Source organism: Pristiophorus japonicus, chromosome 22 (assembly GCF_044704955.1).
Source record: "Pristiophorus japonicus isolate sPriJap1 chromosome 22, sPriJap1.hap1, whole genome shotgun sequence".
NCBI lineage: Eukaryota > Metazoa > Chordata > Chondrichthyes > Pristiophoridae > Pristiophorus > Pristiophorus japonicus.
The window spans coordinates 62,618,879-62,690,967 of NC_091998.1; the positions used below are offsets into that span (position 1 = coordinate 62,618,879).

The 72,089-nt window shown below is 47.1% G+C and overlaps 1 protein-coding gene and 1 pseudogene across 1 annotated transcript; one reads left to right on the forward strand and one right to left on the reverse strand.

Moving 5' to 3' along the window:
- Positions 1-8,334: 8,334 nt before the first annotated feature.
- LOC139234650 (profilin-2 pseudogene) lies at positions 8,335-13,397 on the forward strand (annotated as a pseudogene).
- On the reverse strand, positions 11,432-35,836 carry polr3d (polymerase (RNA) III (DNA directed) polypeptide D). The gene is made up of 9 exons (XM_070866260.1): positions 35,706-35,836; positions 30,919-31,097; positions 27,064-27,107; positions 22,513-22,667; positions 20,441-20,565; positions 19,115-19,280; positions 15,613-15,881; positions 14,735-14,887; positions 11,432-13,693 (listed from the first exon to the last, which is right to left on the reverse strand). Exons 2-9 carry the CDS (start codon positions 31,081-31,083, stop codon positions 13,574-13,576), a joined length of 1,197 nt encoding a protein of 398 aa, XP_070722361.1. The 5' UTR covers positions 31,084-31,097; positions 35,706-35,836; the 3' UTR covers positions 11,432-13,573.
- Between the last annotated feature and the right edge of the window lie 36,253 nt (positions 35,837-72,089).

A 72,089-nucleotide genomic window follows, 5' to 3' on the forward strand; every position in this document is an offset into this window, starting at 1 on the left:
AAATCCTCTAGTATTAAAGATCAATGTACCATTTACTTTCTTAATTTCTTCAAATACAAGGACACCCAGGTGCCTCTGAACACCAACAATTCCCAGTTTCTCTCCATTTAAAAAATACTCTGCTTTTCTACCTTTCCAACCAAAGTGCATAACTTCAAATTTCTCCACATTATATTCCATTTACCATGTTCTTGCCCACTCATTTAGCCTGTCTATATCTCTTTGCATCCTCCTCACAACTTACATTCCCACCTAGCTTTGTATCAGCAAACTTGGATATATTACATTTGGTCCCCTCATCCAAATCATTGATATAGATAATAACATAATAGGAACAGGAGTAGGCCATATGACCCCTCGAGCCTGCTCCGCCATTCAATAAGATCATGGACTCGGCTCCACCTCCTTGCCCGCTCCCCATAACCCCTTATCATTTTAATAAATTTAAGACAGAAATAGACAGTTTCTTAATGTCCCAGCTTCCACAGCTCTGAGGCAGCGAATTCCACAGATTTACAACCCTCAAAAGAAATTTCTCAGTTTTAAATGGGCGGCCCCTTATTGTAAGATTATGCCCTCTAGTTCTAGTCTCCCCCATCAGTGGAAACATCCTCTCTGCATCCACCTTGCCAAGCCCCTCATAATCTTATATGTTTCGATAAGATCACCCCTCAATCTTCTGAATTCCAATGAGTAGAGGCCCAACCTACTCAACCTTTCCTCATAAGTCAACCCTCTCATCTCTGGAATCAACCTAGTGAACCTTCTCTGAACTACCTCCAAAGCAAGTGTATCCTTTTGTAAATATGGAAACCAAAACTGCACACAGTATTCCAGGTGTGGCCTCACCAATACCTTGCAATAACTGTAGCAAGACTTCCTTGCTTTTATACTCCATCCCCTTTGTAATAAAGGCTAAGATTCTATTGGCCTTTCTGATCACTTGCTGTACTTGCACAAGTAACCCCAGGTCTCGCTGTACTGCAGCACTTTGCAATCTTTCTCCATTTAAATAATAACTTGCTCTTTGATTTTTTTTCTGCCAAAGTGCATGACCTCACACTTTCCAACATTATACTCCATCTGCCAAATTTTTGCCCACTCACTTAGCCTGTATGTACTTATGCAGATTTTGTGTCCTCACACATTGCTTTTCCTCCCATCTTTGTATCGTCAGCAAACTTGGCTAATTGTGAATAGCTGAGGCCCAAGCACTGATCCTTGTGATACCCCACCAGTTACAGTCTGACAACTCTCAAATGATCCGTTTGTTTTCTGTCCATTAACCTATCCTCAATCCATGCTAATATATTGCTCCAATCCCATGAACCCTAATTTTGTTTAATAACCTCTAGTGTGGCACCTTATCAAATGCCTTCTGAAAATCCAAATACACCACACCCACTGGCTTCCTCTTGTTCAAATCTGCTAGTTACAGCTTCAAAAAACTTAACATTGATCAAACATGATTTCCCTTTCATGACTCTGCCCAATCCTATTATTTTCTAAGTGTCCTGTTACCATGTCCTTAATAATAGATTCTAGCATTTTCCCTACCACTGATGTCAGGCTAACTGGTCTGTAGTTCCCCATTTTCACCTTTCTTAAATAGCGGGGTTACATTTGCCACCTGCCAATCCGTGGGAACCTTTCCAGAAACTCTGGAATTTTGGAAGATGATAACCAATGCATTCACTACCTCTAGCCACCTGTTCCAAAACCCTAGGATGTAGGCCATCAGGTCCAATGGGATTTATCGGCTTTCAGTCCCATTAATGTCTCCAGTATTTTTTTTACTAATTTATTTCAGTTCCTCATTCTCCCTCGACCCTTGATTCTCCACTATTTCTGGGAGATTTTTGTGTATTCTGTGAAGACAGACACAAAGTATTTGTTTAATTATTCTGCCATTCCCTTATTCCCCATTGTAATTTCTCTTGTCTCAGCCTGTAAGGGACCCACATTTACTTTCTCTAATCGTTTCCCTTTTTACATACCTATAGAAGCTTTTATAATCTGTTTTCATGTCTCGCTAGTTTATCATTCTATTTTCCCTTTAACAATTTCTTAGTCCTTTGCTGAATTCTAAAATCCCCCTAATCCTCAGGTTTACTGCCCTTTTTGGCAACAATATAAGCCTCTTTGATCTAATACTATCTTTAACTTCTCATTAGCCACAGTTGGACCACTTTTCCTGTGGGGTTTTGTATCTTAAAAGGAATATATATTTTTTGTAAATTATGTATTCTTTAAATGCTAGCTATTGCTCATCTATTGTCATACCTTTTATACCCCAATCTACCCTAGCTATCTCGCCCCTCATACCTACGTAATTTGCTTTTAGATTTAAGACCCTGGTTTCACTTTCAAACTTTAAAATATTTTATCATATTATGGTCGCTCCTACCTAAGGGCCCCTTTACAACAAGGTTATTAATTAACCCTTTCTCATTGCACAATACTACATCTAAAATAGCCTGTTCCCTAGTTGGTTCCTCAACATACTGATCTAGAAAACTATCTTGTATACATTCCATGAATTCGTCCACATTATTACTGCAAATTTGGTTTGCCTAGTCTATAGATTAAAGTGCCCCATGATTACTGTATTACCCATGTTACAAGCTCCTCTAATTTCCTGATTTATACTCTGCCCAACATTACCACTGCTGTTTGGGGGGCCTATACACAATTCCCACCAATGTTGCTTACCCCTTGCTGTATCTTAGCTCTACCCAAACTGATTCTACTTAATTTTTGGCGCCAAGATCCTTTCTCTACTGTGTTTATCCCATCCCATATCGGGGCTACCCCTCCTCCTTTTCCAATTTGCCTATCTCTTCTAAAAGTTAAGTAGCTTGGAATATTTAGTTCCCAACCTTGGTCACTTTGCAACCACATCTCCTTAATGGCTATTAGATCACACCTATTAATTTCTATCTGCGCTATTTTGTTTTGAATGCTTCGCGCAGACATAATGCCTTTAGCTTTGACTTTTCTATTTTTCTCTGATGTCACCTTAGTCACTGATGCCCTGCTAACTTTGCTACTCTCTCTCTCTCTCTCCCCCTTCCTGACCCACTGTTTATTTTTACTCAAAACCCATTGCTCGTTCTACCTATATTGTTGGTTCCTATGTGGACTACACAAACTGAATCAATCCTCCTTTTTCCACTCCCAGTTCTTCTCCAGCCATGGGGAGATGTCTTTAACCCTGGCACCAGGCAGGCAATACAGCCTTTGGAACTCTCGGTCAGGGCTTCAGAGAACCGTATCAATCCCTTTGACTATACTGGCCCCTACCGCAACCACATTCCCTTTCACTGCCCCCACTTGAATGGCCTCCTGCACCATGGTGCCATGGTCAAATGCTCATCCACACAGGCAGCAAGAAACTCATACCTGTTGGATAAAGACAAACACACTGCCCCTGGGATCCACTTACCTGCCTGAGTTCCAGTCACCCTCCTGTCCCTGACCACTACTTAACCTAAGGGGTAGGACTGCCTCCTGTATTAAAGTGTCCAGGTAACTCTTTTCCCTGATGCCCTGCAATATCTGCACCTCAGACTCCAGCTAACCAACTCCCATCTGAAGTTCAAGAGTACTTGTCCTGCTAGCTTCAGGAATCTGTGGACATCCACTCCAAGGTCCTACACTTCAGTGTCCTACCATTTGTCTATTCCCTTTCCTTGTTAACCCTCCCCGTTAGCCTTCACACACTTCCAAATTGAATTCCATTTGCCACTGTTCTGCCCACCTGACCGTTCCACTGATACTTTCCTGCAGTTTATAGCTTTCTTCTTCATCAACTACACGGCCAATTTTTGCATCATCTACAAACTTCTTAATCATACTCCATTCAAGTCCAAATCATTGATATATACAACAAAAGCAAGGGACCTAATACAGAACCCCACTGGAAACAGCCTTCCAGTCACAAAAAACCCATCGACCATTACCCTTTGCTTCCTGCCAATTTTAGATCCAACTTGCCACTTTGTTTTGGATCCCATGGGCTTTTACTTTCGTGACCAGTTTGCCATGTGCGACCTTATCAAAAGCCTTGCTAAAGTCCATAGATACTGCATTATCCTCATCGACCCTCCTTAACTCCTCAAAAAATTCAATCAAGTTAGTCAGACACAACAGTCCCTGAACAAATCTATGCTGACTCTCCTTGATTAATAACATGTCTTTCTAAATTAAGATTTATCCTGCCTCTCAGAATTTTACCCATTAATTTTCCCACCACAGAGGTTAGGCTGACTGGCCTGTAATTACTTGGTCTATTCCTTTTTAAACAATGGTACAACATTAGCAGTCCTCCGGCACACCTGTAGCCAGAGATGATTGGAAGATGATGGTCAGAACCTTTTCTGTCTTGCTTCTCTTAACCTGAGATACATTTCACCCGGGCCTGGGAATTTATTCACTTTCAAAGATGCTAAACTGCTTAATACTTCCTCTCTGTTTATTTCACACTCCTCCTCTCCGATTGCGATATCTGCATCGTTCCTCTCTTCTGTGAAAATAGACAAAGTATTCATTAAGAACCATACCCACATCTTCTGCCTCCATACACAGGTTACCTCTGCGGTCTCTAATAGGCCCTATCATTCTTTAGTTATCCTCTTGCTCATAATGGCCCTGAAATCCCGCGTTCGCGTAAACATGAGAAAAGATGCCTTTAGCTCGGGTGCCCATCAGCGATTGCGGTTTTAGGCCCAAGAGGCGTGTGCACCTCTGAACGGACGTAGAGCTGAAGTTATGTGGGCCTGGACACCCAATCAAGGTAAAGTATTTTCTCATTCATAATGGGTACTCATTATGAATGAGAACCCCCCCCCCCCCCCCAAACACCTACAAAATAAAAAAAACACTCCACATTTAAATTAAAGTAAATAAATGTGTTACCAAAAAAAAATATTTTTCAGATTTTTTTAATTAAAAGTTTTGTAATTATCGTTTGAAATAAACAAACTTACGCGATTCCAGAGATGAGGGGGTTGACTTATGAGCGAAGGTTGAGCTTCTACTTAATGGTATTCAGAATAATGAGAGGTGATCTTATCGAAACATATAAGATTCTGAGGGAGCTTGACAAGGTGGATGCAGAGAGGATGTTTCCACTGATGGGGGAGACTAGAACTAGAGGGCATGATCTTACAATAAGGGGCCGCCCATTTAAAACTGAGATGAGAAATTTCTTCTCTGAGGGTTGTAAATCTGTGGAATTTGGGACATCGGCTAAATTTGAGAGAGAGATAGACAATTTCTTAACCGATAAGGGATTAAGGGGTTATGGGGAGCGGGCGGGGAAGTGGAGCTGAGTCCATCATCAGATCAGCCATGATCTTATTAAATGGCGGAACAGGCTCGAGAGGCCGGATGGCCTACTGCTCCTATTTTTTTGTTATGTAGCGGGCAGGATTTTTAAACAGTGTTTTAAAATTTTATTTTTTAATGTTTTTTTTTTATATATGTTTTAAACTCAGGGCTCGAGTTTCCTCTCAAATTGCCCAGTTACACAAGTTTTGTCGAAAAAAACCCTGCGGTAATGACTGGAATTTACCACCGGGCGGTATTCGATACTGTCTGCCCATATATTACCGCCCAAAATGGAAGTTTCATCACTAAGATGCATTTACCACCGGACCTTAATACCATCTTGAAAATGCAGGTCTTAAGTGGGCGGTATGGACACAGATCTGACAGGTTTGTGTGGTATTACACAGATCTTTATAGTTCTCCACAGTTTGATGTTTTTTTTAATGGATTGTAGTATTTTCTAGTGTTAGGCAACACTATAAATGGTCCAATAAAACCTTATTTACTCCTTTAGTCTCTCCTCACCCCCTCACCGCCCCAGTGATCTCTCTCCTCCTCTCTCCCCCCACATCAATCTCTCACATTCTTTCCTCCCACATATGATCTCAGGCCGGTAGGCTCTGGCCTCTCGGGGGGCAGAGCTTGACAGCCGCGCGCGCGCGTGCACTCAACTTGCGAGTAGATAGTCCCCCTCAGCCGCACTCCGCCTGCTGCGCTTTGCCTATCACTAGAAAATACTACAATCCATTAAAAAATACATTAAACTGTGGAGAATTATAAAGATCTGTAATATCACACAAACCTGTCAGATCTGTGTCCCATACAGCATGCAGCATCCAAAAACCGTGGCAGCGCGCACCAGCGACATTCTGGCAATTAAAAAAGACGCAACCGCCGGAACACCGCTAAGGATCGGGCAGGGGGGATTTAAAAGGAAAATCCAGCCTTTACACTGGTAAAAGTAGGCTATGCGCCAAGAGTTTTAAGGACATTCACTGGAGAAGAGATGGGCAAATATCACAATCTTGCCCATGCAAATGCGTTGGACAGATTGGAAAAGCCAGTTTTCAGCACAAGCGCATCACACGCCGGAAACTGGCTTTTGCGATGCCTTCTCGGATCCGTACACCCTCCGTACGGACCCGAGGAGGTCGGAATTTCAGGGCCAATGTATTTATAAAACATCTTTGGGTTTCCTTGCCAATTTTTTTCATACCCTCTTTTCTTTTCTAATTTCCTTTTTAATTTCACCCTCCCAAGTCTCCATCACTCATTGACTCCCGGTTAAGCAACACCTCGATTTCAAAATTCTCATCCTTGTTGTCAAATCCTTCCATGGCCTCGCCCCTCCCTATCTCTGCAATCTCCTCCAGCCTCACAATAGGTCTGCACTCCTCTAATTCTGCCCTCTTGAGCATCCCTGATTATAAATCGCTCCACCATTGGTGGCCGTGCCTTCTGTTGCCTGGGCCCCAAGCTCTGGAACTCTCTCCCTAAACCTCTTCACCCTCCTTCAAGATACTCCTTAAAACCTACCTCTTTGACCGAGCTTTTGGCTGCCTGCCCTAATTTCTCCTTATGCGGCTCGGTGTCAAATTTTTTATCTCATAATATTCCTGTGAAGCGCCTTGGGACATTTCACTACGTTAACGGCCTCTATAAATATAAGTTGTTATTGAAAGTGGGACAGACTAAGGAAAGATTTAGCAGCCCAAACCTAGGCAATCATGAGGCACCGTAGACCATCAACAGCAGAATTGTATACCTCTACAATCTGTAACCACAGGGCGCAGTCTAACCCACTCCTCAATCTACATCAAGCTGGAGACCAACTTTGGTTGAATACAAAGTGTAGAAGGGTGTGTCAGAAGCTGTAACACAGTGCTACGTGCACAGCAAAGTATTGCAGACCCCCACCCTTTACTTTGTCCAGTTCAGAATGCTAGTGGATAGTCAGGCAACCAACAGGAGATTCCAACATAGTGACAGGAGATTCCAACATAGTGATCCGGATGAAATGGACAGGATCCCCACTGACTACACGAGACTCTCCAACAATATAGCGCATTAACATTACTACGTCCCAAGGATCTGTAAGTCAATCTGCTACGTTGATATAATTTGCACTCTCACGGGTATTTTTAATCTACAATTGCAATAAAATCTCAGATTTGCCCTCAATCATTTACATGCCAGCATGCTGATAAAGCACCTTAATACCCTCAAGTACTTTGCAATATGTCAACATAATTTCAATTTTACTTACAAATATAGATATTCTGGTAGCTAGAGTTACCAAACAACATTTGTCACTGAGCCACATAAGATTACAACAGGTAGGTAGGTTTTAAGGAGTGTCTTAAAGGAGGAGAGAGATAGGGAGGCTTCAGGAGGGAATTCCAGAGCGTAGGGCCTAGGCGGCTGAAGCTGGTGGAACAATGATAATTGGGGATGTGCAAGAGGCCAGATATTTGAGTGCAGAGACCTTGGAGGGTTGTAGGGCTGGAGGAGGTTACAGAGATAGGGAGGGCATGGAGGGATTTCATAACAAGGATGAGAATTTTAAAATCTAAGTGTTGCTGGACCAGCAATCCACATCAAACGTAGAAGGTAACATGGTCCTTTGTATGTTCTGTCTGGTTAAGTGGGAATTATTAAATGGATCAAAAATATATTGTGATGTCACAAATAACCCTAGTTGTCACTGCTCACCGTGTTTGTGACATCCAGAGTTTGAATCAACTTGGTCTCTCTCAACTTACATTTTCTTTACTAACTTTATCCTGTGCACATGATAACCCTTATACCCATTGCAACCTTCTTCCTTAATGCAGTGTGTTGTCCACTCCAGCAGAACCAAAGAGCAAGTGCCACTTTGAGCAACTTCTAAGCAAGAAATCCAATCTGGAAACTGAAACGACCCACTAAGCTTTGGCCCTTGCTCTCAATTAAAACCTGGCTGTTTGCAAGCCTGACCTCACTAACCTCAAGCTTCAGAGCAGAATGTTGGGCTGGGAAGAATATGTGAGAAGTTTACTCGCAGACGGGTTATGCCAAGACGCGGCTGTATTTGCGTGCTCCTGTCCCAGGCTGCTGGCTGCCAAAGAGAAAGGGCTGTTTGAGCGAATGAGCCCAAAGGAAATCAAAAACATCTTGAGCAATGACCGGAAAACCTTCCTCGTCAAGGGCCTCGTCGTCGGTGGCAAGAAGTGCTTTGTCATCCGGGATAACTTCCATGTGGATGGGGACCACACCATGGACATCAGGACGAAAAGAAGGGATAGCAACAATCCATGCCACAGTATAGCCATTGCTAGGTCGAAGAAAGTCTTTATCATGATCATGGGTAAGAGAGGTGTCCATGGAGGAACTCTCAATAAAAAGGCATTTCAGATGGCTAACCACATCAGAAAATCTGGCTGTTAGTGGAGAAAAGGCATTAAACTTACTGTTGCTCCCTCTGGACAATTCCGTGGACTCAAGTTGTCTCGAAATCCTTCGACATTCCACTTCTCGCAAGCGTCCCAAACTACTCATTGCGTGACCAGAACTCCATTACCCGAGTAGGGAGCGCAGCCCTCTCAAATAAAGATTATTCACAGAAAAGAAATTTTTATATCTATACATTTTGTTCACTAAAACTGTAGAAATTATGAGTTTGCAATACCGAATGGAACAGAAATGTTAACCATGTTTCTCCAATAAACTTTAAAAAAAAGTTAGATGGCTGATTGTTTCTCTTTTGAAAGGGTGAAAAAGTGTTTGATGCTCCTCAAAAGACAAAAGAGAAAGACCTAAAATACACGATAGGAATCACCAAAATAAAATAGGCAAATAGCCAATGACAACTTGCAGTGGAAATGAGGCACAGAAAGGATCCAATTGTCCTCCAACCATATACATATGAAAATATCACACTTCACATTACAGCTATGACCAGTCAATAACCAAGAATCAAAACACACGAATGGAGGAAAAGGTCACAGCTCGGGATACTGCGTACGTCCAAATGTGAGCCGATGGATTGATCTCCAAAAGGCCGATCCCTGCCCTGCTGGCTCTTTTTCCTGAAGCAGTAAAATAATTTAACCGAGTCTACAAGGCTCGCTGGCAGGCGACCAAACAGAAAACCTCGTCCTAACTCAGCATGATCCCGGCTGGCTGAGGTTTAATATCCAGCGTGTCTAACAGAAAATCCAATGACAAAACTTTAACCACTTTTCTGTGAATGAGTTTGTTTCCCACCTGAAGTGTTTAAATTGCTGAATGATTCATTATAAATCGGCTGTGGTACCAAGATTTGTCAAGTGGCTATTTATGAATTGTTTTTCGCACTTACGTTCAAGCACATTTCTTGACATTCTGTTTCTCATTATTCCAGTATGCATCTTGGTAGGAGGAGGAAATTAAATGGTACAATTTTAAAAAGGGCTACAGGAGACACCTGGGTGTGTACATACACAAATCGTTGAAGATGGCAGGACAACTTGATCAAACTGCTGCAAAAGCATACAGGATCCATGGCTTTCTAAATAGAGGCAGAGTACAAAAGCAAGGAAGTTAATGCTAAACCTTTACCCGTCACTGGTCAGGCCCCAGCTGGAGTATTGTGTCCAATTCTGGGCACCACACTTGCGAAAGGATGTCAAGGCCTTGGCGAGGGTGCAGAGGACAGTTACTAAAAATGTTAGAGGGAGATGGAGCACAAAATTGAGGGATTTTGAAAAATGAGAAAGTGTTTCTACTGGCAGGCAGAAACACGAGGACACAGATTTAAGATCAATGGCAAAAGAGCCAGAGTGGAGAGGAGAAAGTTCTGTTTACGCAGCGAGCTGCGATCTAGAATCCACTGCCTGAAAGGAAGCAAATTAAATATAATTTCAAAAGGGAACTGGATAAATACTTTAAAAGGAAAAATTTGCAGGGCTATGGGGAAAGAGCGAGGGGAGTGGGTATAATTAGATATTTCTTTCAAAGAGCTAGCACAGGCACGGTGGGCCCAATGGCCTCTTTCTGTGCGGCAAGATTCTATCTTTCTATGCACTCCCAGTGACAAAAATGGTTAAACCCCTCCATGACATTTAAATCAGATTGCCTTGTAAAATTGTCGAACAATCTGATCCACCAATCAGATTTCTTTCCCGGTTTCACATGCAAACATGACAGAACAAAACATGAGGCATGTTGGCAGCGTCAGCTAAAAGGAAGACCTACTGCCCCTAGTTAGTTAAACTGCGTTTACTCGCCAAGAGTAAGAGGGAAACTTATATTCGACAACCACTGCCAATCTACCACTGCCTTCTGGTGGGAAGCAACAGAATCAAATCATAGCAGAGAGAAGGTTCATGGATTTATAATATAGTCCTGTGCAAGCCTATCAGACTGCAACAAGATAGGAGGATGGCAACCTTGGGTTTCTGGGTAATAGTAATAATTTTTATTTATATAGCCCCTTTAACGTAGTAAAATGTCCCACAGCGCTTCACAACAATTTTACAACACAATTGGGTAGGCCCCAACGCCAAGCCGTTCGAGATTTTACATTTGACCTCACTTGACCTGGTCTGTTGGTTGGGGGGAACAACTTCCCTTCTTACTTGGACTGGCAGAGAATGACCGCCCCCCCCACTTTGGAATATTATTCCCTTTCCCCGTAAGCCGGTGAATTTGCTTTCCAACCGTGGTGAACGTCAACAAAAATCCACCACTTAAAATCAGGTCAAATGACCCCGCGACCTCCAATCCTTCCCTGTGTTTGGACTCCATTGGTAGGAACGTGTGTGTTCATCAAGGCAAGGGATGTTAGTGGAGGGAATGGAACCCTTCCATTTCAGACACCCAGCTCGCATCCACTTGGTACGGTGCCTTTGCTCTGCTACAATTGATCCCTTGATGCCTGCTGCCTGCCAACAACCCTAGTAACCAGCACCCATCTGTACGCCAGGTTGCATCAGGAGTCATTTCCACCCATTTCAGAATGTTCTTGGTGAGTGAAAAGTTAAGTTGGGTATATTCGACAGAGTCGCTTGGTAAATATCAAGGAGCTACTTTTTCCAAGCCCAATGAACCACTGGAGACCGATTCAGCAGAACAAAATGTCTCCGAAAAAAAGGAGAATTTTTATTTACTATCATTTGCCAAACATACAGATCCAAAAATAATTACAATCCAATATAGCACAGCACTGGGAATGTCACAGTAGGAGTTTTCAAAACTCTTTCTTTATGATTTCAACATACATCATGTGCCTCCACAGGTCGCTGCCTGCCATCCTGAAAAGGACGGGGGCGGGGGATGGAGGGGAGAGTGGTGGAGGTGGGGGGGGGGGGCGGAGAAACCCAGGGCAGGGGATGGGAGCGGAGGTCTCGGTGCGGGGAGTGTTCAGAGTGGGGTGGACGGGTTGACTGCGCAGATGGCGGTTGGCGGGGGCGTGGCTCCGGGGTGGCCGGGACTGGGGGCTCGACATCCAGGGGTGTTCGGCGTTTGGGAAGGGTTCTGACGGGACAGGGGGGGGGGGGGGGGGGGGGAAAGTGTTCCCGGTGTTGGGTGGGTCTGGAGCCAGGGGGGGGGGGGAAGGGCACGGTCTTGGGATGGGGGGGGTGGGCTGTTTGGAGCTGGGATGGGGAGAGACTTCTTCACTCGGGGAGTTGTTGGCCTGTGGGGTTCCCTGCCGCGGAGAGTTGTTGATGCCAGTTCATTGGATGTGTTCGGGGGGGGGGGGGGAGTTAGATGTGGTCCTTGCGGCTGGGGTGGTCGGGGGGCGTGGGGGGTGATTGCTGGGGTGGGTGATCAGCCATGATCTTGTTGAATGGTGGTGCAGGCTCGAAGGGCCGAATGGCCTACTCCTGCACCTATTTTCTATGTTTTTAAGAACACGCCAAAGCCAGCAGAGTGAAACACCGCATTAACCAGTTTGGATCCTGTACACTTAACAGCCAATAACAATATTCATTCTCACTGCGCATTTGTCAAGTGAATTTGTGATTTACTTAATCGCTTTATAAGGACAGACTGTGTAGAGCTCAGCCCCCTCCTGCACTGCAAAATTGTTCGACACAAGCCTTGTTTGGAAAGGAGGGGAAAACATGGTATACATCAGGAGCAGAGCTTCCCTGACTAACATTGCGCATTTAAGATGCAGTATTACAGTACCGGGATTTCAGTACAATGTAAAGTTGAGTGTGTGAAACCTTCAGAACTGTGTATAACACCAAGAAGTACAGTTAGAAATTGCGTCCTGTCTGGAGAGCACATTTTGAGCTGTCTAAGGCTAGGGTGAAGTACTGAGGGGTACAATCCTGTCAGTAGGGGTGGGAGCAAGTACGATGAATTACGATCGTAACTAGTAAAATATAAAGCACACTTTAAACTCTATTGGATTAACTGTGATTTTTGCTAATATTGTAATGCCCTGGTATATAAAAATTACCTTCTAGCAAGAGGTATCTCAACGATAAAAGGATGCCCAGTTTCCAAGGAACAATACTGAAGTATATTCCAATTATACGGGAAACAAGTTACATCTTCTGTTGAAAACACATTTTAGATCATTCACACAATCCCAAAATAAAATATTCTGCAGGAAGGGTAATGTAGCACATCAGAGCAACACAGCAATGTATCTGGCGACTGTTGTGTGGTGTCAGGCACAATCCAAGCGCTTCTCCCCTCTTTCCCCCCCCCCACCCTCGGAGTGTCTGACACAGTCTGACGAGCACAGAATGCTCCTGGTCGTGGGACAGCTCAACAAGACCAAAGCCCAGAGAAAAAGAATCAAATTTAGGCTTTATTCTTCTGTCCCTGGCCGTGCAGCCTCGGAAACTGAAACAAAGTGAGAATGTAAACGCAGAGCTCAAACTCTGGGATCGCAGGAACACACAAACTCTACTCCTCCCGAAGCTGGTTTCACCCCAGCCAGGCTCCCAGCACCAGCCCACAGTGCTGTTTGCTCAGAAATTTCTGCTGATTCATGTACAGCTGCTACCACAGCCCAGTATATCACTTTCATGCACATGCCTGTGGGGATAGAAGACGTCACCTCGCTGGCAGCCAGCGAGAGTCTGTAGGGGAGCCGGGAGCAGAACAAACCCTCATCCCGGAGAGATCGTTTCACTCCGTTCATCACTCTAAGCCCTCCTGCATTCCCCAGCTCGGAGCGAGCACGTGTCGCTCGCTGCCACCAGCTTCTCTTTATGCCTCTCTTGCGTTGTGTGATCTTCGACATTCGCACCTCAAACTCCAGCTACTGCTTTTTCTCGAGGAGTGTTTCAAAGTCAGGAGAACAGACCAACTTGTGTTTGACATGCCCCAACACCGTCATTTCTCCTGTCCTGTTCTCTCCAATTCCAATAGAAATGAGCTCCTTAAAAGAAAAAGGAAACAGAAATCAATTAAATAGAACAGCCAGGATGGATGACTCACTGCTTTAAGGTCATCTCCATGGGGCAAGAAAGAAACGAGAGAACTCGCATTTATATAGCGTTGCGAAAGGCGCTATATAAATGCAAGTCTTTCTTTCACGATCTCTGGATGTCCCAAAGCGCTTTACAGCCAATGAAGTACTTTTGGAGTGTAGTCACTGTTGTAATGTGGGAAACACAGCAGCCAATTTGCACACAGCAAGCTCCCACACACAGCAATGTGATAATGACCAGATCATCTGTTTTAGTGATGTTGGTGAAGGGATAAATACTGGCCAGGATATCAGGGATAACTACCCTGCTCTTCTTCAAATAGTGCCATGGGATCTTTTATGCCCACTCAAGGAGAGCAGACGGGGCCTCGGTTTAACGCCTCACCCGGAGGACGGCAGTGCAGCACTCCCTCAGTTCTGCACTGAGTGTCAGCCTGGATTATGTACTCAAGTGTCTGGAGTGGGATTTGAACCCATGACCTCCTGACTCAGAGGCATGAGTGCTATCCACCGAGCCACGGTCGACAGCATGGGGACACTTTCACAGCACTAAAGCCAAGCTGGCATTTCTCCCCATGTGATCCCAGGCGACGAGTATTGGCAGACTATTCAATCGCAGAGCTCTCCAGCTCAGATCGGTGATTGAGCCCCCAGACACCGCTGGTGTATACAGCTCAGTACCACACCACATAGTGCATCTATCAACAAGCCCCCATCAGATGTGTTAAAGGTAAAGAAATAAATGGAATTTTCCCTGGAAGTCATCATATGAAGAGAGGACATATTGTTCAAAAATACACTGAAGAATTAAATTATTCATTTTATAACACATTGCTACAACAATCAGACAACATGAGGCTCCCTGAATTAATGAAATAAGCTCCAGCGAAGTAGTTACTGAGCTAAAGGAACAAAACAAGTATAAGGAGACTCCTCCCAGCAAAAGTCAGGTCAGGGCAAATGCCTGCCGTGCTTCAGTGTAGAACATACCTGGAGAAACGAACAGGTCGTTCCCATGGTAACATCCAGGGTGACTTGTCCCAGGACTAGCTGCACTCTCCCAGACTTTCTGATCAGCAGTTTCCCAATCTGACCTTCAGTTAAGTCCATCAGCGAGCAGCTATTCTCAGCTTGCTGCAGTTCCTGCAGGACACACACACTGACTGGTAAGACAACTTCATTAGCTGTACACACAATCATCTACACAGACCAAGAACAGCTTCTTGTGGCACCAGACCCTGTAGGTGTCACCTGCATTTCTATTCGAGGGATAATTGTGGGATGGGAGTGGGTACACCTCATTGGGTTACAAAGTGTTAGAATGCTCCTTTACAATGTCTAATACCACTTACTCATTCACGCCCAGGTATACCTGATCAATTTTACAAAAAACAGTCTCTAACTCACTCCAAGGTATCAATTATTCTATATAACCCCCCACCCCCCCCCCCCTCCCAGAACCCCTCGATTAGATTCTAGTCTGTAACTCACTCCCGGGTATCCATTATTCTATATATAAACCCCCCAAACCCCTCGATTAGATTCTAGTCTGTAACTCACTCCCGGGTATCCCAACGCTGTTTACATTTATTATACCAATAGCAGTTCTATTGTACATTTCTGATCCTCAGTACAAGGTTTTATGTTTATTTTTCAGAAAGGTTTAAGAACACAAGAACATAAGAAATAGGAGCAGGAGTAGGCCATTCGGCCCCTCGAACCTTCTCCGCCATTCAGTGAGATCACGGCTGATCTTCGACCTCAACTCCATTTTCCTGCACTATCCCCATATCCCTTATTTCCCTAATATGTCAGTTGGCGATAACCAGTGACCCTTACAGTATCACTAATGACGCCCCAATACACACCTGACTCTTCTCCTGTTTAAGTAACACAGTGTGCCCGTCCTCAGTCTGAACCTCAGATTTTACTGGCTTTTCATCGCGGGTAGGAGCCTGGCCAGGCAATGTGTCTGGGAGCTGCAGAAACAGCAGCTCTTCATCTTTACACACGCTCAGCTCCTGCAGCAGCTCGGCCACTGAAACGTCCTTTGGCACAGTTGGAGTCTTCTTCACGCTTGGCTTCTGTGGTACCCGAGTCTTTTTGGCAGCACCTTCATCTCCAGGTTCATCCTTAACTGAAAATATGCCAAGAAACCGGAGTAACTACATGGCGCAGATAAACACACACGGCAGATAAAGCGTGCGCAGACCTCTCCTCGGTGGTCACAGCAAAAGATTGACCAAAAAAATCGTTTCTTTCAGTTTTCACCCTCCTCTCACAAACGGTGCCAACTACTCTTCAACAGCTCACCAAGTGCCCACTTATCATGAGTGAGTTTAGACAGCGAGTATTGCCAGGATATTGCACGATGTGGTAGCACTCTCGCCTCGGAGTCAGAAGGTCATGGGTTCAAGTCCCACTCCAGAGACGCGAGCACAAAATCCAGGTTGACACTCCCAGGGCAGTGCTGAGGGAGTGCTGCACTGTCGGAGGTGCCGTCTTTCGGATGAGACGTTAAACCGAGGCCCCGTCTGCCCCCTCAGGTGGACGGAAACGATCCCCCGGCACTATTTCGATGAAGAGCAGGGGAGTTATCCTCGATGTCCTGGCCAATATTTATCTCTCAACCAACATTACTAAAACAGAATATCTGGTGAGTATCATATTGCTGTTTGTGGGAGCTTGCTGTGCAAAAGAGTTTTCTAAATTACACCAGTGACTACACTTTAAAAGTACTTCATTGGCTGTGAAGTGTTTTGGGAGAAAGGTTGCGAGAGGCGCTGTATAAATGCAGGGCTTACTTTCTATGTCAAGGAGGGAGGTTCGTATCACAGCTGGAGTCGGACTGTGTCCACCCAATGCATGTGGATCCCAGCACAGGTAACTGCTGTGACTCAGCATGCACGCTAATTCTGATGAAACTATTTAACAACTCGTCCTCTTCCTTTCCATTCTGAATGACTCCTCTCTCCCGCCCCCCCCATTATCATTGAACTGATACAACTACCACTACACAAGCAAGAAAGCATCCTGCACAACACCAGCTGAATGACTGCTTTAAACGGGAGCAGTGTACGACAACCAGAGTAGGTGGGTCAACGATAGGATAAATAACTTGGTCGATTGCATGCACAAAATCAAACTGATTATGACTACTAATGGTGCATAACACACTGTACCAGTCAGTTCTGCCCCTCCCCCCCCCCCCCCCCAAGTGGTCTTACTTTCACAGATTGGCAGGCAAAACTGTAACCGAACAATGGGATGCCTTTAAAGTTCAGGCTCAGGTACATTCCCACAAGGAGGAAAAGGTAGGGGCAACTAAAGTCAAAGCTTCCTGGATGACAAAAGAGGTAGAGTAAAATAAGGCAGAAAAAGGGGAGTATGACAGATGTCAGGTTCAGAATACGTGAGAACCAGGCTGAATATAGAAAGTTCAGAGAGGAAGTGAAAAAGGAAATAAGAGGGGCAGAGAGTATGACAATAGATTGGCAGCTAACATAAAAGGAATCCAAAAGTATTCTATAGGCGTGTAAATAATCAACGGAGGGGTGGGGCCGATTAGGGACCAAAATGGAGACCTACACATGGAGGCAGAGAGCATGGCTGAGATACTAAATGAGTATTTTGCATCCGTCTTTATCAAGGAAAAAGATGCTGCCAAAGTCATAGTAAAAAGAGGAGATAGCTGAGGTACTGGATGCGATAAAATTGATAGAGATACTAGAAAGGCTGGCTGTACTTAAAGTAGATAAATCACCAGGACCGGATGGGATGGGATGGGATGCATCCTAGGATGTTGAGGGAAGTAAAAATGGAAATTGCGGAGGTATTGGCCATAACCTTCCAATCCTCCTTAGTTACAAAGGTGGCGTCAGAGGACTGGAGATTTTCAAATGTCACACCCTTGTTCAAAAATAGGTGCAAGGATAAACCCAGCAACTACAGGCCGGTCAGTTTAACCTCGGTCATGGGAAAGCTTTTAGAAACAGTAATCAAGGACAAAATGAACAGTCACTTGGATAGGTGTGGATTAATTAAGGAAAGCCAGCACGGATTTGTTAAAGGTAAATTGTGTTTAACCAACTTGATTGAGTTTTTTTGATGAGGTAACGGAGAGGGTTTGTTGAGGGCAATGCGGTTGACGTCGGTACATGGATTTCCAAAAGGCGTTCGCAAAAGTGCCACATAATAGGCATGGCAGCAAAGTTGAAGCCCATGGAACAAAAGGGACAGCGGCAGCATGGATATAAAATTGGCTCAGTGACAGGAAACAGAGAGCAGTGGTGAAGGATTGTTTTTCGGACTGGAGGAAGGTATACAGCGGTGTTCCCCAGGGGTCGGTACTGGGAACACTGCTTTTCTTGATATATATTAAATAACTTGGGTGTGTGTGTATAGGGCACAATTTCAAAATTTGCAGAAAACACAAAACTTGGAAGTATACTGAACAGTGAGGAATATATTGATAAACATCAAGAGGAAAGAGACAGGCTGGTGGAATGGGTGGACACGCGGCAGATGAAATTTAACGCAGAAAATTGTGAAGCGATACATTTTGGTAGGAAGAACGAGGAGAGGCAATATAAACTAAAGGGTACAATCCTAAAGGGGTGCAGGAACAGAGAGACCTGGGGTACATGTGCTCAAATCGTTGAAGGTGGCAGGGCAGGTTGAGAAAGCAGTTAAATAAGCTTACGGGATCCTGGGCTTCATAAATAGAGGCATAGAGTACAAAAGCAAGGAAGTTATGCTGAACCTGTATAAAACACTGGTTCGGCCTCAACTGGAGTATTGTGTCCAATTCTGGGCACCGCACTTTAGGAAGGATGCGAAGGCCTTAGAGAGGGTGCAGAGAATTAATGAGAATTATTCCAGGGATGAGGGACTTCAGTGACGTGGATAGACTGGAGAAGCTGGGGTTGTTCTCCTTGGAGCAGAGAAGGTTGAGAAACGAGGGTTCAAAATCATGAGGGGTCTAGACAGAGGAGAGAGAGAGAGAGAAACTGTTCCCATTGGCAGAAGAACCAAGAACCAGAGGTCACAGATACAAGGTGATTGGCAGAAGAACCAAAGGTGCTTTTTTTAGGCAGCGAGTGGTTAGGATCTGGAATGCGCTGCCTGAGAGGGTGGTGGAGACAGACTCAATCGTGGCTTTCAAAAGGGAATTGGATAAGTACCTGAAGGAAAAAAAATTTGCAGGGCTACGGGGACAGGGCGGGGGAGTGGGACTGGCTGAGGTGCTCTTGCAGAGAGCCGGCACGGGCTCGAGGGGCCAAATGGCCTTCTGTGCTGTAACCATTCGATGGTTCTACATTAACCTGTCGCTGCCCCAACAGCAGCATGTGTTGTCACACGCACTCACACCTTTCACAGAAGAGAGATCCACCTCCATCTTCTCGTCCTTGGCTGGCATCGCGGGTTTAATCTCCTCGTCCTCCATTTCCTCCCTGAACAGCCAGCCTGACTGCGCCAATGGAAGTTGGACAGGCATGTTCCGAGCATCATTTTTCAAACCAGGGTCATCAATAAACTACACACACGAACAAAATCACTCAGTGGAATGGGCACAAATAACATTTCATTTATACGGACAAAAAATTGAATAACTGAACTCCAAATGGCTCAGGTAGAAAAGAAATTCACAGTGCGCAACTGAAGAGATGGTCCCAGGCTCAATCTCTGGTCTGTGCTGATCTCTACCTCGTATTGTATGCAATTGTGACCAGTTTTCATCGAGTTTCTGAACCCAAGTTATTAATGTAAAAAGAGTATGGTCAAACCACAAACCCTTGTGCGCCCCACTTTGTGCTCCCTGCCAATGATCCGTGTAAATTGCTTTGTGCCGCTTGGCCCCTTCAATGTGCATGTGCAGCCCATTCAAAAGTCAGCGCATGCACGTTTTTTTCCAATTTAAAAACCGACTCACCGGCTGCGCAGGACCCTTGGAGCACCATGCAGCTCCCCGCCCTTCCCATCCCACACCCACACCACTCCAAATTCTCCCCTCTGAAAGGCACAGGAACGCCCGCGGTGGTGGGGGGGGGGGGGGGGGGGAGGTCCACGGGCACGCCCGCGGTGGTGGGGGGAGGTCCACGGGCACGCCCGCGGTGGTGGGGAGGGGGTCCACGGTGCTCCTTCTGCGCTGTGGGACCTCAACGGTGAGTGTCAGCAGTGTATTCTACCAATGGGACATCAGAGCTGAGCCTGATCCCTCCCCCTGTGCACACGCGCTTATCCGGGGCGGGAGGAGGGCAGATCACCAGCAACGTTCCCGCTAAGCTGCACCGCGGTCTGGAGGTCCCGCAAGGCCGCTCACTGGCTTTTCAATGTAAACGTGCATGCGCAGAAAATTAAATGGGCCACGCAGCCAAAAATTGCAGGGAACATTGGTCACAAGATCGCAATCACCACTCCCAAACTCAGCTAACTGTTGCTTTCCCCTATTCTCGGGGCACTGAGGCCAACTGCTGAGCTTCCACTGTCGCCCGAGGAGGTGATCAGCTGACTCAGCACAGCTCAGGAACCAATCCTGAACCTTCCCGGTCTCTACGGTTTAGCTGCTGCCAACGAGACATTCACAACTTACTTTCCACTTCCACCTCCACGTCCCACTTCAGTGTCTAAGTTAAAGACTTTTCCACATCTACGCCACTTGGAAAGCATTACACAAACCCCTCAGCCACTGCTTACGTCATCCCGGTCCAGCATGCGGAGAATCTGTTTCGTTTCCTCCTCCGACTCCCGCTTCTCTTTCTTGATGTTAATAATCGGGGATGTTCCGAACTCCTTCATGTCCACGGATGAATCCCAACCGGCTGTGCAGCACAGGGGAAAGGTCAGAAATTATTAAGAGCAACAGGAACAAGTAACACCCTGTAACAAACACGCAGAAATTGTTCGAGGATGAGATTGGGTAGTGGCATAGATTTAAAGTAATTGGTCGAAGGATTAGAGGGGGGGGGGGGGCAGGGGGAGGGTTGAGAAGAACCTTTTTCACCCGGAGGGCAGTGGGGGTCTGGAACTCACTGCTTGAAAGGGCAGTAGAGGCAGAAACCTTTAAAAAAGTACTTGGATATGCAGTTGAAGTGGCTATGGACCAAGAGCTGGGAAATGGGATTCGGCTGGATTACTCTACTACGATTGGCGTGGACACGATGGGCCGAATGGCCTCCTGTGCCATAAATTTCTGTGATTCTAACTTCCATGCCTGAGCACCTCAGCCAGGGAGGCACGGGGTCCAAGCCGGGACATCGTCCCGAGGATGGAGGAGAAACACGCGCAGTCATTCTGTCTCGTGGTTGCTCCTGCGTCACACAGCAGCGGGGGCCTTTTAACAACATACGAACAATGATGGACGGGTAAAGACCACCTGTTGCACTAAGTGGAAGCAAGTCTTCCTCGATTCCGAGGGACTGCCTAGGACGACGACTCAATTGCGATACCTTGTGTACCACAACATATACACTCTCCACCCCACCTGGGATGGGCCCAAAAAAAAGATTTAAAAACCCAGGCCAATTTGGGGAAAAAAACAAAATCTGGGAAATTCCTCTCCGACCCATCTAGGGGATCGAAACTCGTCCAGGAAATCACAGGCCGTTAAATTCCCTGCAGTACTGACCTTGGGTAAGAGTTAATCTCTGCCGCAGCCAGAAACAAATCAAGCTCTCGCTTGAAGGAATTCAGTATCCACCACATGAAACGGCAGCTTGTTCCAGAGATCCACAATTCTCTGGGAAAAGAACCACCTCCTGATGTCTAACCTAAATCTGGCCTTGTGCAACTTAAATTTGTGCCCCCTGGTCCTGCCTAACCTGTTTAGTTGAAATAAGCTGTCAGCTGGAACACTGCTCTAAGGTAAAGAGTCCCAACTCTTTTAACCCATCTTGATAACTTTAGACTTGGAATGAAGTCTCGTGGCCCTCTTCTGCACCCTTCCCAGAGCCTCACTATCACCCACCGTGTGAGGAGACTAAATCTGGGCGCAGTATTCCAAGTGGTAGCAGACAAGAAACAATTTAGACCCACCAAAAAAAAACACCATGCAAAAATAAAATTAAAAATCACAGCCCTGCCTCTGGGTCCAGTCTCCATTTGAGTCATTAAATACTTGCCACACCCAATCTTCCCGGTCATATTCTGGTGTCACGATCCATACCGTGCCAACCTCCATTTTGATTGTATCTACCAGGGCTGCTCAATTTGCTGCCATTCTATTTGGACTCCGTGTAAAGGATGTGTCAGCTGTGTGCACATAATGTCAGATCTAGCACAGCCCCGTGCAAAACACGCATAAATATATTAAGAGGCAACAGCCAGTCTCGGTACCCCTACTGCAGTGTGCAGTGGTGCAGAAATTCAAAGAAAGGAAGGCACAGGGATGGTGGGTTTACCTCGAGTAAATAAAGATAAACAGTTTCCAATGTCTGAAGGGTCGATAACCAGAGGGCACAGATTTAAGGTGATTGGCAAAAGAACCAGAGGCAACATGAGCAAACTCTATTTTACGCAACGAGTGGTTAGGATTTGGAACACGCTGCCCGATAGGGCGGTGGATACAGATTCAATAGGGAATTGGATAAATACTTGAAGGCAAAATAATTGCAGGGATGTGGGGGGGAAGAGTGGGACTAACGGGACTGCTCTTCGAAAGAGCCGGCAGACTCGATGGGCCGAATGGCCTCCTGCTGTGCTGCGAAATTCTAGGTGGAATAGCCACGAGGCGGCAAGACTCCACACGTATTTCTCTCCCCATTCCTCACCCCTTTTCTTCATCATTTCAGCCGGTCCCTGCTCAAAGATAGAGTGGGACTGAATGGTCTCAGGCCTGCCTCTACCCCGTCCCCGCGCATCTCGTTGGCGATCTCGGTCTCGCTCCTTCTTCTCTTTTCTCTGAGATGCATCATCCTCCTTTGGTCTGCAAGGGAAGATTAAGAACTCTTTACGAGAACAAGTAAGCTCCCAGTTAGTCAGCAACTCAAAATCAAAAGCGCATCATTCGCGTGAAAGGTCACGTCAGCGAGTAGGTTGGCAAGATGTGATTGGTCAACTTTCGCATCCCACCGTCCTGTGGGCTTGAGTGTTTGCGTATGCTTTTCATGAAATGCCAACACATCACTGGTGGAGAAAATTGGGACACGGTAGCATAGTGGTTATGGTACTGGACTAGTAATCCAGAGGCCTGGACTACAACTCTTTTGGTTGGAAACAAAATTAACCAATTAAATCAAGTGCCCCCTGATTTGGGGGACACTCCAACCACTTATCAATGCCCCTTTTTTTTGGGTGTTTTTTGTGGGGGTTTTTTTTGTGTGTTTTTTTTTTTGGCTCTAAAATCATAAATTTTACAAGTGCCCCCTATAAAAGGGGAGGGGGACACTAAAACTGGCAATAAAACAAATTAAACTTTAAAACATATAAAATCAAATTAAAATTTGGTTGCCAGGCGTGATGATGCACTCCAGTCCCTCCATTGCCCACCTCTCGCAGAAGGCCGCGAGCGTACCGGTGGACACCGCATGCTCCATCTCTAAGGACACCCTAGCTCGGATGTATGCGCGGAAGAGAGGCAGGCTGAACGACCCCCTCGACTGCCCGCTGCCTGGACCGGCTGATGGCCCCCTTGGCCGTGCCCAGGAGCAGTGGCCTGGACTACAAGTTCGAATCCCACCATGGCAGCTGGGGAATTTAAATTCAATTAATTAAATAAATTTGGAATTAAAAAGCTAGTATCAGTAATGGTGATCATGAAACTACCGGATTGTCGGAAAAACCCATCTGGATCACTAATGTCCTTTAGGGAAGGAAATCTGCTGTCCTTACCAGGTCTGGGCCTATATGTGATGTGGTTGGCTCTTAACTACGCTCTGAAATAGCCTAGCAAGCCACTCAGTTGTACCAAACCGCTATGTCAGTCGGCATTGTGGGACTACCTTCACCACAAGGCAGCTCACCACCACCTTCTCAAGGGCAATTAGGGATGGGCAATAAATGCCAGCCTTGCCAGTTCCTCCCATGAACGTATAAATAACAAAAGAGTTAGCACAGGCGGAAATTCAGAAACTAGGAAAGCTAAAAGCATCCAACACATATGCAAATAAGACTACGTGATCGGACATAATCTCAACGGCATTAATTTCAGCTTCCAAATACCCATGTTCTCACTGGCCTTATTTACAGTCGTGGTAGGAAAAGCTTTACTTAAGCTTCCAAACGCGCTTCCTGTTCTGATGTTCTTAATTCATTCCCCCCACACCGCTCCAACCTTGTGATAGCCCTGTCCTCACCAGTACTTCACCCCAGTGTTACCCAGCTCCAAGAGTTCTCCCCACAAAGCCAGAGTTTGGAAGGGCAGTCTAGAATGATACTGGTAGGTGCTTTTCACACGCCAAGTGGAGATAGCTGAAAATCTCACACACCTGGCATTACGTAAGAAATAGGAACAGGAGTAGGCCATTTGGCCCCTCGAGCCTGCTCCGCCATTCAATAAGATCATGGCTGATCTGATCACGGACTCAGCTCCACTTCCCCGCCTGCTCCCCATAACCCTTTACTCCCTTATCGCTCAAAAATCTGTCTATCTCTGCCTTAAATATATTCAATGACCCAGCCTCCATAGCTCTCCGGGACAGCGAATTTCACAGATTTACAACCCTCAGAAGAAATTCCTCCTCATCTCAATTTTAAATGGGTGGCCCCTTATTCTGAGACTATGTCCCCTAGTTTTAGTTTTCCCTATGAGTGGAAATATCCTTTCCGCGTCCTTTGTCAAGTCCTCTCATTATCTTATATGTTTCGATAAGATCACCTCTCATTCTTCTGAACTCCAATGTGTATAGACCCAATCTATCTTCATAAGTTAACCCCCTCATCTCCAGAATCAATCTAGTGAACCTTCTCTGAACAGCCTCCAATACAAGTATATCCTTGCTTAAATACGGAGACCAAAATTGTACGCAGTACTCCAGGTGTGGCTTCACCAATACCCTGTACAGTTGTAGCAGGACTTCTCTGCTTTTATACTCCATCCCCCTTGCAATAAAGGCCAAGATTCCATTTGCCTTCCTGATTACTTGCTGTACCTGCATACTAACTTTTTGTGTTTCATACACAAGGACCCCCAGGTCCCTCTGTACTGTAACACTTTGCAATTTTTCTCCATTTAAATTATAATTTGCTTTTCTATTTTTTCTGCCAAAGTGGATAACCTCACATTTTCCCACATTATACTCCATCTGCCAATTTTTTGCCCTCTCACTTAGCCTGTCTATATCCCTTTGCAGATTTTTTGTGTCCTCCTCACAATTTGCTTTCCCACCCATCTTTGTATCATCAGCAAATTTGGCTCCATTTCACTCGGTCCCTTCATCCAAGTCAATAATATAGATTATAAATAGTTGATGCCCCAGCACTGGTCCCTGCGGCACCCCACTAGTTACTGGTTGCCAACCGGAAAATGACCCATTTATCCTGACTCTCTGTTTTCTGTTAGTTAGCCAATCCTCTATCCATGCTAATATATTACCCCCAACCCCGTGAACTTTTATCTTGTGTCACCTTTTATGTGGCACCTTATCGAATGCCTTCTGGAAACCAAATACCACCACATCCACTGGTTCCCCCTTAACCACCCTACTCGTTACATCCTCAAAGAACTCCAGTAAATTTGTCAAACATGATTTCCCTTTCATAAAACTATGCGGACTCTGCCTGATTGAATTATGCTTTTCCAAATGTCCCACTACCACTTCTTTAATAATCAACTCTATTTTCCCAACGACAGATGTTAGGCTAACTGGTCTATAGATTCCTGCTTTTTATCTGCCTCCTTTTTTTAAATAGGGGTGTTACATTTGCGGTTTTCCAATCCGCTGGGACCTCCCCAGAATCCAGGGAATTTTGGTAGATTACAACCAATGCATTCACTATCTCTGCAGCCACTTCTTTTAAGACCCTAGGATGTAAGCCATCAGGTCCAGGAAACTTGTCCGCCTTTAGTCCCATTATTTTACCGAGTACTATTTTTTTTTAGTGATAGTGATTGTATTAAGTTCCTCCCTCCCTATAGCCCCTTAATTATCCACTATTGGGATGTTTTTAGTGTCTTCTACCGTGAAGACCGATTCAATGTCTCTGCCATTTCCCTGTTCCCCATTATTAATTCCCCAGTCTCATCCTCCATGGGACCAACATTTACTTTAGCCACTCTTTTCCTTTTTATGTACCTGTAGAAACTCTTACTATCTATTTTTATATTTATGCTAGTTTATTCTCATAATCTATCTTTCATGTCTATCATTCTTTTCGTCGTTCTTTGCTGGCTTTTAAAAATTTCCTAATCCTCTGGCCTCCCACTAGGCTTGGCCACATTGTATGGCCTTGTTTTCAATTTGATACCCTCCATTATTTCCTTAGTTAGCCATGGATGGTTATCTCTTCTCACAGTCGTTCCTTCTCTTCGGGATATATTTATGTTACAAGTTATGAAATATCTCCTTAAATGTCTGCCACTGTTCATCAACCGTCCCATACTTTAATCTATTTTCCCAGTCCACTTTAACCAACTCTGCCCTCATACCTTTGTAGTCTCCTTTATTTAAGCTTGGGACCCTGGTTTGAGAACCAACTTCCTCACCATCCAATTTAATTTGAAACTCAACCATGTTATGGTCACTCATTCCTAGAGGATCCTTTACTACGAGATCATTTATTAATCCCGTCTACAATTACACTGTACCAGAACACAAGTTATTATAGTGATTGAAATGCAGAAGTTTCATCTTTATAGAAAGATTATAGAGACTGAGTTAGACACAAGTACATCTGGGAACACACAAGAAATTCTCCAGTCTGCTTATACAGATGGAGTCAATACCTCATTGCTATTCATCCTGTGAACTAGGAGCCTGAACTGCACACTCTGTCTGATCTCGAATATCCATTTCTTTCAAATCATTTCAAAAATATGGAAATGAGTCTCCTTGGAGAATCTCACTGGCAATGAATGGTGCTGAAACCTTCACAAGCACTCGTATACCAGGGAAGTCAGGCACACGAGGTACTGAGCTCCTTGCAACAGATGTACGAGGATGACTCATCTGCTTCCTGAAAGAAGCTATCTGCCTCTGATCGTAACTTCCTGGAGAAGTGTGCGAGCAGATACAGAGCAAGAGGAGGCCACGTTCACTGACGCACACCCACCGCTCTGCACTTGGTCTCCCAATTCTAGTCAATGACTCATCCAGCTCATGTCTTGTAATCGCCACAAAATGGAGTACCATATCACAAATTGCTCGCAGCAAACAAATACTCACTCTTCCTTAACCTTCCTGCTTATGATGTTCGGAGTGAACGTTTTCTGCAAGAGAGGACATCATTTATTACTCGCAGGTCACATCAGCAACTAATGTTTCATTTCTTGGGTTTTTTTTTTGCAGTTGTTGTTCTCTGGTCATTTCAGTGGCTTTTAGAGTTAAAGAGGACTAGTTTAGTCTTAAGATGCTGGAAATCCTCTCATTCATTCTAATGGTACAGAATTGCAATGGACCAAACCCCTTCCCACTCCTTCCATAAATGATAATTCTTCATTCTAGCCAAATCCTGTACCCAGTTGTTATTATTCAGCAAAAATAACTAAGACATTCCACTGCCTAAGCTCATTTGCAACCAGACATGGTCAGACTATTCAACTATATAGGACATTACAGCCCAGCCCAATCCTGCCCTCGGTAGACTTCCCCAGCCATTACTGGATTGCAATCAGAAGTGGAAACCATGACTGGTTTGTCTTCTTCCTCGCCCAGGTGTACAGAGCCATCAGCCGCTGACTCAGCCAGCTCTGGACAGACGAAGGGTTAAAATCGGGACCTGCTGGTCTTGGCACTACACCCGGTGGTGCATTTACCCATTACGCCATTGGGGAAAATGTAGGTTTTCTTTAAAATAATGGTAGCCGGTGCACTGGATGTGGCCAGTTTGCGTCAGTTCCATTAGCCATGGCAAACTATAAATGACAGTCCAGATTGAGTACGGAGGAGCACCACGTAGCGTGTCAACGCTTAGAAGTTTATTTTTGTATAAATTTCACGTGGCAGATTGTCACCGGCAGTGTTGCAATTGTCAGCAATTCACCAGCCAACTTAAATTGAAGAGTACCATTCCTTTACAGAAATCTAAATAGGAGATTTTGTGGGCCAGGGAAAGCACCAGCGGCAATGCTAACAAACCTGCAAAAATTCACCGTAAAAAAGTAAAAGTGAATGCTCAACTGCAGGATGGAAGGAGGGACAGACAGACACAGTGCAGCTCACTGAACAGGTGCTCTGCAGTATGACTCCTCTCATCCTCTCTCATTATAAAACTAGCTGATGATTCTAGGGTGAGATAAACAGCATTCAAAAGACATCTGAGCCAATTAAGTACACAGATTTTGCCGTCACAATAATTAGCTTACTTCCTAATCCGAAAATGACATTTTGTCAACATGATAAGGCACTATATAATTTCTTTCAATGTAGATTATATGTTTAAATTTGAACTACTTATGGAGTGTAGTCACTATTGTAATGTAGGAAAAGTGGCAGCAAATTTGTGCACAGCAATGAAATAAATGACCAGATAATCTCTTTTAGTGATGTTAGCTGAGGGATAAATATTGGCCAGGGTACCGGTGGAGTTGGCTTTCCCTACCCCCCTCGCTGCCGATCATGCCTCCCCAGAGGTCGGTGTCCTTACTGACTCTGGCGTTGAAGTCGCCGAGGAGAATCCGTAGGGACTCAGGACAGGGATTGTTCGAGGCTGGAGTAGAATTCCTCTTTGGCCTCATCTGTTGCGTCGAGTGTTGGGGTGTACGCGCTGATAACTGTGGCGCACTGGTTCCGGGATAGGGTGAGCCGGAGAGTCATGAGACGTTCGATTATCCCGCAGGGGGAGTCTCTGAGGCGGCCGACCAGCTCGTTCTTGACGGTGAAGCCAACTCCATGGAGGCGGCGTTCTTCTGGTTTGCCTTTCCAGAAGGAGGTGTAACCTCCACCTTGTTCCTTGAGCTGACTTTCCCCTGCCCACCACATCTCGCTTAGGGCGGCAATGTCGATGTCGAAGCATCTGAGTTCCCGGGCAACGATGGCAGTGCGGCATTCCGGTCTGTCGCTGTTGGGAGTTGTCCTGACGTTCCAGGTCCCGAACTTCATTTTGAAGGGGTGGAAGATGCCTGTGCGCGAGTTCTTTTAACGTGGGGTGGTCGTTGCACACCAGCCACCACACAGGCTTAGCAGAGCAAGGTCTTGGTCCAGTGGCAAGGAGGCCCCAGGCGACTGGAGATCAGGCCCTGCTGTACGGGCCTAGTTGCTTACAATGGGATGTGAGCCATAAGCTCGACACTGAGCAGCGCCCTTCGGTGAGATGGCGAGAGATCCGAGGCCTGGGAAGTGGTGGCGAGGTAATGATTCCCTCTCCCAGTTATTAGTTCCTAACTGAGGGCAGGCACTGCGATGGCCAGAGGTCCACTTCGTGGAAGGAGGAGAGGTCAGAGTGGCCACAGCCATTGTGCACACCACGTGCTCACCAGGGGCTCCGCGGTTGAGTGGGTTCAGCAGCCGGGGGGGAGGCCAGAACATCACCGGAGGAAGGATGGAAGGCCAGAACGTGAGGGCGGAGAGTGAAGGCAGGGCCCAAACCTGTGGTCGGAGGCCTACTGGACGCCAGCGGGGAGCGGGTGCAGCAGCTGAGCTGGCCACGTCCAGTGGGGAGTGAAAGGCATGGCAGCAGGAAGGTCAATCTGGAAGTTAAGTCCGGCGCTCAACGATGGAGGTGAGCAGGCATTTTGTTTCAAGGACACCCTCAAAGCCTCCTTGATAAAGTGCAACATCTCCAGCGGCACCTGGTCCCCTGGCCAGAGACTGCTCGAAGTAGAGGAAGAGTATCTGAGAGGGGGCTGAGCGCCTCGAGTCTTGTCGCCGAGAGCAAGCGCAGACAGCGGAAGGAGCGTGCGGCAAACCAGTCCCACCCACTCTTTCCTTCAATGACTGTCTGCCCCACCTGTAATTCCCGCATTGGACTGTACAATCACCCGAGAACTTACTTTGAGTGTGGAAGCAAGTCTTCCTTGGTTTTAAGGGACTGCCTGTAATGAAATATTGGCCAGGATATACAGGATAACCTTGTCTTCTTCGAAATAGTGCCGCAGGATTGTTTATATCCCCCCCAAGAGGCAGACGTCTCATCCGAAAGATGGGCCCTCCGACAGTGCAGCACTCACACAGTACGGCACTGGAGTGTCAGCCGAGATTATTGGCCAAGTCTCTGAAGCGGGGCTTGAACCCACAACCTTCTGACTCAGAGATGAGAGTGCTACCCGCTGAGCCAAGGGCTGACACTGCCCTTTATAAAGAGGTGCAGTTTGCACAAGTCTCCGCAGTCGCCCAATCCAGCTTCTGGGGCGTTGCAGTACGGCACGACACAGGTGCCCAGCAGCAACGCACTTCATCAGTCACCGGCCAGCTGGCAACAAAACCCTGCTGCATGTTTTAGTCTCAGCCCAATGATTTCCAATAATAGAAACTGACTTGAGTGCTGGAAGCCTGAAATAAAAGCAGATAATGCAGCAAAATGCATAATAGATCTGCCAGCGTCAGAGAGAGAGAAAAATGGGATACATCCAGAATGCAAACCTCTCTTCTCTCTACAGATGCTGGCCAACCCGCAGGCGGGGAAGTGGACCAGAGTCCATGATCGGATCGGCCATGACCGTGTTAAATGGCGGAGCAGGCTCGAGGGGCTGAATGGCCTACTCCTGCTCCTATTTCTTATGTTCTTATTGTTATGTATGAATAAAGAGTCTGACTGGATACTGTGAGCTCAAAGTGAAGTGTGACCCTAGTCTTTTATTGCAGGGCTGCAGAGTGCCTCTCCAGCCTGTGAGGCCTCCTTAAGTACCTGTGCTCTAGGGGCTGAGCCCTCTGGTGGCTATACAAGGTATATACAGGTTTACATATATAACACTTATGACCTGCTTTGTAATCCCATTTTTATTCCTGATTTCCAGCAATCAGCGTCTTTCTTTTTTTAAACCTCCGCCACATTCCTGCAACTGGGGGGGGTCCCACATTACCAGAAAAACGGGCGGACCCCCCCCCCCCTTTGACCCCAAATGCCCACCCAACGCCACCTACCTTTTTCATTCCTCCCAGCGTCAGATCCCGCGAGCGGATGGAAGGCAGGCGGCCTGGCGTCACGGCGGCAGTGCTGCGCCGGCCTGGCAAACCGCGGCCCACGGTCACGGCAGGTCTGATCCCGCTGGGGGTGCCAGGGTCTCCGCTGGGACCCCTCTCCGACATGGCAGCTCAGCAACCTGAACGATAAAACAAGGAGCGGGTTAGTTACAGTTCCAAAAAAAAGGCCAGGCCGAGCAGGAAAGCGAATAGGCGAAGGCACGGGCGGACAGGCCCCTTCACATTCACAGCCTTTAAAACAAAGCGGCTCTCCCCAGAGGGTACAGCCAAGCTTTGTGTCTTCATAGGACACGTAGGTGCCTGCCATCACAAATGTGACAACATCTGTGCAGGGTTTTTAAAAAGATTGAGAGAATCAACCTTGCTTAAAATTCCCCCCAATGACACGGACACACAAGCTGCTGTGATGGGCACAATCAAACAGGTAATCAATAACCAGAACAGGGCACTAGGAGGGGTGAAGGAGACCAGGGCACTGGAGTCATTTAAGAAATAGCTGGATGCTTTATTGGGAAGATCGTAGTGTTGGTATTCGGAAAGATTGAGATTAACAAAGATTGAGAGAACAGTGGCAAATGGAATTCAATGCGGAGAAGTGTGAGGTATTGCATTTGGGAAGGGCTAACAAGGCAAGGGAATACACATTAAATGGTAGGACCCTGAGAAGTGTAGAAGAACAAAGGGACCTTGGAGTGCTTGTCCACAGATCCCTGAAGGTAGCAGGCCCGGTAGATAAGGTGGTTAAGAAGGCATATAGGATGCAGGTTGAACCTCGCTTACCGGAACTCTCGGGACCTGGCCAGTTCTGGATATGGGATGTTTCTGGACGAGGGGTGGTCACGTTAAATTGGATGGTACAGGTACTGAGCAAGGGGATAGTTGGTTGGGACTGGGAGTGCGGGAGAGAGATCATGGGGGGGGGGGGGGGCGGTGCATCGCGGGGTCAGGCCAGCGATTGCGGGAGTCGGCAGCGAGGAAGTTCTTCAATTTGTTCATGTCGGAGTTCTGCGCATGCGCCACCCGGTGGCTGGAAATGGTTCTGGACGAGGGGTGGTTCCGGATAAGGGAGTTCTGGATAAGGGAGGTTCAACCTGTACTTGCCTTTATTGGCTGAGGCATAGAATTCAAGAGCAGGGAGGTTATGCTTGAACTGTATAAAACACTAGTTAGGCTGCAGCTAAAGTACTGCGTGCAGTTCTGGTCACCGCATTACAGGAAAGATGCGATTGCACTGGAGAGGGTACAGAGGAGATTTACGAGGATGTTGCCTGGACTGGAGAATTTTAGCTATGAGGAAAGATTGGATAGGCTGGGGTTGTTTTCTTTGAAACAGAGGAGGCTGAGGAGAGATTTAATTGAGGTGTATAATATTATGAGGGGCCTTTTTCCCTTAGCAGAGTGGTCAATAACCAGGGGACATAGATTTAAAGTAACTGGTAGGAGGTTTAGAGGGAATTTGACAGGAAATGTCTTCACCCAGAGGGTGGTGGGGGTCTGGAACTCACGGCCTGAAAGGGTGATAGAGGCAGAAACTCTCACCACATTTAAAAAATGCTTGGATGTGTCGTAACCCACTGTTTGTCGGCCGGCACGGATACGATGGGCTGAAATGACCTCCTTCCGTGCTGTAAATTTTTAATTATTCTATGATTAAATGGCCTTCACCATTTGAATCTATCCTGTGCATTCAGTGCAGTACCTTTCTTTTATGCTCTATTTATATTGCAGCTTTCAGACACAAGCCAGTAGGTTCCAGCCAGACAGCATCTCAGTTACACGGTCTGGCTCGAACTTCACATCACTGTCCAGGGCATGGCTACACACAAGTTTGGTTTCACACAAGCACAGAGCTCTTGCACTTGATTAAATATTTAGAGCGTGCAAGCAACATTGTCTGTGGTCTCTAAATATTTATATACAACACTCAAGAAGCTCGACACCATCCAGTACAAAGCAGCCCGCTTGATTGGCATCCCATCCACCACCTTAAACATTCACTCCCTCCACCACCGGTCTGCAGTGTGCACCATCTATAAGATGCACTGCAGCAACGCGCCAAGGCTTCTTTGCCAACACCTCCCAGACCCGCGACCCCCACCTCCTAGAAGGACAAGGGCAGCACCACCACCAAGACACACACCATCCCGACTTGGAATTATATCGGCCGTTCCTTCATCGACACTGGGACAAAGTCCTGGAACTCCCTCCCCCAACAGCACTGTGGGAGCAGCTTCACCATCGACTGCAGTGGTTCAAGGTAGCGGCTCACCACCAGACTATTTTTCAAAGGCAACTAGGGATGGGCAATAAATGCCAGCCTTGCCAGCGAAGCTCATAATCCGAAAACGTGTAAATAAAATATCAACCAGTTAAGAACCGTCCGCAGTTCGACACTGCAGTGGAGTCACATTCCGTGCATTATCAAATCGAAGTGGTGTTGGACGAGCTCTTTCAGGGAGTCTGATCTTAAAGCCAGGACAGGCAGGCACTCTGGATTTACGCTGTGACCCCCAGCGCTGCTGTGGAGCGGAAAGCCAAGACCCTAAAGTTGCAGTGTAAACGCACCCTGAATTACATGCTTCAAAAAGGGAATGTCAAATACAGCCCACAACGTGAAGCTGAACCCAGCCAGTAGTGACCATGGTCAGCACACTCCAGAGCACTGGCTCGCCAGCCTGTGTTTCTTGCACCTCTCTGTAAAGCACCTTGGGGTGTTTTTCTAACGGCACCCTATTTCCTAGCCTCTCGGACACCAGCAGAACCATGACCGTGTCAGGGGTTACAGTGCAGTGGAAAACAGATTCTATCCCATTAGGGGAGGGGGGGGGGGGGGCTTCAGACAAACGTTTTGATGCCAACTTTCCATTTTACAAGTGTCAGCCAGACAGATCTAGGAGACAGATCCAAGATCTGGGACTCTGCGCTTTAGAGAAGCGTAGACTTTGGGGTGATTTGATCGAGGTTTGTAAAACGATGGAGGGAATAGGTTGTGTTTGAGTGGACAGCTTGTTCTAATTACACAGGTTAGGGAGGACCGGGGTCACATGTTTAAGTTGTACAAAGCCAGATCTAGGCTGGATGACAGAAGGTGGTTACTTTCCCAAAGAACAGTGCACCTCTGGAATAGTCAGCAGTCTCGTGTGGTGAATGCTGATTCGCTGAATTCCTTCAAGCCAGAGCTGGACATAACGTAAGAAATAGGAACAGGAGTAGGCCATACGGCCCCTCAAGCCTGCTCCGCCATTCAATAAGATCAAGGCTGATCTGACCATGGACTCAGCTCCACTTCCCTGCTCACTCCCCAGAGCCCCTTATCATTTAAGAAACTGTCTATTTCTGCCTTAAATTTATTCAATGTCCCAGCTTCCACAGCTCTCTGAGGCAGTGAATTCCACAGATTTACAACCCTCCGAGAAGAAATTTCTCCTCATCTCAGTTTTAAATGGGCGGCCCCTTATTCTAAGATAGTGCCCTCTAGTTCCAGTCTCCCCCATGTTTTGCCTGGGGAGGGGATCACCTTGCGTAGAAGGTCGGTACTGCAGGGAATTCAGGGCCAGCGTGATCTCCTGAACTAGTTTCGAGCGCCTAGACGGGACGGAGCGGAATTGCGCCGATTTTATTTTTCTCGAATTGGCCTGGGTTTAAATCCATTTTGGCGCCTGACCCAGGAGATCACATGGTCATGGTGAGACATTGCATTTTTGTGGGTCAGGCTGGATGGAGCAGCTTTTCCTGTACGTCATTATTGGTATGGCCATAGATACCACAAAAACTCAATTGTTATAAATAGGGGAGGGCACTGAAAAAAAGAGGCGAGTGAATAAAGGGTAATGAAAAGGGGTGAAAGACATGCTTCTATATAGCGCGTTTCTCAACCTCAGGACGTCCCAAAGTGCTATACAGCCAATGGAATACTTTTGGAGCGTAGTCACTGTTGTAATGTGGGAAACGCCAGCAGACAATTTACGCACAGCAAGCTCCATAAAAATTAATGTGATAATGACCAGATAATCTGTTTTATTGAACTTGATTGAGGGATAAATATTGCCCAGGGCACCGGGGATAACTCCCCTGCTCTTCTTCAAAAGACGGCACCTCCGACAGTGCAGCTCTCCCTCAGTACCGCACTGGGGTGTCAGCCTAAATTTTTGTGCTCAGGTCTCTGGGCTCAAAACCCACAATCTTCCAACTCAGAGGCGAGAGCGCCACCCACTGAGTCACGGTTGACATGCGTGAAAGAGGTAATGAAAAAGAGGGGGGGGGGGGTTTGAGTGAGACTCGGGGTAACGGAAAGGGGGTTAAGTGAGACTGGGGGTAACTGAAAGGGGGGTAAGTGAGACTGGGGGTAACTGAAAGGGGGGTAAGTGAGACTGGGGGTAACAGAAAGGGGGGTAAGTGAGACTGGGGGTAATGGAAAGGGGGGCAAGTGAGACTGGGGGTAACTGAAAGGGGGGCAAGTGAGACTGAGGGTAACAGAAAGGGGGTAAGTGAGACTGGGGGTAACAAAGGGGGAAGTGAGACTGGAGGTAACAGAAAGGGGGGTAAGTGAGACTGGGGGTAATGGAAAGGGGGGTAAGTGAGACTGAGGGTAATGGAAAGGGGGGGTAAGTGAGACTGGGGGTAATGGGACAGGGGGTAACGGAAAGGGAGGTAAGTGAGACTGGGGGTAATGAAAAGGGGTTGAGACTGGGGGTAACGGAAAGGGGGTGAGCGAGATTTAGGAATACCTGGAGTCGGCGCTGTTTCTGGGGCCCGCTGTGCCGAGCTCTGGCCTTCCCCTCTCTCTCTCTCTCTAGGCCTCACCGTGCCGCCATCACACTCGCTCACGGCCGCCTGCAGTCGCCATCTTAGTGCGGGGCAAAGCCGGTGCGCATGCGCGGCGCGCCGGCCGGCCAGGGTTTATTGCCCCGCACTAAAATGGCAACCGAGAGCGGGGCGGAAGTAGTGACACATTGTAGCAAAGAGGTCAGCTGTGCACTCACTGACAGTGGGACTCTGCCATGTTGCTTCAGTGCTGTGACCTTGCCTTGAATGCCTGTCACACTCCTGGTTACAGGTAAATGGGCTTAGATGGCTTTGCAAACTTTGTGGCCCTGATAGATCACAACCCTCACTCAGATGCTTATCATTGAGTGTTGAGATCTCAGCCACCACTGTAAACCCACCTGTCAACCAGGAGGAATGAGTTTCAGGAATACGATTATGGGTTAAAAAAAAGGTGGAATCCATTGTTAACCCCTTAAAACATCAAAACTCCTTTCGTCAGGGCTCTGCTGCCTACATGCTGATCTATTCTTTACCACTGCAGGAGGTCGCTGATTGCAGACACAGCAGGAGGGGCGAAGGAGTGGCAAGAGTTTGTAGAAGGAAGTGACCGGGGCCCAGAAGAGGCATGAGTCTGGGGCCCAGAAGAGGCAAACGTCTATGCAGCAGAGCTAGTCTCCAGTTGTCTTGGTTAACCCTTGCCACTGGATCAAGACCTAGCTCTGTCAAGCCCGTGTGGTGGCTGGTGTGCAACGGCCACACACGTTAAAAAAAAATCCAAGCACTGGCATCTTCCACCCACCAAGATGTAGTTCGGGATCTGGAATATTAGGTCCTTCACTGAAACACCTGTGAACTCATTCCTTTTTGGCGTGGAAGTAAGTCATCCTCGCTTCGAGGGACGGCCTATGCTGATGCTATTCTTTCATTAATCTTATCCAATTTTTCATATGGTGAAAGAGAGAAACTGTTCCCATTGGCTGAAAGGGTCGAGAGCTAGAGGACACAGATTTAAGGTGATTGGCTGAAGAACCAAAAGCAACATGAGGACAGACTTTTTTAAACAGCAACACGTTGGAGTTCAGAAGAATGAGAGGTGATCTTATTGAAACCTATAAGATAATGAGAGGGCTCGACAGGGTGGCTGCAAAAAGGATATTTGCACTCATAGGGGAAACTAAAACGAGGGGACATAGTCTTAGAATAAGGGGCCGTCCATTTAAAACTGAGATGAGGAGAAATTTCTTCTCTCAGAGGGTTGTAAATCTGTGGAATTCTCTGCCCCAGAGAGCTGTGGAGGCTGGGTCATTGAATATATTTAAGGCGGAGATAGACAGACTTTTGAGCAATAAGGGAACAAGGGGTTATGGGGAGCAGGCAGGGAAGTGGAGCTGAGTCCATGATCGGATCAGCCATGATCTTATTGAATTGCAGAGCAGACACAAGTGGCCAAATGGCCTACTCCTGCTCCTACTTCTTATGTTCTTATGGTTATGATCTGGAATGCAATGCCTGAAAGGGTGGTGGAGGCAGATTCAATCGTGGCTTTCAAAAGGACAATTAAATAAGTACTGAAGGAAAAAAATTGAAGGGCTATGGGGAATGGGCGGAAAGTGGGACTAGCTGAGGTGCTTTTGCAGAGAGCTGGCACAAGCTCGATGGGTTGAATGATTACATTCTGTGCTGTAACCATTCTATGATTCTATGTGTATTGGTAGCAATAAGGTTGTTCTGGAGGCCCCTTTAGTTACCAATGTGGAAATTACTTATGTGAGACTCTTATTCAGCGTACATATGTAGTTCCCATGAACCTTGCTGGGACCAGTGGCGAGAGTGCTACCCACTGAGCCACAGCTGAGACTTAGAGTCAATGTACCTTTAAAACCAAATGCATGTAATTCATAGTCACTGGATTATCTTAGTAATAAATTGCTTCCAAAAAGAAGCCTACAGTGCAAGTGCCACTGTAAGAGGGCGTCTATATCAGGATACCATTAACAGGTATGAGGTGGTATTTGTTTTGGGGTTTTGTTGATGCCAGATGTAAGGTAATTTGCAGCTTGTGTAATGTTAATGTGGTTGGGGAAAGTTTAGACACCATGGCTGATCATCAGCTGTGTCAGGCCTGACTGCACGTGACGATTGCTCTTGTCTGCTACCCTTCAGTCCACTTCCCCAAGGTTATACATGAACCCCCACCCCTGCCCCTTGCCCACTACTGGCAGTCCCCTCCAGTACTTCACCCCAGTGCTATCCAGCTCAAAATACTCTCGCCGGCTATAGTCCCAGGTTTGGAAGGGCAGAACCTACAACTGTACTGCTGGGTGCTTTTCACACTTCAAGGTCATAGTTTAATTTAAAATTCAGTTGGAGAGTGAGAAACCAATGTCCTAAGCTTAAATAAAGAAAATTGCAAAGGTATGAGGGCAGAGTTGGCTAAAGTAGACTGGGAAAATAGACTAAAGTATGGGATGGCAGACATTTAAGGAGATATTTAATAACTCGCAACAAAAATATATCCCAATGAGAAGGAAAGACTGTTTGAAGGGATAACCATCCGTGGCTAACTAAGGATATAAGGGATGGTATCAAATTGAAATTCAAAGGCATACAATGTAGCCAAGGCTAGTGGGAGGCCAGAGGATTGGGAAACTTTTAAAAGCCAGCAAAGAACGACTAAAAAAATGATAAAGAGAGGGAAGATAGATTATGAAAGTAAACTAGCATAAATATAAAAACAGATAGTAAAAGTTTCACGGGTACATAAAAATGAAAAGAGTGGCTAAAGTAAATGTTGGTCCCATGGAGGATGAGACTGGGGAATTAATAACGGAGAACAGGGAAATGGCGGAGACATTGAACAAATATTTTGTATCGGTCTTCACGGTAGAAACTTTGTCAAACATGATTTCCCTTTCATAAAACCATGCTGACTCTGCTTAATTGAATTATGTTTTTTCAAATGTCCTGCTACTGCTTCCTTAATAATGTACTCCAGCATTTTCCCAACAACAGATGTTAGGTTAACTGGTCTATAGGTTCCTGCTTTCTGTCTGTCTCCTTTTTTAAATAGGGGCGTTACATTTGCAGTTTTCCAATCCGCTGGGACCTCCCCAAAATCCAGGGAATTTTAGATTACAACCAATGCATCCGCTCTCTCTGTAGCCACTTCTTTTAAGACCCTAAGATGTAAGCCATCAGGTCAGGGGCCTTGCGTGCCTTTAGTCCCATTATTTCACTGAGTACTACTTCTTTAGTGATAGTGATTGTATTAAGTTCAAAAAACATCCCAATAGTGGACAATCAAGGGGCTATAGGGAGGGAGGAACTTCATACAATCACTATCACTAAAGAAGTTGTTCTCGGTGAAATAATAGGACTAAAGGCACGCAAGGCCCCTGACCTGATGGCTTACATCTTTGGGTCTTAAAAGAAGTGGCTGCAGAGATAGTTGATGCATTGGTTGTAATCTAAAATTCCCTGGATTCTGGGGAAGTCCCAGCGGATTGGAAAACTGAAAATGTAACGCCCCTATTTAAAAAAGGAGGCAGTCAAAAAGCAGGAAACTATAGACCAGTTAGCCTAACATCTGTTGTTGGGAAAATGCTGGAGTCCATTATTAAGGAAGCAGTAACAGGAAATTTGAAAAAACATAATTCAATTAAGCAGAGTCAGCATGGTTTTATGAAAGGGAAATCATGTTTGACAAATTTTCTGGAGTTCTTTGAGGATGTAACGGGCAAGGTGGATAAAGGGGAACCAGTGAATGTGGTGTATTTGGATTTTCAGAAGGCATTTGATAAGGTGCCACATAAAAGGTAACTACACAAGGTAAAAGTTCACAGGGTTGGGGGTAATATATTAGCATGGATAGAGGATTGGCTAACTAACAGAAAACAGAGTCGGGATAAATGGGTCATTTTCCAGTTGGCAAACAGTAACTAGTGGGATGCCACAGGGATTGGTGCTGGGGGCTCAACTATTCACCATCTATATTAATGACTTGGATGAAGAGACCGAGTGTAATGTAGCCAAATTTGCTGATTATACAAAGATGGACGGGAAAGCAAATTGTGAAGAGGACACAAAAAATCTGCAAAGGGATATAGTCAGGCTAAGTAAGTGGGCAAAAGTCTGGCAGAGGGAGTATTATGTGAAAAAATGTGAGGTTATCCACTTTGGCAGAAAAACAGAAAAGCAAATTGTAATTTAAATGGAGAAAAATTGCAAAGTGCTGCAGTACAGGGGGACCTGGGGGTCACTGTGCATGAAACACAAAATGTTAGATGCAGGGAGGGAGTTCCAGAGCTTAGGGCAGCTGAAGGCACGGCCACTGATGGTTGAGCAGTTATAATCGGGGATGCTCAAAAGGGCAGAATTTGAGGAGCGCAGACATCTCGTGGGGTTGTGGGGCTGAAAGAGATTACGGAGATAGGGAGGAGCGAGTCCACGGTGGGGTTTGTAAACAAGGATGAGAATTTTGAAATCGAGGCGTTGCTTAACCGGGATCCAATGTAGGTCAGCGAGCACAGGGGGTGATGGGTGATCGGGACTTGGTGCGAGTTAGGATACAGGCTGCCTAGTTTCAGAAGACCTTAAGTTTACGTAGGTTAGAATGTGGGAGGCCAGCCAGGAGTGCATTGGAGTAGTCAAGTCTGGAGGTAACAGAGTCATGAATGAGGGTTTCAGCAGCGGATGAGCTGAGGCAGGGGTAGGGGGCGGACGATGTTACGGAGGTGGAAATAGGCGGTTTTAGTTATGCTGCGGATATGAGGCCAAAAGCTCATTTCAGGGTCAAATATGGTGCGTAGGTTGCGAACAGTGTGGCTGAGGGAGAAAAGAAGTGAAGATATCTCCATGATAAAATTTTGATCATACTTGGGTGGGCGGTAGAGAATGAGAATTTTAAATGAGAGGTGAGAGGTGGAATAAAGTGAGATTTCAAAGGAGGAAAAATGCTGGAGGAGTTGGGGCATAGACCAAAGTGTGATTTGGTGATGAGAGCCACACCGCCACAGAGGTCTGGGCGGGGCAAGTGGTGGAAGGTGGAGCCTTGCGGGGAGGCTTTGTTTAAAGGTAAGGTGTCATCACCCCTCAGCCAAGTATGGCCATGAATGTTGGCATTTATTGCAAGGGGGAATGGAGTATAAAAGTAGGGACGTCATGCTACAACCGTACAGGGCATTGGTAAGACTACATCTGGAGTACTGCGTACAGTTTTGGTCTCCTTATTTAAGGAAGGATATACTTGCATTGGAAGCAGTTCAGAGAAGGTTCACGAGGTTGATTCCTGAGATGAAGGGGTTGTCGTATGAAGAAAGGTTGAGCAGGTTGGGTCTGTACTCATTGGAGTTTAGAAGACTGAGCGGTGATCTTATTGAAACATATAAGATTCTGAGGGGGCTCAACAGGGTAGATGCAGAGAAGATGTTTCCCCTCGTGGGGGGAATCTAGAACTAGGAGGCATAGTTTCAGAATAATGGGTCGCCCATTTAAAACGGAAATGAGGAGGAATTTCTTCTCTCAGAGGGTCATGAATTGGTGGAATTCTCTGCCCCAGAGAGCAGTGGAGGCTGGGTCATTGAATGTATTTAAGGTGGAGATAGACAGATTTTTGAAAGATAAGGGAGTCAAGGGTTATGGGGAGCGGGCAGGGAAGTGGAGTTGAGGCCAAGATCAGATCAGCCATGATCTTATTGAATGGCGGAGCAGGCTCAAGAGGCCGAATGGCCAACTCCTGCTCCTATTTCTTATGTCGATGCAATCATCCACAATAAGCTCATGGATGGCAAGGGCCTTGTTCATAAGTGACTGGATATTCTGCAAGGAGATCTGCAGAGAGGATAGGTGATGGCTGATCCTCTGCCAGCATCCACAGGGTCAGCGCTTGGAGGGGTGAGTTGGACGGGAAGGAGATTGGCAAGGTTAGCCCCCCGCATGCAAGCTGGACAGCAAGGTCGGTGAGAGAGCAGGATGGGACAAGTGAGGTTGCTGCTTGTGAGGAGACAGCCACGAGTGCCACAGTGGGCCTTTCGGAGGATGCCAAGAGAGGCAGAGAGGGAAGCTGCAGGCTTGTCTAAAAGGAAGTTGAGCCCGGGACGGCGGCAAGAGAGTAGGAAAGTCAAAGAATAATGAAGGATTGGGGTAGGGATTTGGGAGGACAGAGTATCCGAGAGAGGAGAGATGAAAGGCGGTATGACATAGAAACATAGAAAATAGTTGCAGGAGTAGGTCATTCGGCCCTTCGAGCCTGCACCACTGTTCAATAAGATCATGGCTGATCATTCACCTCAGTACCCCTTTCCTGCTTTCTCTCCATACCCCTTGATCCCTTTAGCCGTAAGGGCCATATCTACTCCCTCTTGAATATAACTAATGAACTGGCATCAACAATTCTCTGCGGTAGATAATTCCACAGGTTAACAACTCTCTGCGTGAAGCATTTTCTCCTCATCTCGGTCCTAAATGGCTTACCCCTTATCCTTAGACTGTGACTCCTGGTTCTGGACTTCCCCAACATCGGGAACATTCTTCCTGCATCTAACCTGTCCAATCCCATCAGAATTGTATATGTTTCTATGCGATCCCCTCTCATTCTTCTAAACTCCAGTGAATACAGGCCCAGTCGATCCAGTCTCTCCTCATATGTCAGTCCTGCCATCCCGGGAATCAGTCTGGTGAACCTTTGCTGCACTCCCTCAATAGCAAGAACGTCCTTCCTCAGATTAGGAGACCAAAACTGCACACAATATTCCAGGTGAGGCCTCACCAAGGCCCTGTACAACTGCAGTAAGACCTCCCTGCTCCTGTACTCAAATCCCCTAGTTATGAAGGCCAACATACCATTTGCCTTCTTCACCGCCTGCTGTACCTGCATGCCAACCTTCAATGACTGATGTACCATGACACCCAGGTCTCGTTGCACCTCCCCTTTTCCTAATCTGCCGCCACTCAGATAATATTCTGCCTTCCTGTTTTTGCCACCAAAGTGGATAACCTCACATTCATCCACATTATACTGCATCTGCCATGCATGATGACGACAGCAGAGACTGGTCAGGGAGGGATAGAGAGAAAAGAAAAAACGGGAGAAGGAAGTGGAAATAGAAGTGAACGGCTCGGGTCCGAAGCGGCAGCCAAAATGCGCCACAAATAGACACGGGATAAAACTTAATTTACATAGTAAATCATCATCATCATAGGCAGTCCCTCGGAATCGAGGAAGATTTGCTTCCACTCTAAAAATTAGTCCTTAGGTGACTGAACAATTTACATAGTGAATAGGAAATAGTTTGATGACAATAGTAGAATAAAGATCAATTATATTAAAACAAAATTGATTAATATATAGATTAATTATAAGTAAAGTTAAAACTCAGAAGTTGAGTAAGTGAAGAGTTAAATCATTCACTAGCTGTCTCATTAAATTGTTAAGTCAGTCTCTGGTCGATCAAAAGGCACAGTGAGACGTCACCATTCCAGGGACCCTTGATCCAACAGCCAGCAAAAATGAATGTTGAGGTGATTGAAGTGGAGAGCTCACTCTCCCGTGAGATTTCGAGATAGTTTGAAAGAAAATCAATTGCAAAGACAATCTTGAAACAAGCGGCCAGAAATAATCCAAAAATGCCTTTATGTCCACGGGAGAAATGAGAAATTGACAGGGGCCGTGATCAATACCAGGAACACGAATTATGTCGGTCTCAAAGTGATGCAGCAACAGCCGAGGCGAAACTAATCAATAACAACAGCCCATCGAATAACTGACCATGTAAGTAACTTAGAGAAAATGTTAACATTTCCTACCAATTCTCTTTCACGAAGGCATCAGTTCTTTGCTCGGGAGGGTTTCAGAGACACTGGAGGCCCTCCAGTACATCACCAAAGTGGCTTATTCTTCACCTGCGAGCCTGGACAGCGATCATAATGTCTTCAGCTGACATCACACACTGAAATATTTCTAGACCAGAGCCCCAGCAAATAGCTACATAGTTTATCACTGACTGTAGTTGCATCATTACCACATCTAATCTGTTACTCCTCACTATCACTTTTCAAATCATATTGTATTCATCAGTGAGATTGTTTGTTCAGTATTGTGTTGGCTCCACTGGCTGCCACAATCCATCTTCAGCTCCTGACAATTTTCTCTTAACGCGGCCCCTTAATCACAGGGCTGTTTGGTGAGTATTTCTCATTTGCTCAGTGCCTGCCACAATCTATAAATCAGAAGTTCCTGGCCCAAGTCAGTGAGCGCTCTATTTCTGTTCCAGTCTCCTGTCGGCAGGCTCCAGAATCACTGCCCGAGCATTGTCCAGAGCAGTCAACATCAGTCAGATCCATGGAGTGAGATTTTCAGCCAGGAGCAGTAAGCCAGGGACCCGCACTACACAGAAACATAAACGTGGTTAAAGGTGATGAGTTGCATCCATCTTGATGGCAGGGGATCTTTGATGACAATCGATTCTTTGTTGCTCCTTTCAACTAAGTCTTCCATTCACTGTCTTCCTCCCGTTCTCGTTCCATCCCATCTGGCTGCATCATTTGCAAGTGCTGTCTCTTCCTTTCCGCTGATCTGAAAATTACCAGCACGACCACAACAATGAGATCATGATGCTGCGGCAGAACAGCAAGAGAGAGCAAGATTGTGCGTGAGCGTCCTGTGGGAGGCAAGAGCTTTGGTAGGCATCCTGGCGTTCCATTCACGGCCCCTCGCTGTATTAGTTACATTTCCTCAACAGCCTCTTCGCAGAAGCACACGTTTCCAATACGTTCATTTCCTATGGCAGCCTCAGCCGTAGCAATGGCCCATGCCCGCTCGGAGTTGGACTGAGGCTGTCGAAACTCAGTTCACAAAAAGACTCTTACAGGCAGGAGGCCGAGAAGAATGTCACCTCATCAGTGTGGATGGGGCGGATTAACCACGGGCCGGCCCACCAAAGGACATAGGCCCACCAAATAAGAAAGTCTTGCAATGTTATCTTGTAAAGTATCTACAGGATATATACTTGCTTACACAGGCTAGATTCACTTGTTTATACCTATATGCAGAAGTACCTATATACACTAACGTACCAATATACAGAAGTACCGATATACAGAAGTACCTATATACCCCAATGTACCGATATACAGAAGTATCTATATACACTAATGTATCGATATACAGAAGTACCTATACACAGAAGTACCTATATACCCTAATGTACCGATATACAGAAGTACCTATATACACTAAAGTACTGATATATAGAACAAAATATATATTAGCCTGTTTTATTTCACATGTTATTGAGAGAAATTTGCTTATATGTATAGGAATCTAGTATTGCAATGCTACCAGAACTAGAACATATACCTACTTAATACAGAATATATGCTTCCATTGTTGAATATACTGGCCTATATTTTCATGCTCAGAATCAGAATCATAAACGTAATGTAATGAACATGAACAAACAGAACTATCGGCCCATTTTGATCAATTTGCCCCAGGCCCATCCGGCCCACAATCCGGCCTTGAGAGTGGACTGGATCTAAAGCAGGTCCCAGAAGTGAAGGGCCAGGGTCTGACCAACCAAGCCACAAGTTGTGTCAGCCTTGCTTAGTGGGTAACAATCTCGCCTCTGAGTCAGAAGGTTGTGGGTTCAAACCGCACTCCAGAGACTTAAGCACAAAAAATCTAGGCTGACACTTCAGTGCAGTGCTGAGGGAGTGCCGCACTGTCGGAGCCGCTGTCTTTCAGATGAGCTGTTGAACCGAGGTCCCTGTCTGCTCTCTCAGACGGACGTTAAATATCCCATGCAGAGCAGGGGAGTTATCCCCTGTGTCCTGGCCAATATTTATCCCTCAGTCAACATCACTAAAACACAGATTATCTGGTTATTACCACATTGCTGTTTGTGGGAGCTTGATGTGCAAAATTTGGCCGTGTTTCCTACATTACAACAGTGACTACACTTCAAAAAGTACTTCCTTGGCTGTAAAGCACTTTGGGATGTCCGGTGGTCATGAAAGGCGCTATATAAATGCAAGTCTTTTTTTTTCCCTATAGGTAGTTGTTAAACAGATTTATCAATATATTTTATACCTGGCATGATCCAGTGAGAGGCATCAGATTCCCAGTAATCTATTTGGGGACGTTTGATCCCTGGGACTTGTGAATTGATTATCTGTGGTTATCCATCCATGATAGTCTTATGTTCGCTCTATTTCTCGGATCAAACGAAGGTCTAGATAGTGCAGCCAAGGAGAGCAGGAATGCAACCATGCACTCTGACAGTCAAGGACGGCTGGTGTACCGGTGTTTATTATTAGAATCACACTTCTGTTTCACAGATACCTTGAGTTCAGGGACTTCAAGGCTGAGACTCCCAAGTGCAAGCGTTGCCTCAGATCTCCGCAAGAGAGAACTTGCATTTCTGTAGCGCCTTTCACGACCACCGGACGTCTCAAAGCGCTTTGCAGCCAATGAATTGCTTTTTTGAAATGTAGTCACTGGTGTAATGTAGGGAAATGGAAACTTCATTATATGTATATTTTTAGAATTTATGCAAATCAGAGCAATTAATGGAAAATATATTGCACATCTGCAAATGGTGACAATCACAGAACATCCAGAAAGGCCAATACACGTGAGCTATGGCACCCGATAAAGGCACAAAATCATTCTAAAATAAATAAGGTTCATGGATCCATCTGCAATGAGCACAGGAAAGAAGCAGGACCAAAGTAGGCCAGGCCAGGCCAGGCTGGGCTGAAACATACTGAGCTGCTCCTGGAAACACATTGCATGTTTCGGGCCAGACCAAATGAAAGAAAAGAAAGACTTGCATTTATATAGCGTCTTTCATGACCACCAGACGTCTCAAAGCACTATACAGCCAATGAAGTACTTTTGGAGTGTAGTCACTGTTGTAATGTGGGAAACGCAGCAGTCAATTTGCGCACAGCAAGCTCCCACAAACAGCAATGTGATAATGACCAGATCATCTGTTTTTGTTATGTTGATTGAGGGATAAATATTGGCCCCAGGACACCGGGGATAACTTCCCTGCTCTTCTTCAAAATAGTGGCCATGGGATCTTTTATGTCGAGAGAGCAGACGAGGCCTTCATTTAATATCTCATCCAAAAGACAGCACTCCCCTGGAGTGTCAGCCTAGATTTTTTTTGTACTCAAGTCCTTGGAGTGGGACTTGAACCCACAACCTTCTGACTCAGAGGCAAGAGTGCTGCTCACTGAGCCACAGCTGACACTGCACTGTTCAAGCTATAGCACTGATGGTATTTAATTTTATCGTCATATGCTCTGTGCAACAAAAAAATGTATCTTTTTACAAAGAACAAGCTTATCATTTTGTTACACTGACTACACCATAGGAACCTTCTCTATAAGTTACAGTATTGAAAAGATAAAAAAGGGGTTTTCCCCATATCAATATTTTTACCGAGGTCCTGAACTCATCTTTTAGAATGTTTTTACAATGTCATCAAAAATTGCTTTTCAATTCCTCTGATCTTTTTTCTTTGCAGTGTGCTCCCAGAGGGATTGAATTTTGCTGCGGTTTCCACATCCGTAACTTCGCCCGTCTCCACCTTTGCCTCAGCTCATCCGCTGCTGAAACCTTTGTTACCTCTAGACTTGACTATTCCAACGCACTCCTGGTTGGCCTCCTACATTCTACTCTACATAATCTAAAGCTGATCCAAAACTTGGCTGCCCGTGTCCTAACTCGCACCAAGTCCCGCTCACCCATCACCCCCTGTGCTCGCTGACCTACATTGGCTCCCGGTTAAGCAACACTTCGATTTTAAAATTCTCACCCTTATTTCCAATCCCCCCATGGCCTCGCCCCTCCCTATCTCTGTAATCTCCTTCAGCCCCACAACCCCTCCCGAGATATCTGCGCTCCTCTAATTCTGCCCACTTGAGCATCCCTGATTACAATCGCTCCACCATCGGTGGCCGTGCCTTCAGCTGCCTGGGCCCCAAGCTCTGGAACTCCCTCCCTAAACCTCTCCGCCTCTCTACCTCTCTTTTTTCCTTCAAGACGCTCCTTAAAACATACCCCTTTGACCTTCCTTCTTCTTAGGCAGTCCCTCGGAGTCGAGGATGAATTGCTTCTACACTAAAATGAGTTCTCAGGTGACTGATGAGACCAATCTACAGCCTCTGCCACAGGTGGGGCAGACAGTGGTCGGAGGGACGGGTGGGTGGGGAGCTTGATTTGTCGTACGCTCCTTCCGCTGTTTGTACTTGGCTTCCGCGTGCTCCCGGCGAAGAGACTCACAGTTTTTGGCGCCTTCCCGGATGCTTCTCCTCCACTTTGAGTGGTCTTGGGCCAGGGATTCTCAAGAGTCGGTGGGAGAACATTACATTTTTTCATGGAGGCTTTGAGAGTGTCCTTGAAGCTCTTTGTACCTCCAAGCTTTTGGTCACCTGCACTAATTTCTACTTATGCGGCTCGGTGTTAAATTTCTTAGCTCATAATACTGTGAAGCGCCATGGGACGATTCACTACATTAAAGGCGCTATATAAATACAAGTTGTTGTTGGGGTATATCATCATCATTATAAGCAGTCCCTTGGAATTGCTTCCACTCTTAAAATGAGTCCTTAGGTGGCTGAACAGTCCAATACGAGAACCACAGTCCCTGTCACAGGTGGGACAGACAGTGGTTGAGGGAAGGGGAGGGTGGGACAGGTTTGCCGCACGCTCCTTCCGCTGCCTGCGCTTGATTTCTGCATGCTCTCGGCGACAAGACTCGAGGTGCTCAGCGCCCTCCCGGATGCACTTCCTCCACTTAGGGCGGTCTTTGGCCAGGGACTCCCAGGTATCAGTGGGGATGTTGCACTCTATCAGGGAGGCTTTGAGGGTGTCTTTGTGACGTTTCCTCTGCCCACCTTTGGCTCGTTTGCAGTGAAGGAGTTCCGAGTAGAGCGCTCGCTCTGGGAGTCTTGTATCAGGCATGCGAACAACGTGGCCCCGCCCAGCGGAGCTGATCAAGTGTGGTCAGTGCTTCGATGCTGGGGATGTTAGCCTGGTCGAGGACGCTAATGTTGGTGCGTATGTCCTCCCAGGGGATTTGTAGGCTCTTGGGGTATTGTTGGGGTATAGTTCGTGTGCAGAAGATGTTCTTCAGCTCCTCCCACAAGTGTCCATAATGTGCGAACCCATGGGCTGATTGACTATATGAGGAGGGAAAGAACAACCTTTCTTGGCTAGGCGATGGTGGGGTAAGAAATTCAGTAGATCTCCTGCTCACTGCCCATGAACCCCAGCTGTAGACAACACATGTGCCCTTGAGTGTAGCTCCCCAGCACTTCTGACATACAACAGTAGGCTGTGCCCTTTCTCTTTAGCTCCCAATTGTCAGCTTCCAAAATAGCACCTGGCTTTTATATAGCTGACTACCCTTTCGCACTCTGGTCTTTTCAATCAGGTAATTCTTTCATACAACATGTATTCCAAATGACTCATCATTTTCGACTAATGGAGGAAAAAAAAGACTCCCATCTGTTTGAAGGAGGCAGAAATGCTCAGAGTGCGAGCGGTGCAACACAGGCAGAATACTAAAATAAGCAGAGGCAACCGCTGGAAGCTGGAGGCTAAGATAATAATGTAATAATGCAGCAAAATATACTTTAAAATGAGAAGAGGTGGAGTTGCATACATGAGCAACCTATAGTAATTGGAGGGCAGAAGCATTTAACTATAAACCGTTGAGTGTTACCCATGCATTGGGTCTGTCAGCATTGCTGTCACTGTAACAGCTTGCAATCATCAGCCTTTGATACGACCATCCAGTGCTGCTCCTCGCATGGTAACTGCACCATCCTATGTACTGCTGAGCGATTCAGGTTGGGAAGGTCCCAGGTTCGATTCCTGCATTGAGTTAGTTGATGGCAGGGTCATGAATATACAAACAGGAGGAGGCCATTTAGCCCCTCGAGCCTGTTCCACCATTCAAGAGATCGTGGCTGATCTGTATTTTAACTCCACCCATCTGCCTTGGCTCCATATCCTTTTATATCCTTACCTAGCAAAAATCTATCACTCTTAGATTTATATTTATTAATTGAGCTAGCTTTAATTGGCTGCTGGGTTTCCGACATTACAACATTGCTACACGCCAAAAAGTACTTCATTGTCTGTAAAAGAGCTTTGAGACAACCAGTGGTCGTGAAAGGTGCTATATAAATGCAAGTCTTTCTTTCTTAGTGTTATGTATCCGTAAAGCATGCACTCCCATGTTCCGCCACCAGGGAGTGCATCCCCTGAAGTCTCAAGGGATCCCAGCATCCCTTGGGAGCACTGTATATAAGCCGGCCCCTAAGACCTGTTCCTCACTCTGGAGTGTCTTATTAAAGACTCAGACTGCACCTTCCTGTGTGCAGTCTCATCCGTGTTAGGGACACAATAACTGGCGACGAGTATACGAATCCACCGCAAAGATGCAGCAAACTGTAAGCATCCTGGAGAAGTTCTCAGAGGGTGAGGACTGGGAAGCCTATGTCGAACAGCTAGACCAGTACTTTGTAGCCAACGAGCTGGACGGAGAAGGAAGCGCTGCAAAAAGGAGAGCGGTCCTCCTCACGGTCTGCGGGGCACCGACCTACAGCCTCATGAAGAATCTTTTGGCTCTGGTGAAACCCACAGATAAGTCGTATGAGGAGCTGTGTACACTGGGTTCGGGAGCATCTTAACCCGAGGGAGAGCGTGCTGATGGTGAGATATCGGTTCTACACGTGCCAGCAATCTGAAGGTCAGGAAGTGGTGAGCTACGTCGCCAAGCTAAGGCGACTTGCAGGACAATGTGAGTTTGATGGCTACCTGGAGCAAATGCTCAGAGACTTTTTTGTACATTGAGACCATCCTATGAAAACTTTTGAATGTAGAGACACCGACCCTCAGTAAGGCCATTGCGATAGCACAGGCGTTTATGTCCACCAGTGATAACACCAAACAAATCTCTCAGCACACAAGTGCTAGCAATGTTCATAAATTAACTGGAACTGTGTTTGCGAGCAGAAATGTACAGGGCAGAACCCACGAGTCTGCAACTGCCAGCAGGCCTCAGGTGACCCAGGTGACCCAGAGTCCACAATAAAGGATGAATGCAAGGCAATTCACACCTTGTTGTCGTTGTGGAGGCTTCCATTCAGCCTATTCATGCCACTTCAAAGGGTATGTTTGCAAGAGCTGTGGAACAATGAGGCACCTCCAACGAGCTTGCAGATGAGCTGCAAGCTCTGCAAAACCTGCTAGCCACCATGTGACAGAGGAAGATCGGTCCATGATGGAGCAAAGCAATTTCGAGCCTCAGAGACAGGAGGCAGATGCTGAAGTACACGGGGTGCACACATTTTCGACGAAATGTCCACCTATAATACTAAATGTAAAATTGAATGGCTTACCCGTAGCCATGGAACTGGACACTGGCGCTAGCCAATCCATCATGAGTAAAATAATGTTTGAGAGACTGTGGTGCAACAAGGCACTCAGACCAGCCCTGAGCCCCATCCACACGAAACTGAGAAGGTACACCAAAGAGCTTATCACTGTCCTGGGCAGCGCCATGGTCAAGGTCACCTACGAGGGCACCGTGCATGAACTGCCATTCTGGATTGTCCCGGGCGATGGTCCCACACTGCTTGGAAGGAGCTGGCTAGGCAAAATCCGTTGGAACTGGGATGACATCCGAGCGCTATCACATGTCGATGAGGCCTCATGTATCCAGGTTCTTAACAAATTTCCTTCCCTTTTTGAGCCAAGCATTGGTAACTTTGCTGGGGCGAAGGTGCGGATCCACTTGGTCCCTGAGGCACAACCCATTCACCACAAGGCGCGAGCGGTACCTCACATGATGAGGGAGAGAGGGAAATCGAGCTGGACAGGCTGCAATGCGAGGGCATCATCTCCCCAGTGGAATTCAGTGACTGGGCCAGCCCAATTGTTCCAGTACTCAAAAGTGATGGCACGGTCAGGATTTGCGGTGATTATAAAGTAACTATTAATCATTTCTCGCTACAGGACCAATACCCGCTACCTAAGGCAGACGACCTATTTGCGATGCTGGCAGGAGGCCAGACGTTTACCAAGCCAACCTGACTTCGGCCTACATGACGCAGGAGCTGGAGGAGTCTTCGAAGGGCCTCACCTGCATCAACACACACACGGGGCTGTTCATCTACAACAGATGCCTGTTTGGAATTCGGTCGGCTGCAGCGATCTTCCAGAGAAACATGGAGAGCCTACTCAAGTCGGTACCATGCACGGTGGTTTTTCAGGATGACATATTGGTCACTGGTCGGGACACTGCCGAGCACCTACAAAACCTGGAGGAGGTCCTCCAGCAACTGAATCGCGTAGGGTTTCGGCTGAAGAGGTTGAAATGCGTCTTCCTGGCAACAGAAGTGGAGTTTTTGTGGAGAAAGATCACGGCGGATGGCATTCGGCCCACAGCCCCTGTCTTGGCGTCTATCAGGAACACGCCCAGGCCACAGAACGTCACGGAGTTGCGATCATTCCTGGGACTCCTCAACTATTTTGGTAACTTCCTACCGGGGTGAAGCAACCCTCTTAGAGCCCCTACATGTGTTATTGCGTAAAGGTGAGAACTGGGTATGGGAAAAAAAACCAAGTAATTACTTTTGAGAAAGCCAGAAACATTTTATGCTTCAACAAGCTGCTTGTATTATATAACCCGTGTAAAAGACTTGTGCTAGCATGTGATGCGTTGTCGTACGGAGGCAGGTGTGTATTACAACAAGCTAACGTTGCAGGAAGTTGCAACCTGTCACCTATGCCTCCAGGAGCTTGTCTAAGGCCGAGAGGGCCTACAGCATGATTGAGAAAGAGGCATTAGCGTGTGTGTTCGGGATAAAGAAAATGCATAAGTACCTGTTTGGCCTCAAATTTGAGCTGGAAATCGATCACAAGCCCCTCATATCCCTGTTCGCTGAAAATAAGGGGATAAATACTAATGCCTCAGCCCACATACAAAGGTGGGCACTCGCGCTATCAGCGTATAACTATACCATCCGCCACAGGCCAGGCACCAAAAACTGTGCAGATGCTCTCAGTCGGCTACCATTGCCCACCACGGGGGTGGAAATGGCGCAGTCTGCAAACTTGTTGATGGTGGCGCAGCCCGCAGACTTGTTGATGGTCATGGAAGCGTTTGAAAATGATAAATCACCTGTCACGGTCCGCCAGATTAGGACTTGGACCAGCCAAGATCCTCTGCTGTCCCTAGTAAAAAACTGTGTACTGCATGGGATCTGGGCCAGCATCCCCATTGAAATGCAAGGGCTTATCAAGCCATTCCATTGGTGAAAGGACGAGCTGTCCATTCTGGCAGACTGCCTGTTGTGGGGAAACCACGTAGTGCTACCCAAAAAGGGCAGGGAGACGTTCAACTCGGATCTCCACAGCACACATCCGGGTAGAGTAATGATGAAAGCGATAATTAGATCCCACTTGTGGTGGCCCGGTATCGACTCTGACTTAGAGTCCTGTGTACGGCAATGCAGTGTATGTGCTCAGTTGAGCAACGCACCCAGAGAGGCGCCACTAAGTTTGTGGTCCTGCCCTCCAGACCATGGTCGAGGATCCATGTCGACTATGCGGGCCCGTTTCATGGTAAAGTGTTCCTGGTGGTGGTGGATGCTTTTTCAAAATGGATTGAATGTGAAATAATGTCGGGAAGCACCGCCACCGCCACCATTGAAAGCCTGAGGACCATGTTTGCCACCCACCGCCTGCCTGACATACTGGTCAGTGACAACGGGCCATGTTTCACCAGTGCCGAATTGAAAGAATTCATGACCCGCAATGGGATCAAACATGTCACCTCGGCCCCATTTAAACCAGCCTCCAATGGGCAGGCAGAGCGGGCAATACAAACAATCAAACAGAGCCTTAAACGAGTCACAGAAGGCTCACTCCAAACCCGCCTGTCCCGAGTACTGCTCAGCTACCGCACGAGACCCCACTCGCTCACAGGGGTGTCCCTGGCTGAGCTACTCATGAAAAGAACACTTAAAACCAGACTCTCGCTGGTTCACCCCAACCTGCATGATCAGGTAGAGAGCAGGCAGCAGCAACAAAATGTAAACGATGGTCGCGCCACTGTGTCACGGGAAATTGATCTGAATGACCCCGTTTATGTGCTAAACTATGGACATGGTCCCAAATGGATCGCGGGCACGGTGATAGCTAAAGAAGGGAGTCGGGTGTTTGTAGTCAAACTAGACAATGGACAAATTTGCAGAAAGCACCTGGACCAAATGAGGCTGCGGTTCACAGACTGCTCTGAACAACCCACAGCACACACCACCTTTTTCAAGCCCACAACACACACCCAAAGGCTCAATGACACCACCCCGGACAGGAAATCGAACCCATCACGCCCAACAGTCCAGCAAGGCCAGGCTCACCCAGCAGCCCTGCAGGGCCAACAACATGCCAGCCCAGTGAGGGCACAGCCAACAAACCAGAACAGACATTTGTACTAAGGCGGTCCACCAGGGAAAGAAAGGCTCCCGACCACCTCACTTTGTAAATAGTTTTCACTTTGACTTTGTGGGGGGGGGTGGGGGAGTGATGTTGTGTATCTGTAAAGCATGCACTCCCATGTTCTGCCACCAGGGAGCGTATCTGCTGAAGTCCCAAGGAATCCCAGCATCCCTTGGGAGCACTCCATATAAGCCGGCCCCTAAGGCCTGTTCCTCACTCTGGAGTGTCTTAATAAAGACTGAGGTCACTGTTACTTAAACCTCCCTGTGTGCACAATAGGAACACAATACTTAGCATGTACTGCTTGCTGAGAGTGAGAGAGTTCTACACTTCTACCACCCTTTGCGTGAAGAAGTATTTCCTAACTTCTCTCCTGAATGGCCTGGCTCTGATTTTAAGGTTATGACCCCTTGTCCTAGACTCCCTCACCAGCGGAAGAATTTTTCTATCAATTCCTTTCAAAATCCTAAAATCCTCCGTCAAATCACCCCGTAACCTTCTATATTCCAGGGATTACAAGCCTAATTTATCTAATCTCTCCTCATAGTTTATCCCTTGGAGCCCTGGTAATAGTCTGGTGAATTTGCACTGCACACATTGCAAGGCGAATATATCCTTTCTAAAGTGTGGTGCCGAGAACTGTACATAGTATTCCAGATGTGGTCGAACCAGGGTTTTGTATAGCTGTACATGGTCTATGTTTCTGAGCCATACAGGAGGGCGGGTATTACTACAGTCCTGTAGACCATGAGCTTGGTGACAGTTTTGAGGGCCTGGTCTTCGAACACACTTTTCCTCAGGTGGCCGAAGGCTGCACTGGTGCACTGGAGGCGGTGTTGGATCGCATCGTCAATGCCTGCTCTTGCTGATAGGAGGCTCCCGAGATAAGGGAAGTGGTCCACATTGTCCAGGGCCGCACCATGCATTTTGATGACTGGGGGGCAGTGCTGTGCGGCGAGCCAGGCTGGTGAAGGACCTCAAGTCACTGGAGAAATACCACCAACGATGTCGCCGCAACATCCTACAAATCCCCTGGGAGGACAGACCCATCAATGTTAGCGTCCTTGACCAGGCCAACATCCCCAGCATTGAAGCACTGACCGCACTCGATCAGCTCCACTGGGCAGGCCACATAGTTCGCATGCCAGACACGAGACTCCCAAAGCAAGTGCTCTACTCGGAACTCCTTCACGGCAAATGAGCCAAAGGTGGGCAGCAGAAACGTTACAAGGACACCCTCAAAGCCTCCCTGATAAAGTGCAACATCCCCACTGACTCCTGGGAGTCCTTGGCCAAAGACCGCCCTAAGTGGAGGAAGTGTATCCGGGAAGGCGCTGAGCACCTCGAGTCTTGTCGCCGAGAGCATGCATAAACCAAGCTCAGGCAGCGGAAAGAGCGTGCAGCAAACCAGTCCCACCCACCCCTTCCCTCAACAACAATCTGTCCCACCTGTGACAGAGACTGTGGTCTGTACAGCCACCTAAGAACTCATGTTAAGAGTGGAAGCAAGTCTTCTTCGATTCTGAAGGACTGCCTATGATGATGTATAGCTGTAGGAAAACGTCCTCCCATTTATATTGTAGCCGTCTGGTTATAAAGGCTATTACTTCGTTAGCCTTTTTGATTATTTTTTGTACCTGAAGGGTCTGGGGCTTGACAATTGCAGAGAGGAAATGTCAGCCTGCATTCCCAATCCTCGCTGCTTTCCAACAATCACTGCTTGGAATTTGGATAGAAGGAAGGACATGATCGGGTTGTAGTGGTCATGAAGAATGAGCTGAACTATCAACGATGGCCAGTTGATAAGGTACCAGATCACTGCTTGTGCCTGTGGAACTGTACACAGCAAGGAAGGAGCATTTTTAGGAGAATAAAGAAACTGGCAGAAAACAAACGAAAAATGCACCTGTCCCAGCCACTATCGGTGGAAAAGGACTTAGAGAAGCCCAAAGATTTATTCCCAAATTGAACTTTTTTCATTTAGGTACAGCATCCCTTTAGGAATGGTGCTGGCCTTGCCTGAGATGTCTGCGCTCCTCTAATTCTACCCTCTTGAGCATCCCTGATTATAATCGCTCAACTATTGGTGGCTGTGCCTTCTGTTGCCTGGCCCCAAGCTCTGGAACTCCCTCCCTAAACCTCTCCTCCTCTCTACCTCTCTTTTCTCCTTCAAGACGCTCCTTAAAACCTGCCTCTTTGACCAAGTTTTCGATCACCTGCGCTAATTTCCATTTAAGCGGCTCGGTGTCAATTAAAAAAAAAAATCTCATAACACTCCTGTGATGCACCTTGGGACATTTCACTATATTAAAAGGTGCTATATAAATACAAGTTGTTATTTTATGCTTCACCAAAAGATGGGTCCCCCTCCCCCATGTTAAATATTCGGCGCTGTCCTTTTTCCCCTTTTCTTGTACCGAGTCTCCCTAGTGGTGGAGTGATGCCCAAGGGCTGGGTTTTCAGAGAATTGGCTCTCGTGGGTCCCTCTGTGCTGATTGGCCTATGTGTGCAGTTTTCAGGGTATCTCGATTCCTTCTTGTGTGTCTGGCTTCCCGGATGGAATAGTGCTGGTCCATGTTACATAGTGGTTGTCCATGTTACATAGTGGTTGTCCATGTTACACAGTGATTGCCCATGTTATATAGTGCTTGTCCATGTTACATAGTGTTGGTCCATGTTACATAGTGGTTGTCCATGTTACATAGTGGTTGTCCATGTTTTCTTGTGCTTGTCCATGTTACATAGTGGTTGTCCATGTTTTATAGTGCTGGTCCATGTTACATATTGGTTGTCCATGTTATATAGTGCTTGTCCATGTTACCTAGTGCTGGTCCATGTTACATAGTGCTGGTCCATGTTACATACTGCTTGTCCATGTTACATAGTGCTGGTCCATGTTACATAGTGCTGGTCCATGTTACATACTGCTTGTCCATGTTACATAGTACTTGTCCATGTTACCTAGTGCTGGTCCATGTTACATAGTGCTGGTCCATGTTACATACTGCTTGTCCATGTTACATAGTACTTGTCCATAGAAATGCACAGCATCTTCAGCACAGGAACTGGCCATTTGGCCCAACTGATCTTTCTGGTGTTTATACTCCACACCAGCTGCCTCCCACTCCAATTATTTCTTCCCGCCTTGCCCTGTATTCCTCTATTCCTTTCTCCCCCATGTACACATCAAGCCTCCCCTTAAATGCATCAATACTCTGGGCTTCAACCACTCTACATGACAGCGGGTTCCACATTCATGACACCCTCTGTGTAAAGAAATTCCACCTAAATTCTTTGGGCCAAAATTTGCAGTCGGAGGCTGCCTGCGGGTGGATGTCTCTGACCACAACAGAAATCTGAAAGTACCTGGTGGTCCTGCTCCAACGAACACTTCGGGTCCCAGGCCTCGCTGCGCAGCCCAGTTCAGAGGCTCACGCATCCCAGGAGCGTACGCGCTTCCTAGGGTCACGTGGGCCTGGACCACCAATCACAATGTAGTATTCTCTGAGCTCCCATTACTATCAATGAGAATACGCCTAAAAAATAAAATAAACGCACGCATAAATAAAAAGAACACTTCACTTTTTAAAAAAGTAATAGAAAGTAAATCTTTTATTAAAAAATATTTTTTTTTGAAATGTTTAAAAAAACGTTTTAATAGTGTTAAACATAAACTTACCTTCAAGGGCAGAGTTTTAATATAGAAATAAGTAATACAATTATTTTTTTCTAACTTTTAAAACTTACGCTGGTTAAAAAAACATGCCTTACCCTTGCTTTTACCGGGTGTAAGAGTTTGGAGGGCACTCACTGGGTAAGAGTTGAGCAAATGGCCCAAATCTTCGCCCGCAAAGGCTCTTCTCCTGGGGAGGCACGCAATCTGTCAAAAGACATTTCGACACATCGCAAGTGCCGCGTTTGGGTGCATGCGCTTCGTGCGCCTAAACCCAGAACTTGCGGGGCCTCTTCGAACGTGCGCACTCATCGTACGCACCCAGAGACGCCGCAATTTACGGCCCAATATCTGATTTGTTGGTGACTATCTTATACTCATGGCCCCTATGCTGGACTCACCCACAAGTGAAAACAGTTTCTCCAAATCCACCCATATCCTCATTTTAAAGACCACTATCAGGTCTCCTCCTTTCTAGAGACAAGCCTCGACTTGTTCAGGTGCCTGTACCCAGCAAGGAATCAGCCCTTGTCGGAGACTGGAGAAACTGGCAAAAAAAAAAGGTAAAATACACCTGTCCGAACCACTGTGGGTAGAAGAGGACTCAGGGAAGCCCAAATATTTATTTCCAAATTGAACGTTTTTCACTTAGGTACAGCATCTCTTTAAGAATGGTGCCCAGGGAGCAGTCGAATAGTGTCGGGTGGAGACGTTTGAGATAAGGACACAGCAAACGGGAAATCAATGTTTAAATACTCCTAACACCTTTACTTCCTCTTAATCACCTCGCCCTGACCGCAACTGTTAAAAGCAGCTAAATGGCTCACTTTGCTTCGCACAGTCTGCGCGCCCAGGGCTGGGCAGAGTCTGGGAATGGTTGTGAGGGTTTTAGGGGAGGGAGGTGGACCTGGTGTGTTAAAGACTCCCTGGAGACGGCACGAGTGTGGATTATGCAGCCGTTTGACGTAGCATCAGCTGTTGCTGGGAGGCACAGCCACCGAGTACAGACGAGCGTCTGAGCGCGAAGGGTGCAAGATGCAACTGGAATAGACCCGGCCATTGCAACCAAAAAAACCAACCCAACCCCACTCCCCCGAAATAAACCCAGCAACTGCAACTACCAGCCGGGCACCCAGCTGAAATCTCCCAGATTGTTGGCGATCGCAGGACGGAGAAGCCACAATCCCAGGTAAGGTGCATTGTAGACTTTCCCCCAGCAGCAGGGATGAAGGGATGGATTTATTGCAGGTTGGGAAGGGGGTGTGTGGCGGGGGGGGTGGGAGCAGAGGGTTGCTGTGGGGGTGAGGGTGGGCAGTGCAGTAGAACACCCAGTGCCTTGTGCTCAGTCTGGTTAGAAAGGGGGAGAAGGAGGGGGAGTGAGTTCCATCTGCAGTACAGCGACACATTTCTGTACAGTCGGTCTGATGTCAATGCTGGGGAGCGGGTGGCAGCTGTAAATGCAGCGGACTGTGGGGGAAACCCGTGTCCAGCTCCTGGCGCTGACCAGCGAGAGGGCGCGGGAGCAGTTCAGCACCATGGACAGAGCGGCGCCGGGGACTGTGACCCTGGGCAAGGTGTGAGCTGCCCCACTCACTTGGGGTTTAATCCTGGCTCCCTTGGCAATAGCTCTGCACACACACACACACACAATCTGGGAATGGTCCGGCTCCGCTTCGATCAGCGAGTGTGTTCTGAAATGAATCAAATTCATCGCAAGCCAGCCCGGAATAATTGCAGCCTTCGGTTCCTGCCGCAAGCAGATTAAGAATTAGCCCTCTGCACATTTCATTCATTCATAATTTGTCTGGCTACTTGTGTGCTTCTCGAGGCGGGATTAACTGTGTGGGGAATATCACATTCAGCAGGAAAGCCCCCGCCCCATTCTGCCCCAACTAACCCCTTAGAACCTCAGCAGAACCCTTCCCCCTTCCCCCTCTGCACCATGGTGACATTTTTCTAATCCCCACACCAGCCTCTCTCAATTAGATTGACAGCGCCGATTACTGTCGGATCTGTGCTGATTCAGCACCAGGCAGACTGCCTCCATAATGTGCAGGTGTAATTGGCTGTGCACCTTTAAGGGAGGGGGGGGGGGGGGTTGCCTCTCTTCCGCGGTTACATCCGAGCCAGGGTGTCCCTGGAGATGGAGCACGCGGTGTTCACCGGTACGCTCGCGGCCTTCCGCGAGAGGTGGGCGCCGGAGGGACTGGAGTGCATCATCACCCCCGGCAACCAAATTTTAATTTGATCATTTAAGTTTAAAGTTTAATTTGTTTAATTTGCCAGTTTTAGTGCCCCCCCCTTTTAGCCAGGGGGCACTTGTATAATATGTGTTTTTAGTGCCCTAAACCCACTCCCCCTCCCAAAAAAGGGGCACTGGAAAAAACATTATTTTGGAGTGTGACCCCCCCCCTTGCAGGGGGCATTTGTTTAAAGTGCACAATTAAAATAGTTAAGGGGGTGGGGGGGGGGGAGCGGGGGAGCATGCTCAGCCATCCAGCAGGCAAGTGCCTGAGGTAGGGAGAGCTTCGGCACCAGGCAGGGACTGTCCAAACCCACCTCACTTGGGAACTTTACAGCCAGCAGGGAAGCAGGAATGTTTATCCAATCTGCCTGAGCTGGACACCAGTTCGGGTTAATGGGCCCCACCCTCCACCTCCAAGTCCCTGCCCCATTCCCCTCTCCAGTTGTGGGGTCTGGTAAATGTGCAGTAATGGGAGTCTCTCATTTCGCAGCTATGTTCCCGCCATCACCTCCCTTAGTGCCCCGAGCTATTAACCTTGCAACAATAGTTCGCGCAATGGTTCAGAGGGTAAAGGCATCGGTCTGTTGTAGAGGAAACCATTATACACCAGAGGGTGCCTATCTGTGCTGAGCTGGGCTAGCTGCATGGAGTTAGCCTCAGCACCCCTGTGGTGGGGAGTGGAGTGGGAGGTGGAGTCAGCCATACCTGAACACTATCCAGTGACCATCTTGTGGATGTTAGGTGATGCCCCCCACAGTAGAAGAATCTGCCTGGGCTGAAAATCATAGAATGGTCAGTAGGATTAGGTAAAGGCCCCTGTGGAACTCTGCCCCCCCCCCCCCCCGCAACAATGAAGAATGAGAGAAAGAAAGGAAAGCTTCAGGAAGATGAGCAGACAAGAGATTGGTTTACCTTCCCAAAGCACCGTGGCTGCCACAGTGCCGTGTGATTCTGTAGCTGGCAGAATACTTTATGTTCAAAGATATGACATGTGATTTTAAGAATACTCAATGATCACCAGCCTTGTTGCTGTGTCACTCATCTACATACACACACATACCAACATACTGACACACGGACAGATACGCACACGCTAATACAGACATGTTAATACACTCTGATATACACACACACGCTAACACTCATACATAGACACACACTCTGACACATACACACATTCTAAGACTCTCTGGTGCACACATCTTAACACACTCTGATACACATACTAACACACTTTAGTATACACACACATATATGAGCACCACCAGTTGAACTGTTTAATACCCAGATTAGGGTGAAGTTTATCCTTCATTTCCTTCATTAAACACACACCAGTTGCACCAGCATTGTGTGGTGTAGCACACTTGGCACAAACACAGCAGATATTCATCCACCATCAGATAAAACCAGTTCTGTATTAGTGACAATAAAATGGTTGAATGAAGCATTGTGTGGGACATTCACCTCACTGCTGGCTCTCTAGCCCATGTTGAATCAGCTGTTTGTCAGTGTCAATTGAGATTTATGTCTGACCCTACCCTCTCACTAACCACTGCCTCTCCCCACACTGCCCTCTCACTAACCATTGCCCCTCCCCACATTGTCCTCTCACTAACCACTGCCCCTCCCCACACTGCCCTCTCACTAACCACTGCCTCTCCCCCACACTGCCCTCTCACTAACCATTGCCCCTCCCCACACTGCCCTCTCACTAACCACTGCCCCTCCCCATACTGCCCTCTCACTAACCACTGCCTCTCCCCACACTGCCCTCTCACTAACCACTGCCTCTCCCCACACTGCCCTCTCACTAACCATTGCCCCTCCCCACACTGCCCTCTCACTAACCACTGCCTCCCCCCACACTGCCCTCTCACTAACCACTGCCTCTCCCCACACTGTCCTCTCACTAACCACTGCCTCCCCCCACACTGCCCTCTCACTAACCACTGCCTCCCCCCACACTGCCCTCTCACTAACCACTGCCTCTCCCCACACTGTCCTCTCACTAACCACTGCCTCTCCCCACACTGCCCTCTCACTAACCACTGCCCCTCCCCACACTGCCCTCTCACTAACCACTGCCCCTCCCCACACTGCCCTCTCACTAACCATTGCCCCTCCCCACACTGCCCTCTCACTAACCACTGCCCCTCCCCACACTGCCCTCTCACTAACCATTGCCCCTCCCCACACTGCCCTCTCACTAACCACTGCCTCTCCCCACACTGCCCTCTCACTAACCACTGCCTCTCCCCACACTGCCCTCTCACTAACCACTGCCTCTCCCCACACTGCCCTCTCACTAACCACTGCCTCTCCCCACACTGCCCTCTCACTAACCATTGCCCCTCCCCACACTGCCCTCTCACTAACCACTGCCTCTCCCCACACTGCCCTCTCACTAACCACTGCCTCTCCCCACACTGCCCTCTCACTAACCACTGCCTCTCCCCACACTACCCTCTCACTAACCATTGCCCCTTCCCACACTGCCCTCTCACTAACCACTGCCTCTCCCTACACTGCCCACATTCTATTCCCACGACAAACATTACTGGAATGGACCAGAGTTCTTTTCTGGCTGTCATGGGTTTTCTGTTACCGTGGTAACCCCAGCGTGGGATGTAGAAGTCACTAACAGCATTTGCCCTGACAACAGTAACCGGGGATTTTCTGGATTGTATTCTATCTGGTTCTATCTGGGCATCGGAGGACTGGTCTGGGGTATATCAGTAACACGTTCCACTGATAAAGCGACTTTAACATAGAAAACATCGCACGGTTTTACGGCGGGGGGGGGGGGGGTGGGGGGCGGGGGAGGGGAGATGGGGGGGCGGTGATAGATAAAAGGAATAATGAAGCCGACAAAGCCCAAATGTTAGGATAGTATCTGAAAGCTTGGTCAAAGTGTCACATTTTAAGCAGGGTTTTTAAAGAGGGAGAGAGCAATAGAGAGGCAGAAGTTTTAGGGAGGGAGTCCCAAAGAGTATGGCCCAGGCAGCTGAAGGTTCAGCCTCCAAAGATGTGCCATAGGGAGGGGAGGAAACACCAAAGGTTAGAGCTGGTTAGTGGCGAGGGGGAATTTGCTGCGATAGGAGGGGTTGAGGCCATGGAGGGATTTGAAGATGAGTACACGGATCTGAAATCCAATGCTTTGAGGGACTGGAAGATTGGGAGTGCTGGGCGAGCGGGGCAAGAAACAGGCAACGCAATTTTGAAATAGTTGAGGATTCTGGAGGTTGAAAGGTGGAAGTTCAGCCAAGAGCACGTCGGATATATTGAGTTTTGGGGTGACAAAAGCATGGAGAATGGTTTCAGCAGCAGTGGCCGATGAAGGAGGAATGGAGGCGGGCAATGTTGCACAGGAGTAAGTCAGCACTAATGGAGAGGATGTGGGGTCTGATGAACTATTGTCTCTGACTGAAATTGTGAAATGTAATGAAGCCATAGATACACTTACAGTCTCTCCAGAGCTCAGGAGGATGAGCAGGGAATCTGTTCCCAATCCTCGCCCAATATCATTTTCCATCATAAGAACATAAGAACATAAGAATTAGGAACAGGAGTAGGCCATCTAGCCCCTCGAGCCTGCTCCGCCATTCAACAAGATCATGGCTGATCTGGCCATGGACTCAGCTCCACTTACCCGCCCGCTCCCCGTAACCCTTAATTCCCTTATTGGTTAAAAATCTATCTATCTGTGATTTGAATACATTCAATGAGCTAGCCTCAACTGTTTCCTTGGGCAGAGAATTCCAAAGATTCACAACCCTCTGGGAGAAGAAATTCCTTCTCAATTCGGTTTTAAATTGGCTCCCCCGTATTTTGAGGCTATGCCCCCTAGTTCTAGTCTCCCCAACCAGTGGAAACAACCTCTCTGCCTCTATCTTGTCTATCTCTTTCATTATTTTAAATGTTTCTAGAAGATCACCCCTCATCCTTCTGAACTCCAATGAGTAAAGACCCAGTCTACTCATCATCATAGCTGGTTCCTTGAGCGAGGATGACTTGAGTTCGCAGATGTTTCAATGAAGGACCCGATGTTCCAGTCCTGAACTCCAATTGAGGGGGTGGAAGATGCCTGTGGGTGAATTTTTTTAACGTGGGGTGACCGTTGCACACCAGCCACCACACGAGCTTGACAGAGCTAGGTCTTTATCCAGTGGCAAGGGTTGAACCAGGACGATTGGAGACCAGCTCTTCTGCACGGACCTAGTGCGCACACATGTCGCACAGTGTGGGCTGGCCCGTGCTGCCCCTGGGCCCTCGCCTCTTCTGGGCCCTGTACCTTCATTCGCTGCACCTCCGCCCACGATGTTCCAGGGCCCAGCGCTCCAGCTCTATTTATAGCCCCGACCTGCGGTGGTGTTCTCACACAGATCGGGGCGGTCCACGATATCACTTTCCAGTCAGTCAGTAACAACAATATTATATTTGCAGAAGTGTGGCTGACAGGAAAGAGGAAGATTTTTCTCTGTTGACTGCAGCCCTCAGTATAAACACTCTGCGAACTGACCACATTGTGGAAGTACGGATGCGTCATTGAGTAAAGTGGTATTCATTGAGTGTCAGCTGTGGCTCAGTGGGTAGCACTCTCTCCTTGGAGTCAGAAGCTTGTGGGTTCAGGCCCCACTCCAGGGACTTGAACACAAAAAAAATCGAGGCTGACACTCCCATTGCAGTAATGAGGGAGTGCTGCACTGTTGGAGGTGCTGTCTTTCAGATGAGATGTTAAACTGAAGCCCTGTCTGCTCCCTCCCATGGCACTATTTCAAAGAAGAGCAGGGGAGTTATCCCTGGTGTCCTGGCCAGTATTTATCCTTCAATCAACATCACAAAAGCAGATTATCTGGTCATTATCACATTGCTCTTTGTGGGAGTTTGCTGTGTGCAAATTGGCTGCTGCATTTCCCACATTACAACACTGATAACATTCCAAAAGTACTTCATTGGCTGTAACGTGCTTTGAGACGTCTGGTGGTTGTGAAAGGTGCTATATAAATGCAAGTCTTTCTTTTAAAGAAAGAAAAAATTGCATTTACATAGCGACATTCATGATCTCAGGACAACCCAAAGCGCTTTACTGCTAATGAGGTACTTGTGAAGTATAGTCACTGTTGTAATGTGAGAAAAGCAACAGCCAAATTGTGCACAGCAAGCTCCCACAAACACCAATGAAATAGATGACCAGATAATCTGTTTTTTTAGGTGTTGGTCAAGGGATAAATAACTCACTATTGTTCTATCAAACACTGCCATGGGAGCTTTTACATCCACCTGAGAGGGCAGACGAGGACTTGGTTTAACGTTGCATGCGAAATATGGCACCTCTGACAGTGCAGCACTCCATCAGCACAGCACTGAAGCATCAGCATAGATAATGAGCTCCATTTTCCCCAGTGATTTGCGACGTTTTCTGGCGCAGGTCGCTTTTTTTGGCCTAACTTAAATAACCAGTTTCCCTGATCAATTTGCACCGGCGTAACTCAGTTAGTTACAATTTTTTTAGGTACGTTTTTTTTTCTGCCAAAGGGGGCGTAACCAGCCACCCACACCAATTCTGGCCATTTAGGCAAGTTTGGCCAGCTGAGAGTTGCTCCAGTTCTGCTTCGGCCAGCGTATGTGGCCTCTGTAAAAAAACCTTCTGGAGAGTTAAGGAAGTCGGCACAGGCAAGTGCAACAGATGCCCGGACAGCAGCAGCAGCAGGAGAGGTAAGAGAGAGGGGGAGAGAGAGGTGGTAATGGAAGCCTTTTGGGTATAGTTAGGTGCAGGGACTGGGAGAACATAAGAACATAAGAATTAGGAACAGGAGTAGGCCATCTAGCCCCTCGAGCCTGCTCCGCCATTCAACAAGATCATGGCTGATCTGGCCGTGGACTCAGCTCCACTTACCCGCCCGCTCCCCGTAACCCTTAATTCCCTTATTGGTTAAAAATCTATCTATCTGTGATTTGAATACATTCAATGAGCTAGCCTCAGCTGCTTCCTTGGGCAGAGAATTCCACAGATTCGCAACCCTCTGGGAGAAGAAATTCCTTCTCAATTCGGTTTTAAATTGGCTCCCCCGTATTTTGAGGCTGTGCCCTCTAGTTCTAGTCTCCCCGACCAGTGGAAACAACCTCTCTGCCTCTATCTTGTCTATCCCTTTCATTATTTTAAATGTTTCTATAAGATCACCCCTCATCCTTCTGAACTCCAACGAGTAAAGACCCAGTCTACTCAATCTATCATCATAAGGTAACCCCCTCATCTCCGGAATCAGCCTAGTGAATCGTCTCTGTACCCTCTCCAAAGCTAGTATATCCTTCCTTAAGTAAGGTGACCAAAACTGCACGCAGTACTCCAGGTGCGGCCTCACCAATACCTTATACAGTTGCAGCAGGACCTCCCTGCTTTTGTACTCCATCCCTCTCGCAATGAAGGCCAACATTCCATTCGCCTTCCTGATTACCTGCTGCACCTGCAAACTAACTTTTTGGGATTTGCACAAGGACTCCCAGGTCCCTCTGCACCGCAGCATGTTGTAATTTCTCCCCATTCAAATAATATTCCCTTTTACTGTTTTTTTTTCCAAGGTGGATGACCTCACATTTTCCGACATTGTATTCCATCTGCCAAACCTTAGCCCATTCGCTTAACCTATCTAAATCTCTTTGCAGCCTCTCTGTGTCCTCTACACAACCCGCTTTCCCACTAATCTTTGTGTCATCTGCAAATTTTGTTACACTACACTCTGTCCCCTCTTCCAGGTCATCTATGTATATTGTAAACAGTTGTGGTCCCAGCACCGATCCCTGTGGCACACCACTAACCACCGATTTCCAACCCGAAAAGGACCCATTTATCCCGACTCTCTGCTTTCTGTTAGCCAGCCAATTCTCTATCCATGCTAATACATTTCCTCTGACTCCGCGTACCTTTATCTTCTGCAGTAACCTTTTGTGTGGCACCTTATCGAATGCCTTTTGGAAATCTAAATTCACCACATCCATCGGTACACCTCTATCCACCATGCTCGTTATATCCTCAAAGAATTCCAGTAAATTAGTTAAACATGATTTCCCCTTCATGAATCCATGCTGCGTCTGCTTGATTGCACTATTCCTATCTAGAAGTCCCGCTACTTCTTCCTTAATGATAGCTTCAAGCATTTTTCCCACGACAGATGTTAAACTAACCGGCCTATAGTTACCTGCCTTTTGTCTGCCTCCTTTTTTAAACAGAGGCGTTACATTAGCTGCTTTCCAATCGACTGGTACCTCCCCAGAGTCCAGAGAATTTTTGTAGATTATAACGAATGCATCTGCTATAACTTCCGCCATCTCTTTTAATACACTAGGATGCATTTCATCAGGACCAGGGGACTTGTCTACCTTGAGTCCCATTAGCCTGTCCAGCACTACCCCCCTAGTGATAGTGATTATCTCAAGGTCCTCCCCACATTCCCGTGACCAGCAATTTTTGGCATGGTTTTTTTTGTCTTCCACTGTGAAGACCGAAGCAAAATAATTGTTTAAGTCTCAGCCATTTCCACATTTCCCATTATTAAATCCTCCTTCTCATCTTCTAAGGGACCAACATTTACTTTAGTCACTCTTTTCCGTTTTATATATCGGTAAAAGCTTTTACTATCTGTTTTTATGTTTTGCGCAAGTTTACTTTCGTAATCTATCTTTCCTTTCTTTATTGCTTTCTTAGTCATTCTTTGCTGTCATTTAAAATTTTCCCAATCTTCTAGTTTCCCACTAACCTTGGCCATCTTATACGCATTGGTTTTTAATTTGATACTCTCCTTTATTTGCTTGGTTATCCACGGCTGGTTATCCCTTCTCTTACCGCTCTTCTTTTTCACTGGAATATATTTTTGTTGAGCACTATGAAAGAGCTCCTTAAAAGTCCTCCACTGTTCCTCAGTTGTGCCACCGTTTAGTCTGTGTTTCCAGTCTACTTTAGCCAACTTTGCCCTCATCCCACTGTAGTCCCCTTTGTTTAAGCATAGTACGCTCGTTTGAGACACTACTTCCTCACCCTCAATCTGTATTACAAATTCAACCATACTGTGATCACTCATTCCGAGAGGATCTTTTACAAGGAGATCGTTTATTATTCCTGTCTCATTACACAGGACCAGATCTAAAATAGCTTGCTCCCTTGTAGGTTCTGTAACATACTGTTCTAAGAAACAATCCCGTATGCATTCTATGAATTCCTCCTCAAGGCTACCCCGTGCGATTTGATTTGACCAATCGATATGTAGGTTAAAATCCCCCATGATTACTACTGTTCCTTTTTCACATGCCTCCATTATTCCCTTGATTATTGCCTGCCCCATCGTGAAGTTATTATTTGGGGGCCTATAAACTACGCCCACCAGTGACTTTTTCCCCTTACTATCTCTAATCTCCACCCACAATGATTCAACATTTTGTTCATTAGAGCCAATATCGTCTCTCACAACTGCCCTGATATCATCCTTTATTAACAGAGCTACCCCACCTCCTTTCCCTTCTTGTCTATCTTTCCGAATTGTCAGATACCCCTGTATGTTTAATTCCCAGTCTTGGCCACCCTGCAACCATGTTTCTGTAATGGCCACCAAATCACACCCATTTGTAATGATTTGTGCCGTCAACTCATTTACTTTATTTCGAATGCTGCGTGCGTTTAGGTAGAGTGTTTTAATACTGGTTTTTAAACCATGATTTTTAGTTTTGACCCCTCCTGCAGCCCCTTTATATTCATACATATTTTCCCTTCCTATCACCTTGTGGTTTACACTTACCCCAGTGCTACTCTGCTCTGTTGCCTCCTGCCTTTTGCATTCTTTCTTGGGGTCCTGTTCATCTGAGCATTCACCCACTCTAACTAGCTCAGAGCCCACTCCTGGGTTCCAAATACTCCTTGCATTGAGGCACCGAGCTTTCATGCTTGCCTTTTTATTACAGTAAGCAGATGTCAGCTGTTCCATTGCAGGAGTAGAGAGACGATTGGAGACTATGTCGCTCACGGTATTACCCTTTAGCATTTTGCTGTACAGTGGCCCTTTTTGTTTTTTTGCCTTGGGTTTCTCTGCCCTACACTTTTACTCATCTTCTTTCTGTCTTTTGCTTTTGTCTCCATTTTGTTTCCCTCTGTCTCCCTGCATAGGTTCCCATCCCCCTGCCATATTAGTTTAACTCCTCCCCAACAGCACTAGCAAACACTCCCCCTAGGACATTGGTTCCGGTCCTGCCCAGGTGCAGACCGTCTGGTTTGTGCTGGTCCCACCTCCCCCAGAACCGGTTCCAATGCCCCAGGAGGGGGGAGGCCATTCGGCCTGGGATAGGTGCAAGACCTGCAGGCCATTCGGCCAGGGCTAGGGGCGGGTGAACAGACTGGCAAGCCACTCGGCTTGGGATGGGGCGGGGGAGCGGACCGGCATCGGTAGGAGGGAGGCGGGGAGGGGGGGGGGGATACTTTAATGGAGGTAAGTTGCTGCAATGTATTTTAATGTGTTTGTGAAGTTGCTGCAATGTATTTTAAGGTGTTTTTAAGTTGCTGCAATATAGTTTAAAGTGTTTTTAAGTTGCTGCAATATATTTTAAGGTGTTTGTGCAGGTGTGAGCTGGCTGTATGTTTCATTTTCCAGCTTCAGCCCGCATTGTGTCCCTGGTTACCGTGTAGAACCCAATCCTTTTGGCGCGGATCAAGGCTCTACCCCCAAAACTTAAAGGCCAGGTTAGGCTGCGCTAAAATGAAGAAATCCAACGGGGAAACTTAGAACATTATTTTTTGGCGTACTTGGGCCCCCCAAAAAACAGGCGTAACTCTTCAAGTACGCCCAGAAAAATCTTTGGGGAGAATTGAGCCGCAGGTGCTAAAGTCTCTGGTGCGGGACTTGAACCCATGCCTCTCTGTCTCAGGAGCAAGGGTGCTGCCCGCTAAGCCACGGCTGACACCAGGGGACCAGTGTGAGGCCTTTACACTCCATCCTGGAGCTTAGTCTCAGCATGACACGCCTGCGTTAAAAGCAAAAAGGGGTAGAGTTACTCTCCTTAAACAAGAGGAAAATAATTGAGCTATATAAACCCCCTGTGTGATAATACCATGAGCGACATAGTCTCCAATCGTCTCTCTACTCCTGCAATGGAACAGCTGACATCTGCTTACTGTTTTGTTTTACTGGCAAGACACATGAACCACCATCTACTGTTGTAAAGATGTTTGCACTGACAGAGTAATTGGAATACTGCCCGGGTAAAAAGTAAAAGAAAGACCTTCATTAATATAGCGCCTTTCACGACCATCGGATGTCTCAAAGCGCATTACCGCAAATGAAGTACTTTTGGAGTGTAGTCACTGTTGTAATGTGGAAAACGCGGCAGCCAATTTGTGCACAGCAAGCTCCCACAAACAGCAATGTGATAATGACCCAGATAATCTGTTTTTTTGTTACGTTGATTGAGGGATAAATATTGGCCCAGTACACCGGGGATAACTGCCCTGCATACCACGTTATTAGCCAATCAGAGTTGAGTACCAGGAGTCACAATTTCAAGCTGCAACAATTCTAGGCTCGCCACAAAAACAATTGGATTTCGTTAACTCCTGTTAGTCTTGGCCACAGCGGAGGAGATGCTGCATGCTTTCGTACAACTCACAAATCATAAGTCAAATTCTACACAGGCTCTTCCCCCAGCTTTCAATCTTCCCTCAATCTTCCTCCTCTTCTGAAGGCCGTGGCATTTGCTGGGGTGCAGTTCCAATGGACTGGCCAATATCCAGCCCTAAGGGCCATGCCGCACGTGTGAGGCTAAACAGTGAGTGCTGGCAACTTGATCATTTCAGGAAAGGTCTCTCAACTGCACCCGACAGCCATGCACGCGAACTTATCAATAGCGGTCAACGATTACTGATCAGGAGCCGGGAATCTGACTGGGTTTTAGCTCAAGGCCCCGGGGCCAAATGTAGAACCCCCACCCACCGCCCCTCTCGCCATCCAGCCGGGATCGGCAAAACAGCATATTCAGTGACCAAAGCTGTGCCCTTCCCATGCCAGTTACACCCTGGGCACTGGTTTCGCCAGCTGAAGCCTTGGGAGAGTTCATTTGACAAGGTCGAGGAAGCATCATCATCATCATCGGCAGTCCCTCGGAATCGAGGAAGACTTGCTTCCACTCTTAAAATAAGTTCTTAGGTGACTGAACAGTCCAATACAGGAATTACAGTCCCTGCCACAGGTGGGACGGACAGTTGTGGGAAAGGGTAGGTGGGACTGGATTGCCGCACGCTCTTTCCGCGCTTGGTCTCTGCGTGCTTTCGGCGGCGAGACTCGAGGTGCTCAGCGCCCTCCCGGATGCACTTCCTCTACTTAGGGCGGTCTTTGGCCAGGGACTCCCAGGGGATGTTGCACTTTAACAAGGAGGCTTCGAGAGTGTCCTTGTAACGTTCCCTCTGCCCACCTGGGGCTTGTTTGCCGTGAAGGAGTTCCAAATAGAGCGCTTGCTTTGGGAGCCGTGTGTCGGGCATGCGGACAATGTGGCCCCGCCCAGCGGAGCTGGTCGAGTGTGGTCAGTGCTTTGATGCTGGCGATGTTGGCCTGGTCGAGGACACTAACGTTGGTGCGTCTGTCCTCCCAGGGGATCCGCAGGATCTTGTGGAGACATCGCCGGTGGCATTTCTCCAGTGATTTGAGGTGCCCACTGTACATGGTCCACGTCTCTGAGCCATACAGGAGGGCATAGAGGGGGGCACAGTGGCCCCTAATGAGCACAGGCTTGAGTCCTGCTCCCAATCTAAGCCAGATGGGGAGCTACAAAGCATCTGCCTGCAGTGGGGGATGGGTGGGGTGATCATGCTGGCCATTGGAAATGGACTTGGAGCAGAGTATGATCCCACTATCTCGAAGACAGGTATCAATGCC

What these genes read in the sequence shown, in the direction of transcription:
- polr3d (XM_070866260.1), bottom strand. Translation starts at nt 31,083, where the DNA reads ATGTCGGAGAGGGGTCCCAGCGGAGACCCTGGCACCCCCAGCGGGATC. An exon ending in CGCTGGGAGGAATGAAAAAG is followed by an intron (nt 27,108 to 30,918) that starts GTAGGTGGCGTT and finishes CCTCTCTTGCAG; the next exon opens with AAAACGTTCACTCCGAACAT. An exon ending in CGACCTGTTCGTTTCTCCAG is followed by an intron (nt 13,694 to 14,734) that starts GTATGTTCTACA and finishes TTTTCTTTTAAG; the next exon opens with GAGCTCATTTCTATTGGAAT.